This window comes from Bufo bufo, chromosome 5 (genome assembly GCF_905171765.1).
Source record: "Bufo bufo chromosome 5, aBufBuf1.1, whole genome shotgun sequence".
NCBI lineage: Eukaryota > Metazoa > Chordata > Amphibia > Anura > Bufonidae > Bufo > Bufo bufo.
The window spans coordinates 208,320,641-208,392,729 of record NC_053393.1 but is presented as its reverse complement, the minus strand read 5'-3'; positions in this window follow the sequence as shown (position 1 = coordinate 208,392,729).

Here is a 72,089-nt window from a genome sequence, read left to right as displayed (position 1 = left end):
GTGGTGATCACCCCATATAGACTCCCTGATCACCCCCCCTGTCATTGATCACCCCCCCTGTCATTGATCACCCCCCCTGTCATTGATCACCCCCCCTGTCATTGATCACCCCTCTGTAAGGCTCCATTCAGACATTTTTTTGGCCCAAGTTAGCGGAATTATTTTTTTTTTTTCTTACAAAGTCTCATATTCCACTAACTTGTGTCAAAAAATAAAATCTCACATGAACTCACCATACCCCTCACGGAATCCAAATGCGTAAAATTTTTTAGACATTTATATTCCAGACTTCTTCTCACGCTTTAGGGCCCCTAGAATGCCAGGGCAGTATAAATACCCCACATGTGACCCCATTTCGGAAAGAAGACACCCGTGAAGGTATTCCGTGAGGGGCATATTGAGTCCATGAAAGATTGAAATTTTTGTCCCAAGTTAGCGGAACGGGAGACTTTGTGAGAAAAAAATTAAAAATATCAATTTCCGCTAACTTGTGCCAAAAAAAAAAAAATTCTATGAACTCGCCATGCCCCTCATTGAATACCTTGGGGTGTCTTCTTTCCAAAATGGGGTCACATGTGGGGTATTTATACTGCCCTGGCATTCTAGGGGCCCCAAAGCGTGAGAAGAAGTCTGGTATCCAAATGTCTAAAAATGCCCTCCTAAAAGGAATTTGGGCACCTTTGCGCATCTAGGCTGCAAAAAAGTGTCACACATCTGGTATCGCCGTACTCAGGAGAAGTTGGGGAATGTGTTTTGGGGTGTCATTTTACATATACCCATGCTGGGTGAGAGAAATATCTTGGTCAAATGCCAACTTTGTATAAAAAAATGGGAAAAGTTGTCTTTTGTCAAGATATTTCTCTCACCCAGCAAGGGTATATGTAAAATGACACCCCAAAACACATTCCCCAACTTCTCCTGAATACGGCGATACCACATGTGTGACACTTTTTTGCAGCCTAGGTGGGCAAAGGGGCCCATATTCCAAAGAGCACCTTTAGGATTTCACAGGTCATTTACCTACTTACCACACATTAGGGCCCCTGGAAAATGCCAGGGCAGTATAACTACCCCACAAGTGACCCCATTTTGGAAAGAAGACACCCCAAGGTATTCCGTGAGGGGCATGGCGAGTTCCTAGAATTTTTTATTTTTTGTCACAAGTTAGTGGAAAATGCTGCTTTTTTTTTTTTTTTTTTTTTCATACAAAGTCTCATATTCCACTAACTTGTGACAAAAAATAAAAACTTCCATAAACTCACTATGCCCATCAGCGAATACCTTGGGGTCTCTTCTTTCCAAAATGGGGTCACTTATGGGGTAGTTATACTGCCCTGGCATTCTAGGGGCCCAAATGTGTGGTAAGGAGTTTGAAATCAAATTCTGTAAAAAATGACCTGTGAAATCCGAAAGGTGCTCTTTGGAATATGGGCCCCTTTGCCCACCTAGGCTGCAAAAAAGTGTCACACATCTGGTATCTCCGTACTCAGGAGAAGTTGGGGAATGTGTTTTGGGGTGTCATTTTACATATACCCATGCTGGGTGAGAGAAATATCTTGGCAAAAGACAACTTTTCCCATTTTTTTATACAAAGTTGGCATTTGACCAAGATATTTATCTCACCCAGCATGGGTATATGTAAAAAGACACCCCAAAACACATTCCTCAACTTCTCCTGAGTACGGAGATACCAGATGTGTGACACTTTTTTGCAGCCTAGGTGGGCAAAGGGGCCCATATTCCAAAGAGCACCTTTCGGATTTCACAGGTCATTTTTTAGAGAATTTGATTTCAAACTTCTTACCACACATTTGGGCCCCTAGAATGCCAGGGCAGTATAACTACCCCACAAGTGACCCCATTTTGGAAAGAAGAGACCCCAAGGTATTCGCTGATGGGCATAGTGAGTTCATGGAAGTTTTTATTTTTTGTCACAAGTTAGTGGAATATGAGACTTTGTATGAAAAAAAAAAAAATTCATCATTTTCCACTAACTTGTGACAAAAAATAAAAAATTCTAGGAACTTGCCATGCCCCTCACGGAATACCTTGGGGTGTCTTCTTTCCAAAATGGGGTCACTTGTGGGGTAGTTATACTGCCCTGGCATTCTAGGGGCCCAAATGTGTGGTAAGGAGTTTGAAATCAAATTCTGTAAAAAATGACCTGTGAAATCCGAAAGGTGCTCTTTGGAATATGGGCCACTTTGCCCACCTAGGCTGCAAAAAAGTGTCACACATCTGGTATCTCCGTACTCAGGAGAAGTTGGGGAATGTGTTTTGGGGTGTCATTTTACATATACCCATGCTGGGTGAGAGAAATATCTTGGCAAAAGACAACTTTTCCCATTTTTTTATACAAAGTTGGCATTTGACCAAGATATTTATCTCACCCAGCATGGGTATATGTAAAAAGACACCCCAAAACACATTCCTCAACTTCTCCTGAGTACGGAGATACCAGATGTGTGACACTTTTTTGCAGCCTAGGTGGGCAAAGGGGCCCATATTCCAAAGAGCACCTTTCGGATTTCACAGGTCATTTTTTAGAGAATTTGATTTCAAACTTCTTACCACACATTTGGGCCCCTAGAATGCCAGGGCAGTATAACTACCCCACAAGTGACCCCATTTTGGAAAGAAGAGACCCCAAGGTATTCGCTGATGGGCATAGTGAGTTCATGGAAGTTTTTATTTTTTGTCACAAGTTAGTGGAATATGAGACTTTGTATGAAAAAAAAAAAAATTCATCATTTTCCACTAACTTGTGACAAAAAATAAAAAATTCTAGGAACTTGCCATGCCCCTCACGGAATACCTTGGGGTGTCTTCTTTCCAAAATGGGGTCACTTGTGGGGTAGTTATACTGCCCTGGCATTCTAGGGGCCCAAATGTGTGGTAAGGAGTTTGAAATCAAATTCTGTAAAAAATGACCTGTGAAATCCGAAAGGTGCTCTTTGGAATATGGGCCCCTTTGCCCACCTAGGCTGCAAAAAAGTGTCACACATCTGGTATCTCCGTACTCAGGAGAAGTTGGGGAATGTGTTTTGGGGTGTCATTTTACATATACCCATGCTGGGTGAGAGAAATATCTTGGCAAAAGACAACTTTTCCCATTTTTTTATACAAAGTTGGCATTTGACCAAGATATTTATCTCACCCAGCATGGGTATATGTAAAAAGACACCCCAAAACACATTCCTCAACTTCTCCTGAGTACGGAGATACCAGATGTGTGACACTTTTTTGCAGCCTAGGTGGGCAAAGGGTCCCATATTCCAAAGAGCACCTTTCGGATTTCACAGGTCATTTTTTAGAGAATTTGATTTCAAACTCCTTACCACACATTTGGGCCCCTAGAATGCCAGGGCAGTATAACTACCCCACAAGTGACCCCATTTTGGAAAGAAGAGACCCCAAGGTATTCGCTGATGGGCATAGTGAGTTCATGGAAGTTTTTATTTTTTGTCACAAGTTAGTGGAATATGAGACTTTGTATGAAAAAAAAATTAAAAAAAAATTCATCATTTTCCACTAACTTGTGACAAAAAATAAAAAATTCTAGGAACTTGCCATGCCCCTCACGGAATACCTTGGGGTGTCTTCTTTCCAAAATGGGGTCACTTGTGGGGTAGTTATACTGCCCTGGCATTCTAGGGGCCCAAATGTGTGGTAAGGAGTTTGAAATCAAATTCTGTAAAAAATGACCTGTGAAATCCGAAAGGTGCTCTTTGGAATATGGGCCCCTTTGCCCACCTAGGCTGCAAAAAAAGTGTCACACATCTGGTATCTCCGTACTCAGGAGAAGTTGGGGAATGTGTTTTGGGGTGTCATTTTACATATACCCATGCTGGGTGAGAGAAATATCTTGGCAAAAGACAACTTTTCCCATTTTTTTATACAAAGTTGGCATTTGACCAAGATATTTCTCTCACCCAGCATGGGTATATATAAAATGACACCCCAAAACACATTCCCCACCTTCTCCTGAGTACGGACATACCAGATGTGTGACACTTTTTTGCAGCCTAGGTGGGCAAAGGGGCCCATATTCCAAAGAGCACCTTTCGGATTTCACAGGTCATTTTTTACAGAATTTGATTTCAAACTCCTTACCACACATTTGGGCCCCTAGAATGCCAGGGCAGTATAACCACCCCACAAGTGACCCCATTTTGGAAAGAAGAGACCCCAAGGTATTTCGTGATGGGCATAGTGAGTTCATAGAAGTTTTTATTTTTTGTCACAAGTTAGTGGAATATGAGACTTTGTAAGAAAAGAAAAAAAAATAAAAAATCATCATTTTCCACTAACTTGTGACAAAAAATAAAAAGTTCTATGAACTCACTATGCCCATCAGCGAATACCTTAGGGTGTGGGGTGTTTGTGGGGTGTTTGTACTGTCAGGCCATTGTAGAACCTCAGGAAACATGACAGGTGCTCAGAAAGTCAGAGCTGCTTCAAAAAGCGGAAATTCACATTTTTGTACCATAGTTTGTAAACGCTATAACTTTTACCCAAAGGATTTTTTTTTTACCCAAGACATGTAGAACAATAAATTTAGAGCAAAATTTATATATGGATCTCGTTTTTTTTGCAAAATTTTACAACTGAAAGTGAAAAATGTCATTTTTTTGCAAAAAAATCATTAAATTTCGATTAATAACAAAAAAAGTAAAAATGTCAGCAGCAATGAAATACCACCAAATGAAAGCTCTATTAGTGAGAAGAAAAGGAGGTAAAATTCATTTGGGTGGTAAGTTGCATGACCGAGCAATAAACGGTGAAAGTAGTGTAGGTCAGAAGTGTAAAAAGTGGCCTGGTCTTTCAGGGTGTTTAAGCACTGGGGGCTGAGGTGGTTAAAGCCGCATTCACACATCAGTGTTTAATCATGGTCCGTGGGTCCGTTTTTTTTAGCATAGATGCATGATCTATTTTGTCCATGTTCACGGATCCATCATGCCCATTGATGGGTGATGGGTCCATGAAAACCACGGATGTAACACAGATGCCATCCGTGTTTCACGGATCATTAGGAGGAGAGATGCTTTGAAAATAATTTTTCAGCTGTTCATTGTCAGTGAAACACGGATGGCACACGGACAGCAAAAAACAGACACACGGACCCAACACGGATCCATCACGAACATCTTCATGGAGGCATCACTGACCACCTTTTCACAGATTTAACCACGGACAGGGACGTGTAAATGAGGCTTAAAATGGTACCAATAAAACCTAGGGTCATTCAGCTAAAAAGAAGCCCCTAAACCCCATCAAGAAAAAAAAATAGAGAAGTTATTGCTTTCAGATTATGTTGATACAAAAAATTTACTTAAATGATTTTTTGTGCAAAAAGGTAAAACATTAAAAACAATAGAACTTTAGAACTATAAAAAATTGTCATTACCATAATCAGATGCAACTGCAGAATAAAGTTAAAATGTCAATTATACTACATGGTAAATGCTGTGGGAAGAAGAAATAATTTCCAAAATTACTGGATTTTTTTGTTCATTCCGACTCCTATAAAGTGGAATAAAAATTCATTAAAAAAGACATATGTACTCCAAAATAATACCAATGAAAGCTTGCCCTGCAAAAAACAAGCCCACACATAGCTCTCAGAATATACAGTAGCAACACAAAAACAACGTTTTTTTTTTTAAAGTGACATTATTGTGGCAAAGTAGTAAAACATAAAAACTACATAAATTGGGTAGCACCCACAGAATAAATGTAACTAAACAAAACAATAGCAGAGTTGCTGCTCTTTTTCATTTCAAATAATAATGAATAATCAAAAAATCATATATACCCAAAAGTAAAACCAATAAGAAAGCCATCTCTTCCTGAAAAAAATGAGCCCCTATACAAGATGATCAGCAGAAAAATAAAATAAATGTAGCTTTCAGAAAATGAAAACACGAAAACATGATTTTTTTTTCAAAAATGCTTTATTATGCAAAACTGAAACAAAACAAAAAAATACACATATTTGGTATCGTCGCGTCCGTATCAACCTGCTCTATAACAAAAAACACATGATCTATCCTGTCAGGAGAACTCTGCAAAAAAGCAAAAAATAAAAATGATGCCAGAACAGCCATTTTGTTGTTACCTTGCCTCACAAAAAGCATAGTTTTGAGAGATCAAAAATCACATGTACCCCAAAATAGTACCAATAAAACTTTCACCTTGTACTGTAGTTTCCAAAATGGGGTCACTTTTTGGGAGTTTCTACTGTAGGGATGTATCAGGGGTCTTCAATTGCAACATAGCAACTTAAAATTATTCCAGTAAAATCTCCTGTCCAAAATTTGTATGGCGTTCCTTCCCTTCTGCGCCCTGCCGTGTGCCCATACAATCACATATGGGGTGTTTCTTGGTAATAAATAATAATGAGTTTTGTTTGGCTGTTTACCCCTTGCTGTGTTAAAGGAAAAAAAAGGATAAAAATGGAAAATCTTCAAAAAATAATTAAATTAAATTTTGAAATTTTACTTCCATTTTCCTTTAATTCTTACAGAACACCTAAGGGCGGGTTCTCACCAGCATTATAAATTCTGTTATAGGGTTCCATTATAACACAATTATAATGGAATTTTAGGACAGAATACAAGGTGTAACCTTTTAAGAGGCATTTCATTTTGCCTTGTCCTAACACATGTCTATGGCCACAAATAACAGTTAATTTTTGTCTTTGTCTTGAAGGGGTTAAACAGCTGATCAGCGGCTGTGCTGGGAGTCAGAACCCAGGCCAATTTCATATTGATGAGCTATTTTGGGAATAAGTTATCAATGTGAAAATCCAAGAGAACCCCTTTAATAAAAGTTAATCAATAAAGTTATATTACCCCAAAATATTATTAAATCTCTCGGAATGCATTAATGGAAAAATGTAAAAAAAATTCTTCATCTTATGGGTGCCTTCTCATATGGCAGAAATTCTCTGCAAAAGGTTCCACCTGAAAATCAATTTCACTCACTTGAATGGAGCTTGAAATCCATGCGCTCGCTACCAAAACAACCCCATTCAGATGAATGAAACAGATTTTCAGTTGCAGGAATTTCTGTAACAAAATCTGTCACGTGTTAAGGTCCCCATAAGGTGGTCCTAAAGCAGTTTTGAAAATTTGACAGCTCCATATCAAAAAAGTAAAACATCCCACACTCCAACACAGTCGGTACATTTACCTTGCTGTAGGAAAGATGTGCCTTACCACCATGTGAACTCTAGGCCAAACCATTGACCACAGCCATCATGTGAGCATGCCTAGCCATTTGAACATTTTTCTTCAAACCATATGTACACTGAACAAAAATATAAATGCAACACTTTCAGTTTTGCTCCCATCTTGCATGAGCTGAACTCAAAGATCTGAAACATTTTCTACATACACAAAAGACCCATTACTCTCAAATATTGTTCACAAATCTGTCTAAATCTGTGTTAGTGAGCACTTCTCCTTTGCCGAGATAATCCATCCCACCTCACAGGTGTGGCAAATCAAGATGCTGATTAGACAGCATGAATATTGCCCGGGTGTGCCTTAGACTGCCCACAATAAAAGATCACTCTGAAATGTGCACAGTTTTGCCTTACTGGGGGGGGGGGGGGGGGTCATCAGAAAACCAGTCAATATCTGGTGTGGCCACCATTTGCCTCACGCAGTGCAACACATCTCTGTTCCATAGAGTTGATCAGGTTGTTGATTGTGGCCTGTGGAATGTTGGTCCACTCCTCTTCAATAGCTATGCGAAGTTGCAGAATATTGGCAGGAACTGGAACACGCTGTCGTATACGCTGATCCAGAGCATCCCAAACATGCTCAATGGGTGACATGTCCGGTGAGTATGCTGGCCATGCAAGAACTTGGATGTTTTCAGCTTCCAGGAATTGTGTACAGATCCTTGCAATATGGGGCTGTGCATTATCATGCTGCAACATGAGGTGGTGGTCGTGGATGAATGGGACAACAGTGGGCCTAAGGGTCTCATCACGGTACCTCTGTGCATTCAAAATGCCATTAATAAAATGCACCTGTGTTCGTTGTCCATAACATATGCCTGCCCATACCATAACCCCACCACCAACATGGGCCACTCGATCCACAACGTTGACATCAGCAAACCGCTCACCCACACGCTGCCACACACGCTGTCTCCCATCTGCCCTGAACAGTGAAAACTGGGACTCATCCATAAACATAACGCTTCTCCAACATGCCAGATGCCATCGAATATAAGCATTTGCCCACTCAAGTTGGTTACGACGGCGTACTGCAGTCAGGTCTAGATCCCAATGAGGACGATGAGCATGCAGATGAGCTTCAGGTTGTGCAGAAATCCTTTGGTTATGAAAATCGATTGTTGCTGCAGCTGTCCAGGTGGCTGGTCTCAGACGATCATGGAGGTGAACATGCTGGATGTGGAGGTCCTGGGCTGGTGTGGTACTGGTTACATGTGGTCTGCGGTTGTGAGGCCGGTTGGATGTACTGCCAAATTCTCTGAAACGCCTTTGGAGATGGCTTATGGTAGCAAAATGAACATTCATTTTATGGGCAACAGCTCTGGTAGAAATACCTGCAGTCAGGATGCCAATTGCACACTCCTTCAAACGTTGCGACATCTGTGGCATTGTGCTGTGTGATCAAACTGCACATTTCAGAGTGCACTTTTATTGTGGGCAGTCTAAGGCACACCTGAGCAATATTCATGCTCTCTAATCAGCACCTTGATATGCCACACCTGTGAGGTGGGGTGGATTGTCTCGGCAAAGGAGAAGTGCTCACTAACACAGATTTAGACAGATTTGTGAACAATATTTGAGAGTAATGGGTCTTTTGTGTATGTAGAAAATGTTTCAGATCTTTGAGTTCAGCTCATGCAAAATGGGAGCAAAACCGAAAGTGTTGTGTTTATATTTTTGTTCAGTGTATGTGTGTATATATACTATTGTATGTTAATCTGGCACAGCAATAATACTGTACATTTAATTCATAAATTCACATTTAGACGATTACATTAATCATCAGAGTTATATAATAAGCCATTGCAAATGTGTATGGGCAGAAAACCAAAAATTCCCTAGTGCACAAACATACTGTAGGCATCAGATGTAAGAAAAAAAATATCCTGCAGCTTTCAATGTGATTTCCTTCTGTGGTCATACATCTGGTGATGCGTTTTCATCCTGGCTGTACATCAGAAAATCAGTTATTTAGTGTGCATATTTTAGCCAGTTTTATACTAATATGCCCTAAATATGCTATTCATAATAAAGTTTGTTTGTTACCCTCAGATAAAGCATTACATAATGTATAACGTGAATATGGTTCATGCTCTCAAATACAGAGATTGTGGAATACATGTATAATAGAGTGAATTATCCACAAATTCATTGTCATCTCATCAAATTCTGCAAACCACATAAAGTATATTTTCTACACATTTATAGAAGCTCAAATCTTTCAGAATAATGCAAACAAATTATATTATAAAAATCTCAAATGAAAACAAAGGTCAATAGCAGGCTGAGAAATGAAAACTTGGTTTTGGTTACCTCCCTTTATCTAAGCCTCTTGTACTAATAGTGCAGTGTTCCGGTCTGCAAGGATAGATGTAGTGGTGGATAGCGGTGAAAAGGGAGGAGGGAAGTGGTAGCTGTTGCAATGACAGTGCTGGTAATCCTCACAGTCAGGGGCGTAACTACCATAGCGGAAGACCATGGGACTGCTGGGGGCCCAGTCTTAGTTGGGATTATCTCTTCTACTGGGGATAAAAACTTGGTCAGGACTCTATCCTCTAAATGAACAACTTTTAGCAAATGAGACTGTGGAAGAATGGCCCAAGGGTAATTGAAAAGGGTTTAGGCAGAAACACTTCTGTCCTGTGTGGGGTACCTGGTTTGATCTTTGCTATGGGGCTACTTCTCTATATACACCACTGCTCACAGTGGCTACTTCCTGCTCCAACACTCTCTGAGCTGCGTGTACAGTGAATGGAGGGGCAAAACTCTTCTTCCTCTGGACTTTGGGGCCTCTTGTCTGGTGGTGGCTGGAATGCCCTTGTTGTTAGACGATCAGCAGGGTGCAAGGCTTGTGAACAGGGGCTTAACAGGTTGGGTATGGAGACCAATGACCAGACTGTCTTGAGTATAATAAATAAAGTCTCTCTTTACTGAAAAGATGAAGGGGGTTGTGGTACAAACACAAGCAATAGGCACAGTTCTCATGTATTTTACAGAGTAGGGTTTTTCAAAAGGCTGTAATGATGGTCTTTCTTGAGTCTCTTTCTATAGGTACTAGCAATAGCACCAAATTGACCAAAGGTGTGCAATCTCTTGCTCTCTACACTTCTGCAGTTTCTAACTGCGGGGTACAGTTATAAAAAGGATGTCTAGTCCGTCTCAGAAGTGTGACAAGAGCCAGAAGTAATTAACCCTCACCACATGCAGACTAAAGCTGTAGGTGTGCTTTACTTTTACTGTCAATGTCCAAGCATGGCCTATTTAATGGTCCTCAATCTTCCGCAAATATTTAATGCTTCTTTTCCTCAGAAGATAATCCTTAGCAAAGTTGCTTTTATTGCAGTTTTCCACTCTGAGGAATGACATTTTCCTGGAGAACCTCTATTTTGGCACACTTTGCAGCAGCATACACCAAACAGGTCTTTACTCTTGCCTATTAACTAGCGAACTCTCTACTACCCAGGGTGGGGCAACTAAACTACAAACTGCTAGTTAACTATTTTCTCCCCTCCATAGTGCATAGTAAACTTAGCTAAGACATTTGTACGAGTAAATGTGCACCATAAGCAGGGGCGTACATAGAAGTCATTAGGCCCCATAGGAAGAATCTGAATTAAGCCCCCATACACCATCCCTAGCCCCTCTCACTACCCATCTCCGATCCCTCCCACTACCCACCCTTGGTCCCTCCCCTCCCTGCTCACTGTGCATTCTGCTGCTTATTACATACACTAGTATGCCATACTACCCTATGAACTGTGCCTGCTGTGTATTATATAGTGTACATACCCCCCATGAACTATGTCTGCTGCTGCATATTAGTGTGCTATAACGCCCTATGAACTGTGCCTGCTGTTTATTAAATAGTGTGCCATACTCCGCCCATGAAGTGTGCGTGCTGGTGCCTGTTATATAGTGTGCCATAACCCCCACACTTCTATCCAGAATCCTGCCTGCTGCTGTTTTCTATGTAGTATGAGTGGACTGTCATCCTCCCATCCACAGCCTCAGGGCCAAGTGCACACACGTTGTTGTCCAGGGATAGGGTGACAGGCTGTCCCCACATCATGGTCATAATTAGATGGGACATAGGTCCTACAAACCAAGTGATCCAAAATGGTAGGGTTACAGGTTTGAGCTTGGACCCACTGGGGGAGCTCCTAGTACACCAGTAGATCAGGCTGACATTAGGACTATGTTGATATTCAGTGTATGTAGTTTACAAATGCTATGTGAACAGATGTACCACCACAATTTATAAGGGAGCTCTCAATGTCATCCATAAATGATGTTGTGGGATGTTGAGAGAGAACTTAATACAAGCCGACCCAACCCCACTAACAGCTTTGCTATACGGTTTTATTATTCAGCACACGGTTCCATGTAGTGACTGAACCTCACTTGGATGCAGTCTGTCTCTTTCCCTAGTGCTCCTCCATGGCACTCATGATTGTAATCACAGGCTTGCTTGCTGAGCTATGCATCTGTAGGTGGAGCAAAAATCACCCTAAAACTGATTGGCTGAGACTCAGCCGACCAGTGTTAGGATTAATTTCAAGCACCCTCTTCCAGGTTATTCAATAACCGGAGAGCATTAAGTTCAGTCAGGCTGGGAAACATAGACTAGTGCAGGTGATGGTGTGGCACTGCACAACTACCCTGTTTCCCCGAAAATAAGACAGTGTCTTATATTAATTTTTGCTCCAAAAGATGCACTAGGTCTTATTTTCAGGGGATGTTTTATTTTTCCATGAAGAAAAATACGGTACACATTTATTGTTGAACAAAAAAAAAGGAAATCAGGGTGGGGAGGGGGATCACTTAAAATGGCACAGGGTGATCAGAGATGGGAATCAAAATGACACAGGGGTATCAGGGTGGGGAGGGGGATCACTTAAAATGACACAGGGGGATCAGAAGGGGGAATCAAAATGGTACAGGAGAATCAGAGGGGTGGGATTACTATAGCATTTTAGTACCCCCTTCTGATCCTCCTGTGTCATTTTGATTCCCCTCTCTGATCCCCCTGTGTCATTTTAAATGATCCACCTCCCCACCCTGATCACCCTGTGTCATTTTAATTACCGTTTTTAGTCTCCCCCCCATCTTCACCAGACATCCCCCACCTTCCATCAGATATCCCCCCCCTACCTGTCACCCCGTCCCCTGTGTGTCCGTGCCAGCCAAGTTGTGAGACTCCATCAGGGCAGAGCGAGCAGAAGAAGGCGGCAGCTTGTCTTGGCGGCGGCTGCGGCCAATCAGTGAGCTCCTTACATTCTGGGGTGGCTTGCTTTATAATCGGGGAGGCATTATGTCCGGCGGATGCTTTATAATCGGGGAGGCATTATGTTCGGCGGATGCTTTATAATCGGGGAGGCATTACGGTATGTTCGGCCGATGCTTTATAATCGGGGAGGCCTTATTTTCGGGGGATGCTTTATTATCGGGGAGGCCTTATTTTCGGGGGGATGCCTTATATTACAGCGATAGGCAAAACTAGAGGTAGGTCTTATTTTCGGGGGATGTCTTATTTTTGGGGAAACAGGGTAAGTAGGCAGCCTTTCCCTGATCCGACTGACTCCTGGTGAGATGTAGCAAATGGGAACCCTAACACAGCATAGAGAGAGCAAGGAGCTGGAGGGTGGGGCCCGAGCACTTAATGCACTAAAACTCACACAGAACCTGGCACTAATACAGGGGGCATAGAACCTGGCACTATATACAGTGGGTACATTACAGGCACTATATACAATGGGTACAGATCCTGGCACTATAAACAGAGGGCACAGAGCCTGGCACTATATACAGGGGTCATAGAACCTGGCACTATATACAGTGGGTACAGATCCTGACACTATATTAAGGAGGTACAGAACCTAGCACTGAATAAGGGGGGCACATAAGGTGTGGCAGTATCTCTAGGAAGAGCAGAGTGTGTGGGGGGCACTACCATTAATGTTTATTCTGCAACTGAGAGCATTTGATCAGTGCTATAGTCACAGTGTGATAAACGGGGTTATCATTCTCTTTTGTAAAACAACTCCCACCATACATTTACTACTGTTCAGGCCATACTGGGAGCTGTAATTTCCCACTGTACTAACATACTGTATATTGCAGGAGCTAACCTGACTATGCAAATTATAACTGTATTGAGCTGTTTTGAGCAGGTGCTGTGTATATGTACCATGCTTGGTTCTGATGCTGTATTTATGTAACAAGCTTGGTTCTAGTGCTGTACATTAGTGTTGATCACGAATATTCGAATTTTGAATTTTTTTCGCGAATATAGGTACTTCGAAAATTTCGAATATAGTTATATATATTCGAAATTTCGAATATTCGAATTTTTTCCGCTTTTTATTTTTTATTTTTTTATTAGTACACATCATCCCTCACTGCTTCTAGCTTGTGGGCCAATAAGAAGGCTGCAATATACTTGACTTTAGGAGTAGTAGTGTTTGCGAATTTTGCTCTATATTCGTTTTTTTTTGAATATTCGCTATATTGCTATATATTCTTGTTTTAGAATATTACGAATATTTGAAAAAACGAAGTTATAGCAATATAGAGAATATTCAAAAAAAATTGAATAGAGCAATTTAGCTAATATAGTGCTATAATCTTCTTTGTCTAATAGTTGTAAGTTGAAAAATTCAGAAAATTCGCATATTACACAATCATTACCTTTCCGATTTTTTGAGTAAAAAAAAATCGTGAATTTTCGAATTTGCGAATTTTCAACGAATATTCTACAAAATATTCGCAAAATATCGCGAATTCGAATATGACCCCTGCCGCTCATCACTACTGTACATATGTCCTGAGCTTGGGTCTGGAGCTGTAAGTATGTAATGAGTTTGGTTTTGTATTTATGTAATTAGCTTTGTTCTGGAGTCGTATTTATGTAATACTCTTGGTTCTGGTGCTGTATTTTTGTAATGAACTTGGTCCTGTTGCTGTATTAATGTCCTGAGCTTGGTTCTTGCTGTTGTATTTATGTAATGAGCTTGGATCTGGAGTTGTGTTTATATAATAACCTTGGTTCTGATGCTGTATTTTTGTAATGAGCTTGGTCCTGGTACTGTATTTATTAGCGTTCGGCTCGAGCATCGCTATGCTCGGCGCATGGCGGTACTCGGCCAAGTATCACATGTGCTCGAGCACAATGCTCGAGTCTCCTCCCTGCACGTTTCGCGACTGCTAAGAAGTAGAGTTGAGCAGACACCTGGATGTTCGGGTTCGGCAGGTTCGGCTGAACTTGAAAAAAAAGTTCGGGTTCGGGACCCGAACTTGACACTGAACCCGAACCCCATTGAAGTCAAAGGGGACCCGAACTTTTGGCCACTAAAATGGCTCTAAAATAGTCCTGGAAAGGGCTAGAGGGCTGCAAAAGGCATCAAAATGTGCTTAAGAGCATGGTAATTGTTCTGCAAACAAATGTGGATAGGGAAATGACTTAAAATAACCTAAAATACAGAAAAATTTAAAATAAAAATCTGGATCTAGGAGTAGGAGGTTGAGGAGGTGGTGGATGGGTGGATGTGGCGGTGTAGGTTGACGTGGCGGTGTAGGTGGAAGCGGCGGTGAAGGAGGAATAGGTAGCCAACACTGATTTGTGTTATTTTTTATTTTTAAATTGGGGTATCCCCCAAAATATTAAGACATATAACAAAATAAAACAAAGAATAAGTGCATTTGAGTACAAGAATGGATGGTTGAGGCTGGTATAAATGTCTAGGCTGGTATAAATGTCTATTCTGCACAAGGTACGGACAAGTCCTGTGGGATCCATGCCTGGTTCATTTTAATAAACGTAAGCTTGTCCACATTGGCTGCAGCCTGTGATAATGATCTCTGCCGTCCTAAACACACGTTCACACTATACACTGGCTGCAGGGCAGGTGTCATGGATGGTGTTACAGTAAACTAGAAGACACAAATGAAGATCCGACTGACTTGAACCAAATCTAAGGAACATAAGGGTGAGCCCTGTAACAGCCCTAGCACTCTCCCTTACTGCTCAGCCCATGCAAAAATCTCTATGATAGATAAATGCATGCCCTCGTGCCTCGACTGTATGACACCTGTACACCCTATAATAGTGAGGGGACACGACCACCGGCTCCCTACACTTAATACGGAGGGAGTCAGGGTCACCTAGGAACAAGCCAACAGGAATATACAAACAAAGGAACAGACTTATCTGTGGATGCAGCAGTATCAGCTTCTAGCATGAGCACAATCCAGGAAGTTGTATAAACCACAAAGTGAGGAAGTATGGGAGAAGATATATAAGGAGGCAATCACTGCTAATAGATAAAAGCTGGGAGAGGGAGGAGAGATGTCAAAGTGAAAGCTGGGAGAGGGAGGAGAGATGTCAAAGTGAAAGCAAAACAAAAGAAGATCATGCATGAGGTACTGAAGAACGTCTATCAGAACTTCTCAAAGATCTGGCGGTGACAGTACCCCTCCCTCTACGAGTGGACTCCGGACACTCAGAGCCCACCTTCTCAGGATGGGTCCTATGGAATGCCCTTAGAAGACGAGTGGCCTTAATGTCCGCCACTGGAACCCACATCCTCTCCTCAGGACCATAACCCTCCCAATGAACGAGGTACTGAAGAGAACCGCGGACAATACGAGAGTCCACAATCCTAGAGACCTGAAATTCAAGGTTACCATCAACCACAATCGGAGGAGGAGGCAAAGAGGAGGGTACAGTGGGTTGGACATAAGTTTTTAATAGGGACTTGTGAAAAACATTATGGATCTTCCAAGTCTGAGGAAGATCAAGACGGTAGGCAATGGGATTGATGACGGACAAGATTTTGTAAGGCCCGATAAACTTAGGACCCAACTTCCAGGAGGGAACCTTCAATTTGATATTCTTAGTAGACAACCACACCAGATCACCAACATTCAGGTCCGGACCAGGCACACGTCTCTTATCCGCCACACGCTTATATCTCTCACTCATGCTCTTTAGATTATCCTGAATCTTTTGCCAAATAGATGACAAAGATGAGGAGAATCTCTCCTCATCAGGTAAACCAGAAGCCCTTTCTCCAGAGAATGTCCCAAACTGCGGATGAAACCCATATGCACCAAAAATGGTGACTTATCAGAGGACTCCTGACGACGGTTATTTAAAGCAAACTCAGCAAGGGAGAGAAAAGAACACCAATCCTCCTGTTTCTCCACCACAAAACAGCGCAGATATGTCTCCAGATTCTGACTGACGCGCTCTGTCTGGCCATTCGACTGCGGGTGGAAAGCAGAAGAGAATGACAACCGAACCCCCAAGCGAGAACAGAAGGCCTTCCAGAATCTGGAAGCAAACTGCGTGCCCCTATTAGAGACTATGTCTGAAGGGATACCATGCAGTTTGACAATGTGATCAATAAATGCCTGCGCCAGCATTTTAGCATTGGGCAAGCCAGGAAAAGGAACAAAATGCGCCATTTTGCTAAAACGGTCCACCACCACCAGAATCACAGTCTTCCCCGAGGAACGAGGCAGGTCTGTAATGCAATCCATGGACAGATGTGTCCAAGGATGGGAAGGAATGGGTAACGGAAGGAGAGGACCCGATGGCCGTGAATGAGGGATTTTGGCACCAGAGCAGGTCTCGCAGGCTGCCACAAAACCCTCAACCGACTTGCAAAGAGCCGGCCACCAGAATCTCCGAGCAATGAGATCCACTGTGGCTCTACCCCCCGGGAGCCCAGCAAGGACAGTATCGTGGTGCTCCTTAAAAACCTTGTGTCGTAACGTGAGAGGCACAAACAACCTCCCAGGAGGACAAAGATTAGGAGCCTCTGCCTGGGCTGCCTGAACGTCTGCCTCCAATTCAGGATAAAGAGCAGACACAACCACCCCTTCGGCCAAAATGGGACCCTGGTCTTCAAATTTCCCCCCTCCCGGAAAACAACGTGACAGGGCATCCACCTTCACATTCTTAACCCCAGAGCGGAACGTGACAACAAAATTAAACCTTGAAAAGAACAAAGACCATCTGGCCTGTCTCGGGTTCAGACGCTTGGCTGACTCCAAGTAGGCCAGATTCTTATGGTCGGTAAACACGGTAATAGGGTGTCTGGCTCCCTCTAGCCAATGGCGCCATTCCTCAAAAGCTAACTTGATGGCCAACAACTCCCTATCTCCCACATCGTAATTTCTCTCTGTGGAGGAGAGTTTCTTCGAGAAAAAGGCACACGGTCGCCATTTAGCAGGAGAGGGACCCTGAGACAAGATCGCACCCACACCCACCTCAGAAGCGTCCACCTCAACTATGAAAGGCAGAGAAATATCAGGTTGTACCAAGATGGGAGCGGAAGCAAAACTCTCCTTGATACTAGAAAAGGCCTTACGCGCCTCTACCGACGAGGAAGAAAAATTTACCCCCTTTCTAGTCATATCAGTGAGTGGTTTAACAACAGAGGAATAATTCAAAATGAACTTCCTGTAATAATTGGCAAAACCCAAAAAGTGCATCAGCGCCTTCTGATTCTCAGGAAGCTCCCACTCAAGCACAGCGCGGACCTTCTCAGGGTCCATGCGAAAACCAGAAGCGGAGAGAAGAAACCCCAGAAATTGAATTTCTGGAACCGCAAACACACATTTTTCCAGTTTAGCGTACAAATTATTCTCTCACGTCAGGTAGGTGGTCCTTATGAGTTTTGAAATCAGGAGAAAAAATCAAAATGTCATCTAGATACACTAGTACAAATTTCCCCATTAAATTATAAAAAAATGCTGTTCACAAATAGCTGAAAGACGGCTGGAGCATTCATCAAACCAAAAGGCATAACCAAATTCTCAAAATAGCCCTCAGGGGTATTGAAGGCCGTCTTCCATTCGTCTCCTTCTCTGACCCTGACCAGGTTGTATGCCCCTCTTAAATCCAACTTGGAAAAAACTTTAGCCCCAACAATCTGGTAAAACAGGTCCGGGATCAGAGGATGCGGATAAGGGTCACGAATTGTGATACGGTTCAGCTCCCTGAAATCCAGACATGGTCTTAAAGAACCATCTTTTTTCTTAACAAAGAAAAAACCAGCGGCAACAGGTGACTTCGAGGGTCGTATGTGTCCCTTTCTCAGGCTCTCAGATATATAAGCACGCATAGCGACCCTTTCAGGTTGGGAGAGATTGTATAAATGAGATTTAGGCAGCTTGGCGCCTGGGATGAGATTAATAGGGCAATCGTACTTCCTGTGAGGGGGCAGCTCCTGAACACCACTCTCAGAAAACACATCAGAAAATTCTGAAAGAAAAAATGGTACAGTCTTAGTAGAAACCTCTGAAACAGATGTCAAGAGGCAATTCTCTCTGCAAAAGTCACTCCAACCATTTATTTGCCTCGCTTGCCAATCAATGGTGGGGTTATGTTTAGTGAGCCAGGGTAGCCCCAACACTAGAGGAGTAGGCAACCCGCTTAGGACGAAATATGACACATCCTCAACATGAGTATCACTCACAATCAAACGGATATTGTGAACTATGCCCTTTAACGATTTCTGAGAAAGTGGAGCGGAATCAATAGCAAAAACAGGTATATCCTTTCCCAAAGTGCATACCTGGAAACCATGTGTTATAGCAAATTGATTATCAATGAGAATGACAGCTGCTCCACTATCTACAAAAATCTCACAAAGAATGTTCTTGCTCTCTAGCGCCACCATGGCAGGTAGGACAAAACGGGAACTACAAGCAAACGGAAAACCTTCAATTTCCGCATCAACCTTGCCAATAGTAACAGATGGAACGTTTTTAGAGGATTTTTTTCTTTTTGTTTCTTTATTACTCTCAAAAAACTGCCTGAATCTCCTAGAGGGACAAACATTTGCCAAATGATTTATACCTCCACAACAGAAACAAACCCTCCTCTGAGAGCTGAATCCTCTATTGTCAGAGGCAAGCAAACCCAGCTGCATGGGCTCCTGCTCAGAGGGGATTGAGAGAGACAGAGACCCCTGCGCACTGAATGAGACCGCTGCACTGTCCTTGGACTGAGTATGACAGAAAGGAGTGATCTCTCCTCTCTCTCTAAGACGCTTGTCAATACGAACGGCCCGAGACATGGCAGACTCCAAGGAGGTAGGTCTCTCATGAAAGGCAAATGCATCTTTCAATCCCTCTGAAAGACCATGGCAAAATTTACTTCGGAGTGCAGCATCATTCCAACCAGTATCAGCTGCCCATCTCCGAAATTCTGAGCAGTATATCTCTGCGGACTGTTTACCCTGGCATAAAAGACGCAGTTTAGATTCAACCAGAGCAATACGATCCGGATCATCATATATCTGACCCAGGGCTACAAAAAATTCATCCACTGATCGGAGGGGCCGTGCTCCCACCGGCAGCGAAAAGGCCCAAGACTGAGCGTTATCCCTGAGCAGTGAGATGATGATCCCCACCCTCTGCTCCTCATCACCAGAGGAATGGGGAAGTAGGCGAAAATTGAGTTTGCAAGCCTCTCTAAACCGAACAAAATTCTCACTACCCCCAGAGAAGGTATCCGGAAGCGAGATCTTAGGCTCAGAACAAACTCCATGAACGCAAGCAGAACCGGTCACCTGAAACTGAGATACAGTTTTACGGAGCTCTGCGACCTCCAGTGAAAGACCCGCATGCGGTCCGTCAAGGCTAAAACCGGATCCATGCTTGAGACGGTTTTGGCGGTTTATAATGTCACGGTGCCTCGACTGTATGACACCTGAACACCCTATAATAGTGAGGGGACATGACCACCGGCTCCCTACACTTAATACGGAGGGAGTCAGGGTCACCTAGGAACAAGCCAACAGGAATACACAAACAAAGGAACAGACTTATCTGTGGATGCAGCAATATCAGCTTCTAGCATGAGCACAATCCAGGAAGTTGTATAAACCGCAAAGTGAGGAAGTATGGGAGGAGCTATATAAGGAGGCAATCACTGATAATAGATGACAGCTGGGGGAGGGAGGAGAGATGTCAAAGCGAAAGCAAAACAAAAGAAGATCATGCAGAGGTACTGAAGAACGTCTATCAGAACTTCTCAAAGATCTGGCGGTGACAGCAGGTCAGCACCTCCAAGGCTGACAAAGCTTTTCCACATTTGGGCCATGCTAACCCTGCCTACTCAGGTGCTGGCGGTGCCCCAGCTGCGTTGGCGACCTCTTCCTCCTCCTCTGCATTTGCCTTGTGTTTCCACTGTGCCCCCGCTGTCAGGTGGGAATGCCATCAGCAGCGTGCGCTTGTAGTCGCGCATCTTCCGATCAGTAACAGATGTTTTCACAAAATTTAGTTCCCTGTCGGCAATGCAGAGCAGGGGTTCATTCATGGCAAAAAGGGGGTTCATGTCACCCAGCAATAGAACAGAGGATTTTGAGAGAACGAGGCCCATGTCACCCAGGCACAGCAGGGGTTCATTCACGGCAAAAGGGGTTCATGTCACCCAGCAATAGAACAGACGATTTTGAGAGATTTAGGCCCCTGTCACCCAGGCACAGCAGGGGTTCATTCACGACAAAAGGGGGATCATGTCACCCAGCAATAGAACAGACGATTTTGAGAGATTTAGGCCCCTGTCACCCAGGCACAGCAGGGGTTTGTATACGCCAAAAATGGTAAAATGTCATCCAACAATTGAAAATAAGATTTTTTTCAATTTAGGGCATTTTTTGCATTAAAATGGCTCTAAAATAGTCCTTGAAAAGGCTAGAGGGATGTAAAAGGCAGTAAAATGCGCTTTAGAGCATGGCAAATGCTCTGCAAACAAATGTGGATAGGGAAATAACTTAAAATGAAATAAAATAACTAAAAATTACAAATTATTAACCTGCAACTCAGAGGAGGAGGTGGATATGGGGTCGGAGGTTGAGGAGGCGGTGAATGTGGTGTTGTAGGTGGAGGCAGCAATAGAGGAGGAACAGGTAGCCAACAATGTTTTTTTTTTTTTATTGGGGTAGGTAGCCCCCCAAATATTGGGACAAATAAAAAAAAAAAGAAAACAAAGAATCATTGCACTTGACTTGAGTACAAGAATGTATGTTTGATGGTGGTATAAATTTCTATTCTGCACAAGGTACAGACAAGTCTTGTGGGATCCAAGCCTGGTTCATTTAATTGAAAGTGAGCTTGTCCACGTTGGCTGTGGACAGGCGGCTGCGTCTGTCTGTAATGACGCCTCCTCCCCTGCCTTCGCCTTGTGCTTCCACTTGCCCCCCGGCGTCAGTCGGGAATACTCTCAGGAGCGCGTCTACCAGCGTGTGCATGTAGTCGCGCATCTTCCGATCACGCTCCAGTGAGTGAATTAAGGACGGCACATTGTCTTTGTAACGGGGATCCAGCAGGGTGGCCACCCAGTAGTCAGCACACGTTAAAATGTGGGCAACTCTGCAGTCATTGCGCAGGCACTGCAGCATGTATTCGCTCATGTGTGCCAGGCTGCCTAGAGGTAAGGACAAGCTGTCCTCTGTGGGAGGCGTATCGTCTGTGTCCTCCATATCCCCCCAGCCACGCACCAGTGATGGGCCCGAGCTGTGTTGGATACCACCCCGCTGTGAACATGCTTCATCCCCATCCTCCTCATCCTCCTCCTCCTCCAGTAGTGGGCCCTGGCTGGCCAAGATTGTACCTGGCCTCTGCTGTTGAAAAAAATCCTCTTTCTGAGCCACTTCTAAAAGACTGGCCTGAAAGTGTTAGAGATGACCCCTCTTCCTCCTCCTCGTCCTGGGCCACAACCTCTTCCATCATCGCCCTAAGTGTTTTCTCAATGAGACATAGAAGTGGTATTGTAATGCTGATAACGGCGCCAGTCATTGGTGGTGAAGTGGTGCTGTTCCGCAGTGCGACTCACCCGTGCGTGCTGCAGCTGAAACTCCACTATGGCCTGCTGCTGCTCACACAGTCTCTCCAGCATGTGCAAGGTGGAGTTCCACCTGGTGGGCACGTCGCATATGAGGCGGTGAGCGGGAAGGCCGAAGTTACGCTGTAGAGCAGACAGCCGAGCGGCGGCAGGATGAGAACGCCGGAAGCGCGCACAGACGGCCCGCACTTTATGCAGCAGCTCAGACATGTTGGGTAGTTGTGAATGAATTTCTGCACCACCAAATTCAACACATGCGCCAGGCAAGGGATGTGCGTCAAACCGGCTAGTCCCAGAGCTGCAATGAGATTTCGCCCATTATCGCACACCACCAGGCCGGGCTTGAGGCCCACTGGCAGCAACCACTTGTTGCTCTGTTGTTCTATACCCCGCCACAACTCCTGCGCGGTGTGGGGCCTGTCCCCCAAACACATCAGTTTCAGAATGGCCTGCTGACGTTTACCCCTGGCTGTGCTGAAGTTGGTGGTGAAGGTCTGTCGCTGAACGGGTGAGGAGGTGGTAGAAGAGGAGGTGGAAGCCGAGTAGGAAGAGGAGGCAACAGGAGGCAAAGAATGATGCCCTGTGATCCTTGGCGGCGGAAGGACGTGCGCCAAACAGCTCTCCGCCTGGGGCCCAGCCGCCACTACATTTACCTAGTGTGCAGTTAGGGAGATATAGCGTCCCTGGCCGTGCTTACTGGTCCACGTATCTGTGGTTAGGTGGACCTTGCCACAGATGGCGTTGCGCAGTGCACACTTGATTTTTTTCGATACTTGGTTGTGCAGGGAGGGCACGGCTCTCCTGGAGAAGTAGTGGTGGCTGGGAACGACGTACTGTGGGACAGCAAGCGACATGAGCTGTGTGAAGCTGTCCGTCTCCACCAGCCTGAATGACAGCATTTCAAAGGCCAGTAGTTTAGAAATGCTGGCATTCAGGGCCAGGGATCGAGGGTGGCTAGGTGGGAATTTACGCTTTCTCTCAAAGGTTTGTGAGATGGAGAGCTGAACGCTTCCGTGTGACATGGTGGAGATGCTTGGTGACGGAAGTGGTGTTGTTGGTGGCACATCCTCTGTTTGCTGGGCGGCAGGTGCCAACGTTCATCCAGAGGCGGAGGAAGAGGCCGAGGCAGCAGCAGAAGAGGGAGCAGGAGGGGCCCTTTCTTGGTTTTGAAGGTGCTTACTCCACTGCAGCCCGTGTCTCGCATGTAGATGCCTGGTCATGCAGGTTGTGCTAAAGTTCAGAACGTTAATTCCTCGCTTCAGGCTCTGATGGCACAGCGTGCAAACCACTCGGGTCTTGTCGTCAGCACATTGTGTGAAGAATTGCCATGCCAGGGAACTCCTTGATGCTGCCTTTGGTGTGCTCGGTCCTTGGTTGCGGTGGCCAGTAGCAAGCGAACTGTTTCGGCGACGGCTGTTCTTCTTTTGCACCCTGCTCCCGCTTTTGCTATGCTGTTGGCTCGGTCTCACCACTGCCTCTTTTTCCGAACTCTGAAAGCCAGTGGCATGACCTTCATTCCATGTGGGGTCTAGGACCTCATCGTCCCCTGCATCGTCTTCCACCCAGTCTTCCTCCCTGACCTCCTTTTCGGTCTGCACACTGCAGAAAGACACAGCAGTTGGCACCTGTGTTTCGTCATCATCAGAAACGTGCTGAGGTGGTATTTCCATGTCCTCATCAGGAAACATAAGTGGTTGTGCGTCAGTGCATTCTATGTCTTCCAACCCTGGGGAAGGGCTAGGTGGATGCCCTTGGGAAACCCTGCCAGCAGAGTCTTCAAACAGCATAAGAGACTGCTGCATGACTTGAGGCTCAGACAGGTTCCTCGATATGCACGGGGGTGATGTGACAGACTGATGGGCATGGGTTTCAGACGCCACCTGTGCTCTTTCTGCAGAAGACTGGGTGGGAGATAATGTGAACGTGCTGGATCCACTGTCGGCCACCCAATTGACTAGCGCCTGTACTTGCTCAGGCCTTACCATCCTTAGAACGGCATTAGGCCCGACCAAATATCGCTGTAGATTCTGGTGGCTACTGGGACCTGAGGTAGTAGGTTCAGTAGGACATGTAGCTGTGGCAGAATGGCCACGTCCTCTCCCTGCACCAGAGGCTGTTTGCCTCATAGTTAGGGTTCACAAAGCAAAGTAAAAATTGGTTAAGTATGTTAAAAATAATTAACCGCCAATATAAACCCTGATGTAGGGTATTGCACTAATTTTTTTTTTTCAACTCTATATGACACGGGTATTTGTGGCCTAAATGTGACAGTCACCGATGCATGTGTAATCAAAGATGACCAGTATATGAACAAACGTTTTTTCTTACCGCAGTAACCTAATGGCCGTATTTGTGGCCTAAATGTGACTGTAATCAATGCACGTTTAATAAAAAATGACCAGTATATGAACAAACTTTTTTTAAACCGCAGTAACCAAATGGCCTTATTTGTGGCCTAAATGTGACTGTCACCTATGCACGTGTAATCAAAGATGACCAGTATATGAACAAACGGTCGTTTTTTTAACTGCAGTAGCCTAATGGCCATATTTGTGGCCTAAATGTGACTGTCATCTACAGTATGCACGTGTAATCAAAGATGACCAGTATATGAACAAACAGTTTTTTTAAACCGCAGTAACCAAATGGCTGTATTTGTGGCCTAAATGTGACTGTCCCCTATGTACGTGTAATCAAAAATGACCAGTATATGAACAAATGTTTTTTTTAAACCGCAGTAACCAAATGGCTGTATTTGTGACCTAAATGTGACTGTCACCTATGCACGTTTAATAAAAAATGACCAGTATATGAACAAACGTTTTTTTTAAACCGCAGTAACCAAATGGCCGTATTTGTGGCCTAAATGTGACTGTCACCTATGCACGTGTAATCAAAGATGACCAGTATATGAACAAACTGTCTTTTTTAACCGCAGTAACCAAATGGCCGTATTTGTGGCCTAAATGTGACTGTAATCAATGTACATTTAATCAAAGATGACCAGTATATAAACAAACATTTTTTTTAAACCGCAGTACCCAAATGGCCGTATTTGTGGCCTAAATGTCACTGTAATCAATGCACGTTTAATCAAAAATGACCAGTATATGAACAAATGTATTTTTAAACCGCAGTAACCAAATGGCTGCATTTGTGGCCTAAATGTGACTGTCACCTATGCACGTGTAATCAAAGATGACCAGTATATGAAAAAAAAATTTTTTAACTGCAGTAACCTAATGGCCGTACTTGTGGCCTAAATGTGACTGTTACCTATGCACGTGTAATCAAAGATGACCAGTATATGAACAAACAGTTTTTTTAAACCGCAGTAACCAAATGGCTGTATTTGTGGCCTAAATGTGACTGTCACCTACAGTATGCACGTTTAATCAAAGATGACCAGTATATGAACAAATGTGTTTTTTTAACCGCAGTAACCTAATGGCCATATTTGTGGCCTAAATGTGACTGTCACCTCTGCACGTGTAATCAAAGATGACCAGTATATCAAAAAAAAAAAATTTGAACCGCAGTAACCTAATGGCTGTACTTGTGACCTAAATGTGACTGTTACCTATGCACGTGTAATCAAAGATGACCAGTATATGAACAAACAGTTTTTTTAAACCGCAGTAACCAAATGGTCGTATTTGTGGCCTAAATGTGACTGTAATAAATGCACGTTTAATAAAAAATGACCAGTATATGAACAAACGTTTTTTTTGAACCGCAGTAACCAAATGGCCGTATTTGTAACCTAAATGTGACTGTCACCTATGCACGTTTAATCAAAAATGACCAGTATATGAACAAACGTTTTTTTTGAACCGCAGTAACCAAATGGCCGTATTTGTGGCCTAAATGTGACTGTAATCAATGCACGTTTAATCAAAAATGACCAGTATATGAACAAATGTATTTTTAAACCGCAGTAACCAAATGGCCGCATTTGTGGCCTAAATGTGACTGTCACCTATGCACGTGTAATCAAAGATGACCAGTATATGAACAAACGTTTTTTTTAAACCGCAGTAACCAAATGGCCGTATTTGTTGCCTAAATGTGACTGTAATCAATGCACGTTTAATCAAAAATGACCAGTATATGAACAAACGTTTTTTTTAAACCGCAGTAACCTAATGGCCGTATTTGTGGCCTAAATGTGACTGTCACTTATGCACGTGTAATCAAAGATGACCAGTATATGAACAAATGTTTTTTTTTTTACCGCAGTAACCTAATGGCCGTATTTGTGGCCTAAATGTGACTGTCAGCTATGCACTTGTAATCAAAGATGACCAGTATATGAAAAAAAGTTGTTTTTTTAACCGCAGTAACCTAATGGCCGTACTTGTGGCCTAAATGTGACTGTTACCTATGCACGTGTAATCAAAGATGACCAGTATATGAACAAAAAGTTTTTTTAAGCACAGTCAGCAAAAAGCTATATTTCTGGACTAGCAGACATGCAGATAGATAGTGCTGGTGCACTATCGTTGCATAAAATGGCTGCCGATTAGGTATTTATCGTGACAAACTGAAGTAAAAAAAAGTTCGTTTTCAGCATAAGTTGGCTCAGTGTAGGCTTAAAAAGATTGTGCACTGCAGCCACAAAACACATTGGATTTAGATCGCTGAGTAAAAAGGCAGTTCTTCTTAATATTTCTCCCTGATCTCTCCCTGACAGCAGCTGCAGCCTCTCCCTACACTAATCAGAGCAGAGTGACGGGCGGTGCTACCTGACTCCAGCTTAAATAGAGTCTGGGTCACATGCTGCAGTTGGCCAATCACAGCCATGCCAATAGTAGGCATGGCTGTGATGGCTTCTAAGGGCACACAGTGAAACGCATTTCAAAAAGTGCCAAGAATGAGCTGAAAACCGAACCCGAACTTTTACGTAAATGTTCGGGTTCGGGTCCGGGTCCCGAAAAAGCTAAAGTTCGGTACCAACCCGAACTTTACAGTTCGGGTTCGCTCAACTCTACTAAGAAGACAATAACCGTGCAGGTAAGTACTGCCCTCACTGTAATGCCAGTAGCCATGTTGACTACTGGTTTTACAGTGATTTGCTGGCCGGAACGCTTCATCAGGTGCTTTTTAGCACCCGATGACGCGTGTTTGGCTCATTCAAGTCAAGGAGAGATGAGCATAGGAAGGGACAGAGAGTGTAGGGAGTGTAATTAAATAAAAAATTTCTACAAAAACGTTTCATAGACCCAAAAGTCCTTGTAAGGACAATTGTGTGTGACAGCAGCAATATATGTTTGTAACGCAACCTGTGCTAAATTGCTCACTGTTAGGGAGAGCTATGCATAGGAAGGGACAGAGAATGTAGGGAGTGCAATTGAATAAAATATTTCTACTAAAACGTTTCATAGACCCAAAAGTCCTTTTAAGGATTATTGTGTGTGACAGCAGCAATATATATTTTTAGCGCATCCTGCGCAAAATAACGTGTAATAGGCAGCTGCGGACAGTTAAATTATTCGCGCCACATCTCCTGTGTAAATTGTGCGCATCCCTAAAATATCAGTGACATCTAGTGCACTTTTTCCATAGACGGTGTCCGCTGCAGACAGTTAAATTATCCACGCCACATTTCCTGTTTAAAGTGTGCGCATCCCTAAAATATCAGTGACATCCAGTGCACTTTTTCCGTAGACGGTGTCTGCTGTGGACAGTTAAATTAATCCGCGCCACATTTTAGGGATGCGCAAACTTTAAACAGGAGATGTGGCGTGGATAATTTAACTGTCTGCAGCAGACACCGTCTATAGAGGGACAGCCATACTGGACTTAATATTAACCAATAGACCTGACAGAACAACAGACGTGCAGGTTGGGGGACACCTGGGAAATAGTGACCATAAAGTAATAACCTTCCAATTATCATTCAAAAGAGCGTTTCTACAGGGAGGAACAAAAATACCAAACTTCAAAAAAGCTAAATTTAGCCAACTAAGAGAGGCCATAGGCCTAACTAACTGGGACAAAGTCCTCAAAAATAAAAATACAGCCAAAAAATGGGATATCTTTAAAAACATCCTAAAATCTCATTGTGAGAGGTACATACCGTATGGGAATAAAAGGTTAAGGAACAAAAAGAAACCAATGTGGATAAACAGAACTGTAAAGAAAGCAATAAATGACAAAAAGAAAGCATATAAAACACTAAAACAGGAGGGTAGCACGGAAGCACTGAAAAACTATAAGGAAAAAAACAGAACATGTAAAAAACAAATAAAAGCGGCCAAACTAGAGACCGAGAGATTAATTGCCAAAGAGAGTAAAACTAACCCTAAAATGTTCTTCAATTATATAAATGTTAAAAAGTATAAATCTGAAGGTGTCGGCCCTTTAAAGAGTAATGAGGGGGGAGTCGCAGAGAGCGACGAGGAGAAAGCAAAGCTGTTAAATATTTTTTTCTCCAATGTATTCACTGAGGAAAATAAACTGTCAGATGAAATGCTGAATGCTGAAATAAATTCGCCATTAAAAGTGTCCTGTCTGACCCAGGAAGAAGTACAACAGCGACTTAAAAAAATCAAAATAGACAAATCGCCAGGACCGGATGGCATACACCCCCGTATCCTAAGGGAATTAAGTAATGTCATAGCCAGACCCTTATTTCTGATATTTGCGGACTCTGTACTGACAGGGAATGTCCCACAGGATTGGCGCATGGCAAATGTGGTGCCAATATTCAAAAAGGGTCCAAAAACAGAGCCTGGAAACTATAGGCCGGTAAGTTTAACATCTGTTGTGGGTAAACTGTTTGAAGGTTTTCTGAGAGATGCTATGTTAGAGCATCTTAACGGAAATAAGCAAATAACGCCATATCAGCATGGCTTCGTGAGGGATCGGTCATGTCAAACTAATTTAATCAGTTTCTATGAGGAGGTAAGTACTAGACTTGACAGCGGCGAATCAATGGATGTCGTGTATCTGGACTTCTCCAAAGCATTTGACACTGTACCTCATAAAAGGTTAGTATATAAAATGAGAATGCTCGGACTCGGAGAAAACGTCTGTAAGTGGGTAAGTAACTGGCTCAATGATAGAAAACAGAGGGTGGTTATTAACGGTACATACTTAGATTGGGTCACTGTCACTAGTGGAGTACCTCAGGGGTCAGTATTAGGCCCTATTCTCTTCAATATATTTATTAATGATCTTGTAGAAAGCTTGCATAGTAAAATATCAATTTTCGCAGATGACACTAAACTGTGTAAAGTAATTAACACTGAAGAGGACAGTATACTACTACAGAGGGATCTGGATAGATTGGAGGCTTGGGCAGATAAGTGGCAGATGAGGTTTAACACTGAGAAATGTAAAGTTATGCACATGGGAAGGAATAATGCAAGTCACCCATACATACTAAATGGTAAAACACTCGGTAACACTGACATGGAAAAGGATCTAGGAATTTTAATAAACAGCAAACTAAGCTGCAAAAAACAGTGTCAGGCAGCGGCTGCCAAGGCCAATAAGATAATGGGTTGCATCAAAAGGGGCATAGATGCCCGTGATGAGAACATATTCCTACTACTTTACAAATCACTGGTCAGACCCCACATGGAGTACTGTGTACAGTTCTGGGCTCCTGTAAACAAGGCAGACATAGCAGAGCTGGAGAGGGTCCAGAGGAGGGCAACTAAAGTAATAACTGGAATGGGGCAACTACAGTACCCTGAAAGATTATAAAAATTAGGGTTATTCACGTTAGAAAAAAGACGACTGAGGGGAGATCTAATTACTATGTATAAATATATCAGGGGGCAGTACAGAGATCTATCCCATCATCTATTTATCCCCAGGACTGTGACTGTGACGAGGGGACATCCTCTGCGTTTGGAGGAAAGAAGGTTTGTACACAAACATAGAAAAGGGTTCTTTACGGTAAGAGCAGTGAGACTATGGAACTCTCTGCCTGAGGAGGTGGTGATGGTGAGTACAATAAAGGAATTCAAGAGGGGCCTGGATGTATTTCTGGAGTGTAATAATATTACAGGCTATAGCTACTAGAGAGGGGTCGTTGATCCAGGGAGTTATTCTGATTGCCTGATTGGAGTCGGGAAGGAATTTTTTATTCCACTAAAGTGAGGAAAATTGGCTTCTACCTCACAGGGTTTTTTTGCCTTCCTCTGGATCAACTTGTAGGATGACAGGCCGAACTGGATGGACAAATGTCTTTTTTCGGCTTTATGTACTATGTTACTATGTTTATGTACTATGTTACACATCTCCTGTTTAAAGTGTGCACACCCCTAAAATATCAGTGACATCCAGTGCACTTTTTCAGTAGACGGTGTCCCCTGCGGACAGTTAAATTATACGCCCCACATCTCCTGTTTAAAGTGTGTGCATCCCTAAAATATCAGTGACATCCAGTGCACTTTTTCCGCAGATGGTGTCCCCTGTGGACAGTAAAATTATCTGCGCCACATCTTCTGTTTAAAGTGTGTGCATCCTTAAAATATCTGTGACATCCAGTGCACTTTTTCCGTAGACAGTGTCGCCTGCGGACAGTTAAATTATCCGCGCCACATCTCCTGTTTAAAGTGTGCGCATCCCTAAAATATCAGTGACAACCAGTGCACTTTTTCCGTAGACAGTGTCCCCTGTGGACAGTAAAATTATCTGCGCCACATCTTCTGTTTAAAGTGTGTGCATCCTTAAAATATCTGTGACATCCAGTGCACTTCTTCCGTAGACAGTGTCCCCTGCGGACAGTTAAATTATCCGCGCCACATCTCCTGTTTAAAGTGTGCGCATCCCTAAAATATCAGTGACATCCAGTGCACTTTTTCCGTAGACACTGCAAACACAACGCTACTGTATGTGTGACATACTTTCAAGCATATATCACATTTAAAATGAAGAAGGCGAGCAGTAAGGGACGGGGAAGTGGCCATGATGCTGATGGTGCACGCAGAGGCCGTGGCCCTGGGCGCGGAGAAGCAGTGCCTGCTGCCAGAGCACAAGAAAAAAACAATCATCCAAGATACCTAGCTTCATGTCCCAGTTTGCAGGGCGGCACAGGACACTACTCTTGAAGTCAGACCAGTGCGACCAGCTGGTCGGTTGGATTGCAGCAGATAAGCCAAATTCTTATGGTAAGCCAAATTCTAAGCCAAATTCTTATGGTCTGTATATACCGTAACGGGGTGAGACGCCCCCTCCAACCAGTGACGCCATTCCTCAAAGGCCAACTTGATAGCCAACAACTCTCTATCTCCAACATCATAATTCCTCTCGGCGACCGAGAGCTTCTTGGAGAAAAAGGCACACGGGACCCACTTGCCAGGGGATGAACCCTGTGACAACACCGCACAAACCCCCACCTCTGATGCATCAACCTCCACTACAAAAGGCTGACACACATCCGGCTGGACCAGAATGGGAGCAGACGCAAAACGCTCCTTAATAGCCGAAAAGGCCTGCAATGCCTCATCCGACCAGACAGAGACGTCGGCGCCCTTCTTGGTCATATCAGTGAGAGGTTTTACTATGGTAGAGTAGTTAGAAATAAATTTTCTATAATAATTTGTAAACCCCAAAAAAACCGCATCAAGGCTTTCTAATTCTCTGGTCGGTCCCATTCCAGAACCGCGCTGACCTTCTCGGGGTTTATACGAAAACCAGAATCAGAAAGCAAGTATCCCAAGAATGGAATCTCTTGCCCCGCAAACAAACATTTCTCCAAATTAGCATATAATTTATTCTCCCGAAGGATCGTCAAAACCTGTCTCACATGATCCTGATGGGTCTTCAGATCAGGAGAATAAATTAAAATATCATCCAGGTAAACTACTACAAACCTCCCCACCAAATGATGAAAAATGTCATTGACGAATCGCAGAAATACTGCTGGCGCGTTCGTCAACCCAAAAGGCATAATCAGGTTCTCGAAATGACCCTTGTGCGTATTGAAGGCCGTTTTCCACTCATCCCCCTCCTTGTTTCTGATCAGATTGTACGCCCCTCTCAAATCCAACTTGGAGAACACCTTGGCTCCCACAATCTGATCAAAAAGATCAGAGATCAAAGGCAGGGGATATGGATCCCGGACTGTAATACAGTTCAATTCCCGGAAATTCAAACACGGTCTCAGTGATCCATCCTTTTTCTTCACAAAGAACAAACCCACTGCCACTGGAGACTTAGATGGTCTAATATGACCTTTTGCCAAACTCTCAGCGATATACTTTCGCATGACCTCTCTTTCGGGTTGAGAAAGGTTGTAAAGCCGAGACTTTGGCAACTTAGCCCCTGGAATGAGATTAACTGGACAATCATAGTCACGATGAGGGGGAAATTCCTTAGCCCCACCCTCTGAAAAGACATCCGCAAAATCTGAGAGATACTGAGGTAAAGCCGTAATGGACACACCAGAGATAGATGTGCTAAAACAATTATCCGAACAAAACTCACTCCAAACGATGATTTGTCTCGCTTGCCAGTCTATAATTGGGTTATGTTTAGTCAACCATGGCAACCCCAAAACTATAGGAGCTGACAAATCCTTCAAGACAAAACAAGAAATAATTTCAACATGTGAATCACCCACCCTTAAGTGAATACCATGAACAATGTGAGTAAGGCTCCTTTGAGAAAGAGGGGAAGAATCAATTGCAAAAACACGAATCTCGTTCTCTAAAGTGCAAGTACTTAGTCCTAGATTTTGAAGGAAAAGAAAGTCAATTAGGTTTACCCCAGCACCACAATCAAGGAACACTTCAACAAAAACATTTCTTGACTCCAGCGCCACCATAGCTGGAAGGAGAAAACGGGAACTGCAGGCAGCTTGCATACCTGCCTGCTCCACCACACCATTCATGCTACCAAATGTCAGGGAAGTTTTTTTTTCTTTTTCTCTACCACCTGCGGTTTAACATAAGGACAAGCAAAAACAAAATGACCACTCTTTCCACAATAGTAACATAGTTTGTGCAATTTCCTAAAGTCTCTACTATCAGAATGGCAAGAAATCGGACCCAATTGCATAGGTTCCTCCGCTACCCCCGCGTTACCTGTGTTGTGGTAAATATTAATAGTTGTAATCAGCTTGCATCAAAGTTTGTGTAAGGAAAAAGGTGAGTCCCCTCTCTCAGCCCCAGTCAGAGAGAGACACCAATGTTACCATCTTGGTTGAAAATTCTGAGCAAACTCCTCCTCCCTTCTCAGTCTGCTCACCTTTTATTTACTAACAAAAGGTGTAAAAGGGGCTGGCCCAAGACAAGGATACAGGAAGTGACAACATGCAGGAAGTGATGTCAAAGGACAGGGCGGGGCAACCAATGTGGCCAGGCAGACAATGCACACGCCCCATCCCTGTATAAGGAAGGATGAGTCATGTCCACTGTCTGATCAGCCAGATGGCCGCCCACCCCCCATCACTGTCAGAATGGACCTCATTCAATACTGCTCAAAGGTGATCAGTATCTAATAAAGACTGGTTCCCATAGGTTTGAAATCATCTTTGAGACATTGCTACAGCTATTGTCAGTATACGGTACTAGTATACCGACAAGGCAGATATGCATGTCTTAAAAGCAGATAACTCTCCAAGCCAATGAGAAGGTTTTCATACTGACGGTTTTGCCACTGGTCCCGATTCAGCCAAAGTACCCTCTGCTAGAGCTCTCCTTGGCTAAATCGGACACAGGGAGACAGATGACAATTTATAAAAACACACACACATCTGTGTAAAATGTCTGCATAATAAAATTTCCACAACACCTGTAACATCACCCGGGGAGGCAGTAGAGACGAAACCACTCACAAAAGGGATACCTTGCGCAGGGGGAGCCCTATACCTCTCTCTGATACGTCTGTCTAGCCATACTGCTAAAGACATGGCGTTTTCCAAAGAGTCTGGGTATTCCTGAAAAGCAAGGGCATCCTTCAATCTTTCAGATAACACCTGACAAAACTGGCTACGTAACGCGGGATCATTCCACTCTGATTCAGTAGCCCATCTCCTAAATTCGACACAGTAAGCCTCTGCAGTATGTTCCCCCTGAAACTAATTACGTAATCGCGACTCTGCCATAGAGACCCGATCTGGGTCATCGTAGATTAATCCCAGAGCCTTAAAAAATTCCTCCACCGACCGGAGCGCCTGAGAACCAGGTGGCAGAGAAAAGGCCCAGGATTGCTCGTCCCCTTTAAGCAGAGAAATAATTATACCTATCCTCTGACTCTCATCACCTGACGACGATGGACGCAGCCGAAAGTACAATTTGCAGGACTCTCTAAAACGGACAAAGTCATCCATACCCCCTGAAAATCGATCAGGAAGAGCCACTTTAGGCTCCACACAAACTTGACCTCCTCCTGATGCCAGAGCACTCTGACACCGTGCGACCGAACCACGCAGCTCCGCAACCTCTAGGGATAGCCCCTGCATGCGGTCAACTAATGCTTCATTTGCCGTCATCACAAAACCGCTGAGTAATGACAGTCAAAGTTTTGGGCGGATTATAATGTCACGGCGGACGTGCACTCAGACTAACAGATAAACCACCAACCAGGCTCTAGGCGAGAGGCAGGGTAAGGGTCACCTCCTAGCTAATCCCTGACCTCTCTCTCTGCACTGCTCAGCTGACATGCAGACCTTGGTGTAGGTATGATGTGTCCCCGTGCCTGGGCTGAAACACCCTAAATTCCCTGAGATGGTGAAGAGGGGAAATAGGAGCAGCCTGCTCGCACAGAACTTGGATGGGAGAAATGACACAAAACAATCAAACTTGAAACCACACTTATCTTTCTGAGCTGGAACAGACAACCTTCCTTCCTAGCTTCCAAGACCAAAGTGATTCCTATAATCCGCTCAGAGCACTGGGCTGGAGTGCTATTTAAACTAATGACCCCACCCAGTGCACCTGATGGGAGGCGGATCCAGCACGGCTCCAAAACAAACACTAAACTCGTGCTGCTATTCTGGTCGACCTCCGCACATAGTCAGGGCGGGGCATGACACTTTTCATCGCCATTCCTTGATTTGGCCCTCTCGCCAAGCACGCTTGAAAAGGGACATGAGATCTTGTGCCCTGATTCCCAACCTCTTGAACATCCATAGTCACAAGAACATAACGGTGGGGAACGGCAATTAGTATTTAATGAGGTGGATAAAGATGAGACACAATTGTCAATGAGTCAACCGCAATTACTGTCTCTAGATTTTGATGAAGAGGATGAGACACAGTTGTCATTCACTGAGTTAGTGGTTAGGTTAACAAATCAGGAGGATGATCAGAGTGAGAAAGTGGAAGAGGAGGTGGAGGATGATGAGGTCACCGACCCAACCTGGGAAGGTGGAAAGCCGAGCGAGGACAGCAGTACAGAGGGTGAGTTATCTGCAGCAACAGGCTGGAAGAGGCAGTGGGGTGGCAAAAGGGAGAAGGCGGGCCACACCACACAGGCCCACAACTGTTCCACGGAGCAACCCTTTGCGGAAATCTCCCTTGCCAAACGGTAAATGTTCTGCAGTATTGCGCTTTTTTTAAGGAAAGTGCGGACGACAAAAGAATAGTAGTTTACAACCTGTGCCATAGGAAAATGAGCTGGGGCGTGAACACTAGCAACCTCACCACCACCAGCATGATCCGCGACATGGCATCCAAGCACTGTAATAAGTGGGATGAACGCCTGGGTCCACAATCTGTGTCTGTGGATCACACCACTGCCTCCTCTTCCTCTGTGTTACGTGCTGGCCAATCCCCTGTCGAAGGCGCAGGCCCGGATGCATCCTGCCCTGCACCTGAACCTTCGCAAGCACCATCAGCGACCACATCCACTTCCATGCGCAGCGTAAAAATTTCCTTACTCCAGGCATTAGAATGTAAGCGCAAATACCCAGCCACCCACCTACAGGCCATAGCACTAAATGCGCAACTTTCCAAATTACTGACCCTGGAAATGTTGCCATTTTGGCTTGTGGACACTGAGGCCTTCTGCAGCCTGATTCGGCGGCCGTCCCTCGTTACGCAGTCCCCAGCCTCCACTATGTTTCACGGTGTGCTGTACCCGCCTTACACCAACATGTTTCCCGTAACATTACACGTGCCCTGTCCAACGCAGTTACTGGGAAGATCCACTTAACCGTGGACACATGGACAAGTGCATTTTTGCCAGGGACGCTACATTTCCCTGATGACACACTGGGTGAACATTGTGGAGGTCGGGAGCGAGTCCTACCCTGGGATGGCACAGGTGCTACCGACACCAAGGATTGCAGGCCCTACGTCGATCAGGGTTTCCGCCAGCACCTACGTTAGTGGCTCCAACCCTCACTTCTCCTCCTCCTCCACTTCCACCTCGGAATTATCCGCGTGTAGCACCAGTCAGTCATCAGTTGGTAGCTGGAAGCAGTGTAGCACTGCAGTGGGGAAGCGGCAACAGGCCCACTGAAGCTAATATGCTTAGGGGACAAACAGCACACCGCCGCAGAGCTGTGGCAGGGGATAAGAGACCAGACTGAGCTGTGGCTCTCGCCGCTCAACCTAGAACCAGGCATGGTTGTGTCTGATAATGGCCGTAACTTGAAAGCGGCTTTGGAGTTCGGCAAGCTCACACACATCCCATGCCTAGCCCACGTGTTCAACCTTGTGGTTCAGCGGTTTCTCAAAACCTACCCCAATTTGCCTGAGCTACTGTTGAAGGTGCGCCGCGTGTGTGCACATTTCCGCAAGTCACCGACAGCTTCAGCCGGTCTGGCAACGCTGCATCAGCGCTTGAAATTGCCAGCTCACCGGCTGTTGTGTGACGTGAGCACGCACTGGAACTCCACTTTCCACATGTTGGCCAGGCTTTGTGAGCAGCAGAGGGCCGTAGTGGAATACCAGCTGCAACATGGTCGTTGCCTTTCCAGTGAGCTTCCGCTATGCACAAGCGAGGAGTTGGCATGGATGTCTGACCTCTGTGAGGTTTTAAGAAACTTTGAGGAATCAACACAGATGGTGAGCAGTGATAACGCTATTATCAGCGAAACCATCCCACTTCTGTGTCTACTCAAACACTTGCTGCTCACAATTAAGGACGACGCTTTGAATGTGGAAGAGGTGGAAATGGGGGAAGACATTATACAGGGTGATATCCAGACCACCCTCAGTTCGTCTTCTCAGCGTGAAATGAAGAGGAGGAGGAGGAGCAGGAGACGGTTGCCTACGCTACAGAGGGTAGTACCCATGGAAGTTTAATTCCATCTGTTCAGCATGAGTGGGCAGAAGAGGAGGAAGAGGAGATTGAGAGTGATCCTCCTGATGATGACAGCGAAGTCTTGCCTGTTGGGACTCTGGCACACATGGCTGACTTCATGTTAGGCTGCCTTTCCCACGACCCGAACATTATACCTATTTTGGACAACACGGATTGATGGTTGTTTACCCTTCTCAACCCCCACTACAAAGAGAACTTCTCATCTCTCATTCCTCTGGTGGAGAGGACGAGCAAAACCGTGCAATACCAAAAGGTCCTTGTGGAAAAATTGCTCCAAAAATTTTCATCTGACAACGCTGGTGGCAGAGTCTGTAGTTCCTTGGCCAACCGAAGAGGGGAGACAAGGAGAACACGCAGCAGTTCCAACAGAGGCAGGGCAACACTTTCCAAAGCCTGGGACAGTTTCATGACACCCCGCCAGCACCCTCACTCTGATGCGCGGCCTAGTGTCACAATGAGGGAAGATTTTTGGAAGATGGTGAAGGAGTACATAGCAGACCGTGTCAGTGTCCTCAATGATCCCACAGTGCCTTACAACTACTGGGTGTCCAAGCTGGACACGTGGCCCAAACTGGCGCTCTACGCCTTGGAGGTGCTGGCCTGTCCTGCCGCCAGCGTTTTGTCTGAGCGGGTATTTAGTGCTGCTGGTGGCATTATAACAGATAAGCATATCCGCCTGTCAACTGAAAATGCTGACAGGTTGATTCTTATAAAAATGAAGAAGGCCTGGATTGACCATGACTTCTCGACTCCACCAGAGGAAAGCGGCTGAACATAAAGGCACTTTAAATGTGTTATTTATAATGTACTGAATACACTGTATTCCCATACACCCCTTCCATCACAAACAAGGATATATGGTTGAATCCTCCTTTTCTCATCCTCCGCCTCCTCTTCCATCATATCAACATGCTTATTCATCAGATATAATGCCCTCGCATATATGCCCTTTGCATATAATTAGTGTTGAGCGAACAGTTCGAGCATAGTTCGGGTCCGTACCGAATTTTGGGGTGTTCGTGACACGGACCCGAACCCGAACTTTTTCGTAAAAGTTCGGGTTCGGGTTCGTCGTTCGGCATGTATTTTGGCGCATTTTGAAAGGCTGCAAAGCAGCCAATCAACATGCATCATACTACTTGCCCTAAGATGCCATCGCAGCCATGCCTACTATTGGCAAGGCTGTGATTGGCCAAGTGCAGCATGTGACTCAGCCTCTTTATAAGCTTGTGCGCACGTCGGGACGTGCTCACTCCCGATGTGAATAGAACAGGGATAGACGCAGCTGATGCTAGGGCGAGAATAGGCAGGGATAATTGAATAACTGGAAGCAAATTTCTCTCCTCCACCTGTGATTCATCTGAACAACTGCAGCTGAGCTGCTTTTTTGATAGGGATTGGCTATTTTTAGAGTGGCCAGAGTGATTTTTCCATCCACATGTACCTGGGCTGACCGCCGGCCGCCATTTTGCGACTTGTAGTGCTGCAGCAGAAGCTGCCACAGTGTGCATTCCAAAGCTCCAAACAAGTCAGACATCTACACCTGGGATTCAGACCAATAGCGATTTAGCAGCACAGTCCAAGGCTATTTTTTTTAAAGGTTGTGCAGACCATTTTGTGGCACATGTTACTGGGCTGATAGGCGGCGGCCATCTTGGGACTAGTGCTGCAGCACAATCTCTCCCAACGTCCATTAATCACTTGTAATAGTGGTCTGTGCCATAGAAATCCTACATCAGGGACTTGGGTGTGCTTGTGTCACCCCTACTAATACCAGTCCACCTGTAATCCATACAGTGAAAAGCCATAAAGTATTCCAGTGAGGGAATTTTTTTTTTATTTAAAAAAGGCCAAGTTAGTTTATCTGGCGTTCAATATACTAGATACAGTTAGGCCTGCGTTTCATACATCTGGAATTAGCAAACTAATGTGCTGGGGTTGGGAAAACATATATGTACCCATACTAGAATCTGTCAAAGAAAGCGGTACTCACATATAACAGTCATTCCATCTGTAATCCATACAGTCAAAAGACTGAAAGTATTCCAGTGAGGGGATTTTTTTTATTTAAAAAAGGCCAAGTTAGTTTATCTGGCGTTCAATATACTAGATACAGTTAGGCCTGCGTTTCATACATCTGGAATTAGCAAACTAATGTGCTGGGGTTGGGAAAACATATATGTACCCATACTAGAATCTGTCAAAGAAAGCGGTACTCACATATAACAGTCATTCCATCTGTAATCCAAAAGACTGAAAGTATTCCAGTGAGGGAATTTTTTTTTTATTTAAAAAAGGCCAAGTTAGTTTATCTGGCGTTCAATATACTAGATACAGTTAGGCCTGCGTTTCATACATCTGGAATTAGCAAACTAATGTGCTGGGGTTGGGAAAACATATATGTACCCATACTAGAATCTGTCAAAGAAAGCGGTACTCACATATAACAGTCATTCCATCTGTAATCCATACAGTCAAAAGACTGAAAGTATTCCAGTGAGGGGATTTTTTTTATTTAAAAAAGGCCAAGTTAGTTTATCTGGCGTTCAATATACTAGATACAGTTAGGCCTGCGTTTCATACATCTGGAATTAGCAAACTAATGTGCTGGGGTTGGGAAAACATATATGTACCCATACTAGAATCTGTCAAAGAAAGCGGTACTCACATATAACAGTCATTCCATCTGTAATCCATACAGTCAAAAGACTGAAAGTATTCCAGTGAGGGGATTTTTTTTATTTAAAAAAGGCCAAGTTAGTTTATCTGGCGTTCAATATACTAGATACAGTTAGGCCTGCGTTTCATACATCTGGAATTAGCAAACTAATGTGCTCGGGTTGGGAAAACATATATGTACCCATACTAGAATCTGTCAAAGAAAGCGGTACTCACATATAACAGTCATTCCATCTGTAATCCATACAGTCAAAAGACTGAAAGTATTCCAGTGAGGGGATTTTTTTTATTTAAAAAAGGCCAAGTTAGTTTATCTGGCGTTCAATATACTAGATACAGTTAGGCCTGCGTTTCATACATCTGGAATTAGCAAACTAATGTGCTGGGGTTGGGAAAACATATATGTACCCATACTAGAATCTGTCAAAGAAAGCGGTACTCACATATAACAGTCATTCCATCTGTAATCCATACAGTCAAAAGACTGAAAGTATTCCAGTGAGGGAATTTTTTTTATTTAAAAAAGGCCAAGTTAGTTTATCTGGCGCTCAATATACTAGATACAGTTAGGCCTGCGTTTCATACATCTGGAATTAGCAAACTAATGTGCTGGGGTTGGGAAAACATATATGTACCCATACTATAATCTGTCAAAGAAAGCGGTACTCACATATAACAGTCATTCCATCTGTAATCCATACAGTCAAAAGACTGAAAGTATTCCAGTGAGGGAATTTTTTTTTATTTAAAAAAGGCCAAGTTAGTTTATCTGGCGTTCAATATACTAGATACAGTTAGGCCTGCGTTTCATACATCTGGAATTAGCAAACTAATGTGCTGGGGTTGGGAAAACATATATGTACCCATACTAGAATCTGTCAAAGAAAGCGGTACTCACATATAACAGTCATTCCATCTGTAATCCATACAGTCAAAAGACTGAAAGTATTCCAGTGAGGGGATTTTTTTTATTTAAAAAAGGCCAAGTTAGTTTATCTGGCGTTCAATATACTAGATACAGTTAGGCCTGCGTTTCATACATCTGGAATTAGCAAACTAATGTGCTGGGGTTGGGAAAACATATATGTACCCATACTAGAATCTGTCAAAGAAAGCGGTACTCACATATAACAGTCATTCCATCTGTAATCCATACAGTCAAAAGACTGAAAGTATTCCAGTGAGGGGATTTTGCTTATAAAAAATAATATATTTCATTGTGGTGCGAGTTGAATCGCAACAATGAAGAAAAATACTATTAGGGGACGAGGACGCGGTCGTGGTGGTGTCCGTGGAGCCTCTGTTGCTGGTAGAGGACGTGGCCGTTCGGCCCCAGGCGCACACAGTAGGGAACGAACTCCCTCAACTAGCCGGCAGAATGTACCGCAATATCTCGTGGGGCCCAATGCCGCTCTTAGGATGGTAAGGCCTGAGCAGGTACAGGCATTAATCGATTGGGTGGCCGACAGTGCTTCCAGCACGTTCACCACATGGTCTTCCACCCAGTCTTCTGCGGAAAGCGCACAGGTGGCACCTGAAAACCAAGCCCATCAGTCTGTCACATCACCCCCAAGCATATCAGGGAAACGGTCTGAGCCACAAGTTATGCAGCAGTCTCTTCTTCTGTTTGAAGACTCTGCTTCCAGGGTTTCCCAGGGGCGTCCACCTAGCCCTTCCCCAGTGGAGGAAGACATACCATGCACTGACGCACAACCACTTATGTCTCCAGATGAAGAGGACATGGGAATACCACCACAGCAGAGTCACCGACTCTCTGATGATGACGAAACACAGGTGCCCACTGCCGCGTCTTTTTGCAGTGTGCAGACTGAACAGGAGGAGGTCAGGGAGGGAGACTGGGTGGAAGACGATGCAGAGGACGATGAGGTCTTAGACCCCACATGGACTGAAGGTCGTGGCGATGACTTCCACAGTTCAGAGGAAGAGGTAGTGGTGAGACCGAGACAACAGCGAAGCCAAAGAGGGAGCAGGGGGCCAAAGCAGACGAGCCGCCGCCCCCAGAGTTCGCCTGCTACTGGACATCGCCAACAGGGACCCAGCCCCACAAAGGCAGCTTCAAAGAGTTCCCTGGCATGGCACTTCTTTAAACAATGTCCTACCGACAAGACCCGAGTGACTTGCACGCTCTGCCATCAGAGCCTGAGGCGAGGCATTAACGTTCTGAACCTCAGCACAACCTGCATGACCAGGCATCTACATGCAAAGCATGAACTGCAGTGGGGTACACACCTTAAAAACCAGGCACTCGCTGAGGCTCCCCCTGCTCCCTCTACCGCTGCTGCCTCGGCTTCCACCTCGAGAGGAATGTTGCCACCTGCCGAGCAGCAAACAGAGGATGTGCCACCGACACCACCACCACCGCCACCGTCAACTAGCGTCTCCACTATATCACACAGCAGCGTTCAGCTCTCAATATCTCAAACCTTAGAGAGGAAGCGCAAATTCCCCCCGAGTCACCCTCGAGCCCTTGGCCTGAACGCCAGCATTTCTAAACTGCTGGCCTTTGAAATGCTGTCATTCCGGCTGGTGGACACAGACAGCTTCAAACAGCTGATGGCCATGGCTGTCCCGCAGTATGTGGTTCCCAGCCGCCACTACTTCTCCAAGACAGCCGTGCCTTCCCTGCACATGCAAGTGTCCGATAAAATCAAGTGTGCACTGCGCAACGCCATTTGTGGCAAGGTCCACCTAACCACAGATACGTGGACCAGTAAGCACGGCCAGGGACGCTATATCTCACTAACTGCACACTGGATGAATGTAGTGGCGGCTGGGCCCCCGGCGAACAGTTCCTTGGCGCACGTCTTTCCGCCCCCTAGGATCGCAGGGCATCATTCTCTGCCTCCTGTAGCCTCCTCCTCCTACTCGGCTTCCTCCTCCACTGCTTCCACCAGCTCATCCGGTCAGCCACACACCTTCACCACCAACTTCAGCACAGCCCGGGGTAAACGTCAGCAGGCCATTCTGAAACTCATATGTTTGGGGGACAGGCCCCACAGCGCAAAGGAGTTGTGGCGGGGTATTGAACAACAGACCGACGAGTGGTTTCTGCCGGTGGGCCTCAAGCCAGGCCTGGTGGTATGCGATAATGGGCGAAATCTCGTGGCAGCTCTGGGACTAGCCGGTTTGACGCACATCCCTTGCCTGGCGCATGTGCTGAACTTGGTGGTGCAGAGGTTCATTCACCACTACCCCAACATGTCAGAGCTGCTGCATAAAGTGCGGGCCGTCTGTGCGCGCTTCCGCCGTTCACATCCTGCCGCTGCTCGCCTGTCTGCGCTACAGCGGAACTTCGGCCTTCCCGCTCACCGCCTCATATGCGACGTGCCCACCCGGTGGAACTCCACCTTGCACATGCTGGAGAGACTGTGCGAGCAGCAGCAGGCCATAGTGGAGTTTCAGCTGCAGCACGCTCGCGTCAGTCGTACTGCCGAACAGCACCACTTCACCACCAATGATTGGGCCTCCATGCGAGACCTGTGTGCCCTGCTGCGCTGTTTCGAGTACTCCACCAACATGGCCAGTGGCGATGACACTGTTATCAGCGTTACAATACCACTTCTATGTCTCCTTGAGAAAACACTTAGGGCAATGATGTTAGAGGAGGTGGCCCAGGTGGAGGAGGAGGAGGAGGATGAGGGCTCGTTTCTAACACTTTCGGGCCAGTCTGTTCGAAGTGGCTCAGAGGGAGGTTTGTTTAAGCAGCAGAGGACAGGTTCACAAGTCGCCAGCCAAGGCACTGTACTGGAGGACGAGGAGGATGAGGAGGAGGAGGTGGAGGGGGACGAGGATGACGCAAGTTCACAGCGGGGTGGCAGCCCAGGCCCATCACTGGTGCGTGGCTGGGGGGATACGGTGGACGATGACGATACGCCTCCCACAGAGGACAGCTTGTCCTTACCCATGGGTAGCCTGGCCCACATGAGCGAATATATGCTCCAATGCCTGCGCAACGACAGCAGAGTTGCCCACGTTTTAACGTGTGCAGACTACTGGGTGGCCACCCTGCTGGATCCCCGGTATAAAGACAATGTGCCCACTTTAGTTCCTGAACTGGAGCGCGACCGTAAGATGCGCGAGTACAAGTGCACGCTGATAGAGGCGCTCTTGAGAGCATTCCCACATGTCACAGGGGAACAGGTGGAAGGTGAAGGCAGAGGAGTGGCAAGAGGTCGCCAACGCAGCTGTGTCACGGCCAGCTCATCTGAGGGCAGGGTTAGCATGGCAGAAATGTGGAAAAGTTTTGTCTCCACGCCACAGCTATCTGCACCGACACCTGATACGGAACGTGTTAGCAGGAGGCAGCATTTCACTAACATGGTTGAACAGTATGTCTGCACACCCCTCCACATCCTGACGGATGGTTCGGCCCCATTCAACTACTGGGTTTCGAAATTGTCCACGTGGCCAGAGTTAGCATGTTATGCCTTGGAGGTGCTTTCCTGCCCGGCGGCCAGCGTTTTATCTGAACGCGTATTCAGCACGGCAGGGGGCGTCATTACTGACAAGCGCAGCCGCCTGTCCACAGCCAACGTGGACAAGCTGACCTTCATAAAGATGAACCAGGCATGGATCCCACAGGACCTGTCCCTCCCTTGTGCAGAGTAGTCCTTATTAACTGCCTAAAACATGTCTTGTTGTGCTACGGGCCACTTCTTTATTTGATACAAATTTTATGAAACCCACAGTTGAATGAAACTCTTCTCTGTCTGGGCGCCGGGGCCTAACCAGATGAAAGTGGCCGGTTAAACTAACGGGTGACATGAAGCCATAACCTCTGCCATGCTACCTCTGTCTTCTGTCTGGGTGCTGAGGCCTAAGTCAAATAAAGCGGTCTTCTGCTGTGCTGGGGGATATGAAGCTAATCTCTGACCTCTCTCCTCTGTCTGGGTCCAAAGGCCTAAATCACTGAAAGAGGCCTTCTCCTGTGGTGTGTGATATGATGCCAGATTATGTGCTGTGGGGCCTCTCTCCTCTTCCTGGGTGCAGGGGTCAAATAAACTAAATTGTGGCCTACTCCTGTGGTGGTTGATATGATGCCTGATTCTCTGATGTGGAACCTCTCTCCTCTGTTTGGGTGAAGGGGTCAAAGTAACTAAATGGTGGCTTCTCCTGTGGTGGCTGATATGATGCCAGAATATGTGCTGTGGTGCCTCTCTCCTCTTCCTGGGTGCAGGGGTCAAAGTAACTAAATGGTGGCTTCTCATGTGGTGGCTGATATGATGCCAGAATATGTGCTGTGGGGCCTCTCTCCTCTTCCTGGGTGCAGGGGTCAAAGTAACTCAATGGTGGCTTCTCCTGTGGTGGCTGATATGATGCCAGAATATGTGCTGTGGTGCCTCTCTCCTCTGTCTGGGTCCAAAGGCCTAAATCACTGAAAGAGGCCTTCTCCTGTGGTGTGTGATATGATGCCTGAATATGTGCTGTGGTGCCTCTCTCCTCTTCCTGGGTGCGGGGGTCAAAGTAACTCAATGGTGGCTTCTCCTGTGGTGGCTGATATGATGCCAGAATATGTGCTGTGGTGCCTCTCTCCTCTTCCTGGGTGCGGGGGTCAAAGTAACTCAATGGTGGCTTCTCCTGTGGTGGCTGATATGATGCCAGAATATGTGCTGTGGGGCCTCTCTCCTCTTCCTGGGTGCAGGGGTCAAAGTAACTCAATGGTGGCTTCTCCTGTGGTGGTTAGTATGATGCCAGAATATGTGCTGTGGGGCCTCTCTCCTCTTCCTGGGTGCAGGGGTCAAAGTAACTCAATGGTGGCTTCTCCTGTGGTGGCTGATATGATGCCAGAATATGTGCTGTGGTGCCTCTCTCCTCTTCCTGGGTGCGGGGGTCAAAGTAACTCAATGGTGGCTTCTCCTGTGGTGGCTGATATGATGCCAGAATATGTGCTGTGGGGCCTCTCTCCTCTTCCTGGGTGCAGGGGTCAAAGTAACTCAATGGTGGCTTCTCCTGTGGTGGTTAGTATGATGCCAGAATATGTGCTGTGGGGCCTCTCTCCTCTTCCTGGGTGCAGGGGTCAAAGTAACTCAATGGTGGCTTCTCCTGTGGTGGCTGATATGATGCCAGAATATGTGCTGTGGTGCCTCTCTCCTCTTCCTGGGTGCGGGGGTCAAAGTAACTCAATGGTGGCTTCTCCTGTGGTGGCTGATATGATGCCAGAATATGTGCTGTGGTGCCTCTCTCCTCTTCCTGGGTGCAGGGGTCAAAGTAACTCAATGGTGGCTTCTCCTGTGCTGATTGATATAAAGCTGATGGTTGTGCCATCTGACATGGTTGCCAGGGTCTGATTCAATGGGGGCCTACTCCTGTGGTGGGTGATCTAAATGCCTGATTCTCTGCTGTGAAACCTCTCTCCTCCGTCTGGGTGTAGGGGTCAAAGTCTTTCAAAGTCGCCTTCTCCTGTGCTGATTGATATGAAGCTGATGGTTGTGCCATCTGACATGGTTGCCGGGGTCCCATTAAATTGTGGCCTACTCCTGTGGTGGTTGATATGATGCCTGATTCTCTGATGTGGAACCTCTCTCCTCTGTTTGGGTGAAGGGGTCAAAGTAACTAAATGGTGGCTTCTCCTGTGGTGGCTGATATGATGCCAGAATATGTGCTGTGGGGCCTCTCTCCTCTTCCTGGGTGCAGGGGTCAAAGTAACTCAATGGTGGCTTCTCCTGTGGTGGCTGATATGATGCCAGAATATGTGCTGTGGTGCCTCTCTCCTCTTCCTGGGTGCGGGGGTCAAAGTAACTCAATGGTGGCTTCTCCTGTGGTGGCTGATATGATGCCAGAATATGTGCTGTGGTGCCTCTCTCCTCTTCCTGGGTGCGGGGGTCAAAGTAACTCAATGGTGGCTTCTCCTGTGGTGGCTGATATGATGCCAGAATATGTGCTGTGGTGCCTCTCTCCTCTTCCTGGGTGCAGGGGTCAAAGTAACTAAATGGTGGCTTCTCCTGTGGTGGTTGATATGATGCCTGATTCTCTGCTGTGAAACCTCTCTCCTCCATCTGGGTGTAGGGGTCAAAGTCTTTCAAAGTCGCCTTCTCCTGTGCTGATTGATATAAAGCTGATGGTTGTGCCATCTGACATGGTTGCCAGGGTCTGATTCAATGGGGGCCTACTCCTGTGGTGGGTGATCTAAATGCCTGATTCTCTGCTGTGAAACCTCTCTCCTCCGTCTGGGTGTAGGGGTCAAAGTCTTTCAAAGTCGCCTTCTCCTGTGCTGATTGACATGAAGCTGATGGTTGTGCCATCTGACATGGTTGCCGGGGTCCCATTAAATTGGGGCCTACTCCTGTGGTGGGTGATCTAAATGCCTGATTCTCTGCTTTGAAACCTCTCTCCTCCGTCCGGGTGTAGGGGTCAAAGTCTGTCAAAGTCGCCTTCTCCTGTGCTGATTGATATAAAGCTTATGCTTGTGCCATCTGACATGGTTGCCGGGGTCTGATTCAATGGTGGCCTACTCCTGTGGTGGGTGATCTAAATGCCTGATTCTCTGCTGTGTAACCTCTCTCCTCCGTCTGGGTGTAGGGGTCAAAGTAACTAAATGGTGGCCTACTCCTGTGGTGGGTGATATGATGCCTGGTTCTCTGCTGTGGGACCTCTCTCCTTTGTCTGGGTGCTGTGGTCAAAATAATAGTAAGTGACCTTCTCCATTGGTGGGTGACTTGAAGCCTGATTCTGTGCTATGGGACCTCACTCCAATTAATATTGTTTAATTTTTATTTATTTTATGTTAACTCATCATTTCCCTATCTACATTTGTTTGCAGGGGATTTAACTACATTTTGCTGCCTTTTGCAGCCCTCTAGCCCTTTCCGGGTGTGTTTTACAGCCTTTTTAGTGCCCAAAAGTTCGGGTCCCCATTGACTTCTATGGGGTTCGGGTTCGGGATGAAGTTCGGGTCGAGTTCGGATCCCGAACCCGAACATTTTTCGAAAGTTCGGCCGAACTCGTCGAACCCGAACATCCAGGTGTTCGCTCAACTCTACATATAATGTTTTACAGGGTCAGCTCACATGCAGGCCCTCGCATATAATTTTTTAGAGGATCAGCTCAGCTGCAGGCCCTCGCATATACATTTTTAGAGGGTCAGCTAAGCCGCAGGCCCTTGCATATAATTTTTTTGAGGGTCAGCTCATCAGCAGGCCTTCACCTAAAATCTTTTACTGGGTCAGCTGACCAGCAGGCCCGCACATTAAATCTTTTACAGGTTCGCCTCACTAGCAGGCCCGCACATAAAATCTTTTACAGGTTCGCCTCACTAGCAGGCCCGCACCTCAAATCTTTTCAAGGGAAAGCTCACCTGAAGGCCCTCGCATTTAATTTTTTAGAAGGTCAGCTCACCTACAGGCCCGCACCTCAAATCTTTTACAGGGTCAGCTCACCAACAGGCCTGCACCTCAAATCTTTTACAGGGTCAGCTCACCTGAAGGCCCTCACATTAAATTTTTTAGAGGGTCAGCTTACCTGCACGCTCTCGCATATAATGTTTTACAGGGTCAGATCACTTGAAGGCCCTCGCATATACTGTTTTACAGGGTCAGCTCACCAGCAGGCCCGCACCTAAAATCTTTTACAGGGTCAGCTCACCAGCAGTCCCTCGTATATGATTTTTTACAGGGTCAGCTCACCAGCAGGCCTTCCCCTACAATCTTTTACAGGGTCAGCTCACCAGTAGGCCCGCACCTAAAATCTTTTACAAGGTCAAAGCTGTAACTGTTTCTCAGGCTCCCTCTCCGGAATGGAATCATAATTCCTCTGTTACCCATGTTCTACATGGTTTGGGCTGAAAATAACATCGAAAGTTGATAGGGCAGACATCCGAATGGATCTTCGCCGTCACGGGGACAGGCGATCGTCCCCAGGTTATCTAGAGTTACCAAAGCGGCAGCAGGCCCTCGCCCATAATCTTTTAGATGGTCAGGTCAGCAGGCCCTTGCTCCAAATGATTTTGAGGGTCACCAGCAGACCATCAATCATAATTTTTCAAGGCTGTGTATGATGCCCTCCTTTATGTGAAACAAAGGGTGTATTGGAGTACCGGTTCCTTGTAATTTTTGGCAGCCCTTTCACTTAGTGCATAAGCTTTATGAGTGTAGGAGTCCCACTACATGAACAATTGTACCACAATATGAATGAGGCCCTCCTTTATGTGATATACAGGTTGTATCGGAGTGCCTCTTCCTTGTAATTTTTGGCAGCACTTGCACTTTTTATACAAGTAAATATACAGGAAAGAATGTTTCCTATACATTTTTCCTCCAAAATAGATTTTTTCTTCGGTTTTGTGCGTATTATTGTCAGTCTGTAAAAGTGGTGTACTATTCGGACAACATCGTTCCCAGCAGCGACCTGCGAGTACAAAATGCATCCAGACATCCTCCCCACCCTGTTCCAAAACCATTTCGGTGATGTTTCCATCAATTTCTCACATTTTCCTATGAACCAAGCACCCTCCCCTCTTCAGAGCAGGTGTTACCTGGTTTAATGCTCAAGTTCTCCCATTGACTTCCATTATACTCGGTTGCTCGGTCGAGCACCCGAACATCCCCATGTGTTTGGCCAGAGCCCCCGACCACCCAAGCACTACGGTGCTCGATCAACACTAGTATTTATGACTTGAGCTTGATTCTTACTGCTCTTTCTCTCTCTCAGGAGCTTGGTTCTTGTTCTATAACTCCTGAGCTTGGTTTTGTTGCTGTATATATGAAATGGGCTTGTTTCTGGAGCTGTATTTTTGGATAAGCATGGTTTGGCATTTTATTTAGATAATGAACTTGTTTCTGGTGCTGTATTTTTGTAATGAGCTTGGTTGTGGTGCAGTATGTGTGTAATGAGCTTAGTCCTGGTACTGTATGTGTGTAATGACCTTGGTTATGGTGCTATATTTATGCATTATCTTAAATCTGGTTGTCATAAACCAGCAGGTGTGGACCCACTGTGCCATACGACCAACCTCCTATAAGTGCATTGTCTAAGTGAACCTCTCATTCTTCACAGTACCCCTGATGGTGTAAAAAGACTAGGATGGTGGAAATAGACTAGACGGACTAGGAAGTACTGGAGCAAGATACTAGACGTACGGACGTATTCAACAGGCCAAGTAGTAACCAAAGGATGAGGCAGAGGCGAAGTTGTACAAGCAATAGGTCAGGACAGGCAGCACAGGTACAAGTCAGGCAATATGCGTCAGCAACAGGAGAGTCGAGACATAGCAGGCAAGGATCAGACAGGTAGAGGAATCCAGAAGAAAAGCATGTGTCAGGAGTTCAGGAACACAAGCATGTATGAATGCAACCTTAGCAGGACACAAGGACCTTTGACGCTCAGACACCTGGGAAAAGTGCTGCACCACTTATATAAGTGCAGAAAGGCCGGGATTGGTCAAAAGGTCAGTACAGGTCACATGTGCTTAACCCTTAAATCACAGGTAAAATGCTGTCCAAGTTTGATATCTCTGATACTGTACATATGTACAGAATGCACAATGCAAGACTAAGGAAGAAAAATACACAGGATTTTCAGACACAGAGGAAAGTGTTAAAATAAAATAACAGTGAAGGGAGAGAAAAAGAAATGAAAAGAAAATGCACCAAGACCTTACCGCAACAGTACCGCATGAACAATTAAACCTCCCAGCATAAGAATACATACTGTACCCAGGCACAGATAAATAAACCCCTAATAAAGCTGTATAACATATTTCTGCTTGCATGCTGCACAAATGAATGCACATTTTAATCAATTTACTGTTTGCATAATATTTTTGCTTTTAAAATAGTTTTTAGCCATATAGTAGTACAAGATATGATTTCATGTTGCCATTTTTGACAGTGTTAAAGAGGACCTTTCACAACTGTACAAAATAAAAACTAACTAGATCAGTGGGCAGAGCGGCGCCCAGGGGTCCCCCTGCACTTACTAGTATGTCTGGGCGCCGCTCCGTTCGCCCGGTATAGGCTCCGGTGTCTGCGCTCCCTCTGACTGATTTCTTGTACGAGGCGTGTCTTGCTGCAGCGCTGGCCAATCGCAGCGCACAGCTCATAGCCAGGCTATGCACTATGTTCTCTTCTTTCTTTATCTGCTTCCTGTTCACGTGAATAGGGGATGGCAGAGTTTTAATTGCACTTGCTCACTGCTGCAATGTCGATGGCAAGCAGGTAAACAGAGAAGAGAACCCAGCGCTCATACAAGCACTGCGCTCTCTTCAAACAGCTGCTCGGCAGAGTTGCAGGCAATTCCCCCCCCCCAATCTGAGGATAGGTCATCAATATGACAAAAGCGGACAACCCCTTTAAGTCAGATTGCTCCCTCAATGGTAGAAAAGGGCTATAAAGCACTATATTAGAGCAAATTAAATATAGCCGTAGGCTTGCTTGCTGTTCTTCATTATAGTGTCTTTATTGTTTAAATCAATATTGTGTTATTTGCAGGGTTCTTATCTGCTGATGTAGCCATCATTCGAGTTGTTTATGTATTGTTGAGATTATATCCCAAAGAATGAATATCCTGAAGGAAAAAAACATACTCATCTGCTGCATCCAATCTGTTCTAGATTACATTTTAGTATATAACCTTTATACCTTAGAAGTAGGTATGATAACCTCATCAGTTTCAGGCACACAATGTTTCTTTATCAATGTAAGAAAAAATGGTATCTGTGCAGTTTTATTACCCAGAAATCAATGTCACCACTGTGTGCCCTTGGAAACAAAACACTGAGATATCAATAGCTTATTGAAGGCTTTGGGGTACAATCAACAAATGACCATGCCATATACTGAAAATTCATATTTTACAAGTCAGGATGTTCTGCTTCTTTTTTTATCAAGACTATTTAAATCTGTTTCCAAATACTGTTCTTATTACTGAAACAAGAAGTGTTGTCTACCCTTATCACTTTTAAAGGGGCACTCAAATACATTTTTTATTGCATAGTAACGACCTATAAATTACTATTCTATGCAATTGTTAAAAAAATAGTTGTATGGTTTTCTCAATAGAATTTTTTCAGCCACTCCATGTATTCTACTTCCTGACCCCTCTTTGTTCATGCTTTTAGCATGACAAACAATCTGGCTTAAAGGGGTTGTGTCAAGAAACATATTCTACATTTTTCAAACCAGCACCTGGATATGAATACTTCTGTACCTGCATGTATGTAATTAAAAATGTAGTATAGCCAGTGAGCTATTCAATAAAATATACAGGTGAAACTTGAAAAATTAGAATATTGTGCAAAGTTAATTTATTTCAGTAATGCAACTTAAAAGATGAAACTAATATATGAGATAGACTCATTACATGCAAAGCGAGGTATTTCAAGCCTTTATTTGTTATAAATTGGATGATTATGGCTTACAGCTTATGAAACCCCAAAGTCACAATTTTGAGGTACCCTTTGCTCAGGAAATATGGGTTAATTAGCTGACTAGAGTGTGACACTTTAAGCCTAGAATATTGAAACTTTTCACAATATTCTAATTTTAAGTTGCATTAATGCAATTCCTTTTAATTTGCATTACTGAAATAAATGGACTTTTGCACGATATTCTAATTTTTCGAGATTTCTCCTGTATATATGTATAGCACCACCTACTGTTTGTTCTTTTGCTTATTTTTTGTCCATCTCACTGTGCTGGTTGAACGTGCTCAGTTCAAATCTTCAACTGCCATCAGCCATATGTTCTGTTAGAAGCTGTAGGAGAGGCTGTAGATAATCTTGCAGAGCAATTGGCACAGTGACTGTGGAGTTCTCTGGTCCCAAGTGCTGTACAGGGCTGGTTCTTGCTTTGTTAGAAAGGTGTCGTAATGTACAGTGCGTACGATATGATGACTGATATCTATTTTTCACATCAATTATAGCATGACCCCTTTAAATTTTTCAGTCAGGCTATCACTCTGGCCAAAGGGGTAGGGCTCATCACACATTACACAAATAAAATATGCTCCTCTTTGAGCATCTTTATCTAGGTCTATCAAGAGAACAATAGAGCTGTCATGCTGTTATGCCAATTATACAACTATTAGTATTTTGTGGATTACCCTGCAGATAATATGCCCCCCACCCATCACAGCAGCAATAAAGTGACAATGGATCACCTGTCTACTGTAATTAGGTGGTCTTACTATTTATGTTGACTGCTATTGAAGGACATATGAAAATAGAAAAACTGAAGAAACCTAAAAAAAATAATTTTTAAATGCATAATGAGTTAAAAAAGACCCTTTGGGATGGAATTGTCCCTTTAAATGTACAATACTATGACTGCATAACTTCCAGCAAGTCTGTTCTTTCTCTGCCATACATTTACATATGCTCCAACCATACTGATTTCCTTCACTGCCCAAACATGTGATATTACCTGTACTTTTTTGAAAATCTTTTCACTTCACTCAGGGATTGTTGACTTACGGTAAATAAATTTTTCAGCGATCAACTATTAAAAACTATCTTCGTGATACTGAAACATCCGAGCTTTGGGATTTGAGAGGCTCTTTGATATGAGTATCTGGTGGGGAGTGAATAAGTAGGCCAACACTGGACCAGATTATGTGTAAACAATTCATCTTTACTGAACACGACCCTAAATGCATAGGCACAGAATCTTAGTGGTTACTATTGTAGTGTCCCACTAGGTAAAGGTGGGCACTACACAAGGGTTAATGTGTTTTACATGCAATGTATTTCCCTGTGTTATCTGGGTGTCAGGCCTGTTAGGGTGCAGTTTAGCCTCCCAGGCGTTAGAGGGAGCTAGAGAGCCCTAGATATATATAGGTAGGCCCAGACAGGGGAGTGGTAGTGTATTCCAGGGGACTAGAGGAGTCACTTAGTCTACCTGAAGCTCCTGAGGCTAGGATTAGCTCAGTTGAGACACCCCAGTAGTAGGACGGGACCTCCTAGGAGAAACCTGCAGTTACCCTCAAGCCAAGCAGAGACAGTACAATCAGCTGAGATAAGTAAGCTAATGGGCAGAGGAACTATAAAGTAAGAGCAAGAGTCAATACGGGAGGAAGATATAATTGCCAAGGATTAAAGCCAGCATTTAGGCATCCGGGCCTTGGGATAGAAACCAGACAGGAGTTCTAAAGAACAGCGTACACTATTTCTGAGGAGAAGGTACAACCTGATTCTGAGTGTGTTGTTGATTACCCTCTGAGTATCTTGCACAGAATTATACCTGCCAGTATTTGAAATAAGCCTGCTTGTGAAGCTTGTGATATAAGGGACTGCATTACCATCTTGTTGTACAAAGTTGGACTGTTATAAGTAAAGCAACGTTTGGTTCACTATACCACCTGTGTACCTCACTTATTGCTACTGGAAACCGGTGTGCCACCGTAACAGGCACTGGCGTCACGAATCTTAAAGGGACCTTGCCTCAGGCACTCTAAACACCTGCAACATCCAGGGCACCTCACACAACATCAGGCCAGGTCTCTACATACCGAGTGTGCCCCAGAGGAACTTGTGTCTACCTCTCCTTCACTGCCGCATGCCTGCCCAGGGTTCTCCTTCCAACAGTGAGTAACCCTCGATTGCCCATAACCGTGACCTCACTTCGCAATACCCTGCAGGTCTGGCGTGTTGCACTATCACTGTAAGACGGATCTATCTAATAGTAATTTCCGGCACACACAAGTGGTGCTATAGCTTAAATGCTGAAATGTTTCAAAGGAATATGTCACCAGCGACCTCCCTATCAAATGCTTGCCCAGACAAATAGCTGTGGTTCACCTGATTAAAGCAGTGGACTCGGCATGCCCATTCCAAAATCACATGGTTTCGACATCATGACCATTCTGGCGGGGATTCTGACAGAGGGGATCATGGGAGGCCTGGTTGTGATGTCAGCGGAAAACCAGTCTCCACTGAGAGCACAGTCACATAACCACTCTCCCGATCTCCGGAGTGAGACAGAAAAGGTAGTGCAAGTCAATTAGTAAGTTGCAGGGCCTTGCAAAGGAAGCACAGAGAAAGGGAAAACATATACCTGGATAACCGCTTTAAGCTCAGTACCACTGGCACTCCTACATGTTTCCAATCTGATTTATAGCTTTCCATACTTTTATATCTTATCCATCAGGGATGAATACTTAGGGGATTGTTGTGCCTGTTATCCTGGTATAATATTTTAAAATGTTTTAAATAGAGAATTAATTACAAAGGATCCCCCTTATACTGTATATTTTTTATGTACTCCAACTGTGGATGAGTAAGTCAGGTACATGTTGCACACACAAAACAGTAAAATATACTCATTTTTAAATGGAGTCTGTCATCTTGAAATGTCTCGCTTGGCCCTATCAATCAAAAGGTAGGCCTATTTCACATGGTCAGCATTTGATAAGTATTTTTACATCAGTATTTGTTAGCCAAAGCCAGAAGTGTAATCTACAGAGAAAAGCTATAATAGAAATATGTGTGTTTTGGGTCCACTTCTGTTTTTTGGACTTACTCCTGTTTTTTGTTTACAAATACTGATGCAAAAATACTGACCAAATACTGACCATGTGAGAGAGGCCGTAGAGTGAAAGGAGTAGGAGCTAGGGGCCATCCTAAGTGTGCTTAATTGTACTTTTTATCCAGAATGAAGCAACAAATCTTAAAATCTCAAAAGTATCATTATATTCAGCTGAGCTAGAACTACAAGACATTGTGCCTGCTTTATTAATGAATTTCTGGTGACAGACTCCCTTTAAGAGCTCATTCAGACGGCCTTAGTGTTTTGCGGTCTTCAAATTGCGGATCTGCAAAACAGGGATACCAGTCTGTGTGCCTTCTGCATTTTGCGGAATGCATATGGTCGGCACTATGATAGAAAATGCCTATTCTTGAACGCAATTGCAGACAGGAATAGGACATGCTCTATCTTTTTTGTAAGGCCGCGGAACAGAACTACAGATGCGGACAGCAACATTTTTTGCAGCTGCATTGAAATGAATGGGTCCGCACCCGTTCTGCAAAATTGTGGAACAGATGCGGGTCCATTCATATGGTCATGTGAATGAGCCCTAACATAAATGTAAGTGGGAGATTTACCTTTAAAAGACAAACTGTCTAGATCTCTTAATACGTACATATGTACTCATAATAAGTATATTCCATGGCAATTTTTATTACACTGAAATATAAGGGGAAAAGAAAAACTAAATGGGGTCATTTATTAAGACTGGCATTTTAGACACTGGTCAGAGACTCTGTCACCAAGATCAGCCCTATTAAATCAGACATACTGCCTGGTAGGGCTCATAATGCTGATTAAAACTGTACCTATCTTTTGTCTGTATGGTAAACAGCTGCAGAGACATCTGTGTTTTTATTCATATGCAAATGAGAATTTCGAGCACCAGGAGGCAGGGCTGAATGGTCTGAGCACTGCTTTGTAACACCCCCTGAGCTCTGCACACTCCCCCTTCCCTTGACTGACAGAGCTAGACATCAGACTGAGAGCAGAGCTGTGTTCTAAAGCCATGTGCTAGCAAGTAAATTTTATATACTGTACTATAGCTTCACCACACTGAGATCTGCTCAGAAAACTATACATACGACTACTTATCTACCTTGTATGTAGACCTTCCTGATTCAAGTCCCATGAAAGACATATGTTTTCTTTCTATTTTTTTTCTTTTTCTCTTTAAAACCATATTAAAAGTCTATACTATAATACATAATCATATAATAATAAGGCCTTACTATATTGAGAATAGTGTGTTGTTTTGATTAAAAAGAAAACAGTGATATTTATTAGCTTTCTAAAAAAGAAAAACATTATTCTCAATATAATTAGGACATTTTTAAGACTTTTCTTATGGGATAAATGTGGAAGAAAAAAAATATCTGAAGAAAAAAACTTGAAAGTCTCTCCTGAGATTCAAACCAGGGATCTCTACATACCAAACTAATCACTTAACCACCAAGCTGTAACATTACCACATAGAGATACATGTTTTTTCTATGTCTATAATACATACATTTTGCCTGTGAATAAAGCAGTAATATGTATCTTAGCTTTCTCAGCAGATGTCAGTGTGGTGAAGCTATAGTGCAAAGTGTGTATAATACACATATATACAGTAGATATGTATAAGCCAGGACACAGCTCTGCCCTCAGCCTGATGTCTATCCCTGTCAGTCAAGGGGAGGGGGGCGTGTGCAGAGCACAGGGGGTGTTACACAGCAGTGCTTAGAATATTCAGCCCTTCCTCCTGGTGCTCAAAATTCTCATTTACATATGAATAAAAATGCTGATTTCTCTGCAGCTGTTCAGCCTACAGACAAAAGAAAAGTAAAATTTTAATCAGCATGATGAGCCCTACCAGGCAGTATGTCTGGTTTGATTGGGTTGACCCTGGTGACAGAGCCTCTTTAATACCCCTTGCGTTGGTGCATGATGTGCCTAAGTTATGTAGAGGTGTCGGCCTCTACATAACATAGGAGCATCCACCATCAGCCTAAATCTACAGCAGCTCCCTAGCTGGTGAAGATTTAGATAATGTTCTACGCCTGAAACATTAACAGAAGACGATAAATGAGACCCCCCCCCCTTCCTGGCCCATGCCACACTCCCTTTTCTAAAACCTGACATCAGCAGGGAAAAGTCGCAGATTCAGCGGCAAATCCCCTTTATGACCGAATTTGCAACATTTATTTAATAATAAATGCCCCCCAACGAGTATTCAGTTAGCAGTTTCCACTGTTTTCCTTTCACACGAGTGAGTTTTCTGTACTAGTGCAGTGTGTGAATTGAACGCATAGCACCCGCATTGAATCTTGACCCATTCATTTCTATGGGTCTGTGCACATGACCGTTGTTTATCACGCATCAAGTTTTTCATGCAGCCCTCTCCCCATATTGGTGAATGGGGCTTCTTTGAAAAATGCATTACATCCAGATGCAGTGTGTTTTTCACTGATGGTTGCTAAGCAATGTTTTTTGTAATTAAGTTTTTTTCACGCTCGTGAAAAACGCATCAAAACTGATAGCAATCGCATGAAAAAAAATTGAACCACTGAATGCAATCGCAGATAAAACTGACTGCACTTGCGTGCAAAGCCATCAGTTTTTTCCTGAACAGATCCTGACACAATCCGTATCACTCGAGTGAAAGGGGCCTAATGTTGTTTCTTTCTTTTTTTAATCCCAGATTTGGAATGCCGCCCGAAAGTGCCTCCATACAGGCTCTACATACACTTTGGGCCAGATTTATCATTAGCTCAGGTCAGAATAATGGAGTGAAAAAGTCCCAAAAAAAGTCCCAAAGGCTAAAACTGCGCACAAATTTGCGACTTTTTTCTGCTCTGTACTATGCTCGCCAGTTTTCTGAAAGTGGGCGTGTTTTCTTATGTAAATGAATCTCTAGACAGATTTACTATTGGGACTATTTAAAAAAGTCACAAAAAAGTCGCAATTTCACTCCAGTGAGGACCATGCTTATCTTATGAGACTTTTTAATAGAACATGCGACTTTTTCATAAAAACGTGCGACTTTTTCGTAAAGATGTGCAACTTTTGTAAAGCTGCTTACTGACGGATAAACTGCTACCGTCAAACCACATTTATTACAGTCTTAAAGGGCTGATCATAAATCTGACTTGGCTAAAACTGACTTTAGCCATATGTTAAAGTGGAGTGAGCTGTCAGAGTCATGATAAATCTGGCCCTTTGTCTTTCGTGTCCTTGATACCTGTTGCTTAGTTGATAATTGAAGGTTTGTCTTCAAACACAATATCTAGCTACAAAATGGAATGCATATATGTTTATTATATTAAACACAGACAAATACTGCCAAATATTATTTTATGTTTGGTTGGATAAAGTATGATAGCGTGTTAAAAGAACTTTCTGAGTTTCCTGAATTTAGTCGTAGTCTACATAAAATTATGATAAATCGCAATAACATTTTAATAGGACCCAGATTAACATATACAGCGAACTATTTCCATGCAACTATTAACAACGTGACTCTGTGATGGTTTAATGGTACTTTTATTAGTATCACTGAGCCGAAAAGAAATTGTTAGCAACCCGACACGGGTCCTGCACTTCAATTAATCATGTATGAAAATGAATAACACTTAAATGCAGAATCACTGCAAATGCAGCCAAGAATGCTATGCAATCAAAATGTCTAGGGACATGGCAGCGGCTGCCGTCCACATCTCTCAATGGCTATAATTAACAGGATACACACCATTATAAAAACATACAATCGCACCCTCCCTGGCGGCTTTGGTCATGTAACTGGTCTTCTTAAGGGTAATGGGACAATGTGTAGCACAGCGGCTTAGAAGTTAGTTGTATCTGACGCAAATTGCGGAACCCGAAAACACAGATACCGGCTGTTTGCAATTCATTGCGCATTTTGCGTAACACACATGGCAGCCCCTATGATAGAATTGAATTAGTGCCCCTTCACAGGTGTGTTGCCCCCTAAGTAACCCTTTACAGTAGTGCTGCCCCCTTTTTCTTCTCTTACAAGAGCTGCCTCCTTACAGTGCCCCCTTACAAAATTTCTGCCCTCTTAGTGACTCCTTACAGAAGTGCCGACACCTTAATGAGCCCTTACAAAAGTATTAGCCTCTTACTGCTCCCTTAGAAAAGTGCTGCCCCCTTAATGCCTCTTCATAGTTATATTGCTTCTTAGTATGCTTATACAAAGTACTGCCCCATTAGTATCCCCTCTTATAAGATACCGCCCTTGCAAAAGAGCTGCCCCCTTAATGCCCCTCTTACAAAATGTCCCCCCCTTAGTGCCCCCCTTACAAAAGCACTGCCCCCATAGTGCTCCCTTTGCAAAAGTGCTGCCCACTTAGAGCCCCCTTTACAGTTGTGTTGCCCCCTTTGTTCTCCTCTTACAGTTGTGCTGCTCCTTTAATGCCCCCCCTTACAAAAGTGCTGCCCCTGTAGTTTAAGTAAAATAAAAAAAGCACTACTCACCTAACTCTACTCCCCCAATAAACAGAGCACATCATTCCCCACCTTGTGCGATGTGCAGGAGGTGTGATAGGCGTGAAGATATCACTGCATTGTGCCTGCTGGGGAGTGCACAGGCCAGCAAATGGGGAAGCAGGGGGTAGATACAGGAAAGCAGGGCATGCCACAGCCATCCCAGGATGCTGGACAGTGGCTGAAATCCAGGACTATCCCACCAGATCTGGGATAGTTGGGAGGTATGCAAAAATGCCCATTATGCCCTACTGTGTAGCCCCAACCTTATTATAGCGTGTAGTCTTGTATCATGACTATTTCGCTATCCTACTACTGTTTTCTAAGTTTATATTATGTTTAAATTAGGAAAATATCCTTAGAAACTAAACATAAATGATTTCCGCTCACTGTAAAATGTTTTCTACTTTAAGTACTGTTATGTAGACGGTACATATTGTTTAGTTACATCAGTAAATATTGGATCGTTTGTCTTTCCTTGCACATATAAAAATGCCAGCAGTAGACTTAAAATCAGTTTTGATGCTAAGCAACTAGTGAACTTAATGAGTAGTATCAAGTCTACAGCTGCTTCTCGTGCAAACTCATATCCAGCATTTCTAATGTTTGTTTATTTGGAAAATTACTTAAAGACTCTTTTATGTGAGAACACATTTGGAATGATCAAAATAAGTCATTAATGTTACCCTGGCAAAACTGTGTAAGAAATGACTTATGTTTTTACAGTTGCATAAATCACTTTAATGGTCTCCCGTATTCGGCATTTATAATATAATAAATCAATTATTTACAGCCTCTTCTACAAATGGCTCTTCTACAAAAGTGCTAAAACATTCATAAGACACTATTTCTTCTAAATATATGATATATCATATACATATATTTGTTATACCTGTCGCTTTAGTTTACAAGATTTTTCTTGTTTGCTCAGTGCTAACATTTTTTGGTTTTCTGGTACCCCTTTTATTATACTTTCTGTGGAATAAACGTTATGCAGCTTCATTCATTCAGAGCTTAGCACTAAAGGAACGCTAAATCTAAAAAAGAATGCAATTACAAAACAGTCCTTTAACACATAGGTTTTTGTCTGGCGTATTTCTACTCTTTTGCAATTGCAGTGGCTTTTTTTGCACTTGCTTATTTTAGTACATTTTTTTGCTACAAAATGTCAACTCGAGATGTTAACTGAAGGTCTATCGGGAATACAGAATGAAAAGCAGGAAACACAAGCGTTTTTTGCTACTGGTGTTTTTGTTAGCACAACTTTGTTTGGGTGGCTCACCTGATTGTTACCATGTGTCGGGTGCTCAAAATCTATCTGATTCAGCCAATCAGCAATTTGGAAATATATCAATAAAAAACAAACAAATCCGACCATGGGTGTCTTTACCGAGCAGGTGCACACTAAAGTAGTACGGCTATGTAGACAGACTACCCAATATACATGTAACTGGAAGAACTCACTGAATCAGGGAAAAAACTAAGAGAACTAAAGCTCATAAACATCCAATTTATGAAAAAATACTTTATTGTTACATAATAGATAGTTAATATATTAAAATTAAAAAGGAGAGTAAGGAGCAAAAAACACCATCCCGGCAACACAGATCACTGACTCCAAATACATATATATAAGATCAGAAATACATCAGTAGCATATATTATAATCATTTGTAAAAGGTGAGTCCTAGTGAACAGTATATAGGGGAGAAATAACAGATGGTAATACTGCCCTCAGTGCAAACAGTACTCAAGTGAGGAACTTTATAGTATAACGTCCGGACGAAGGCACGCTGAAATGCGTGTCAGGGTAACGCCATCCCAGGCACTCAGGTCCAAAACATCATCCGTGAGTCCTTTGTACCTCCATAGTGCATATTGTTTATTATGTGTATTCAGGACACTAGGTCATTTTATATTTTGCATGACTAGGATGATATATACTGTAGCTTAAAGATACCTTATACCATAAAGTGCCTCACTTAAGTACTGTTTGCACTGAGGGCAGTATTACCATCTGTTATTTCTCCCCTATATACTATAATATCTACTCAGACCTGATAAGATGTGAAGTTGCATGTATTGCGCAAAAAATATGCGCATCATTAGTGCCGATTTGAGATGACTTGAAATGATTCGCGAATTTATTGAGAATATTATGCAAAAAAAATTGCGAAATATCGGAAAAATAATATTTCCTATGCCGTTCATCACTACTGTATTGCAGCCCAGTTTTGAAAAAAGCCATAATACGGTTTTATAGAGGTGTATGAGGCCTCTAGATTTTCTCCATAGGCATCCAATTTCATCAGGGGGCTTAATAGAGGTTATTCAGTCAGATTTCATATGAATCCACAATAAAAAAAAATTAATTGTTGCCTGCTCCATTAGACTCCTTACGGATGAAGGTATTCTCCCCTAGAAGGCGTGCTTTTATTCAGTCCTTCAACACCCAAATGAGTTAGTGCTAGTAAAATATATTATGATATGCCAGCAGCGATTCTTCCCCATTTTAATAAAGAATATTAAAATCTTCAGCAATGAAGACTGACAACCAGAGAATCATCTGGTGGAGACAAGCTCTGACTTTGTGGCCAATCACTTGACATTAGGGTCTATTTCTAATAAATTGACTCACAAATAATGACCATTTTGATAATATGTCCCATGTGTAGAATAATAGCACAAAGTTTACAGTGCAATTAAGTGGTCAAGTTCTGCATAGAGGAAGACTGAGCTCTCTAAATCTTTTCCCAAGAAACCCCAAGCTAAAGTATAATGGTAAGTGCTCTTGGCAGGTTTTTTACGGGAATCCAAGGCAGAAACCCAAGGGTGACCATCGGCTTCTGCCACATATTTGAATTTGGTTTCTGAACTTGGCAACAGAAGTAGGAAGTTTCTGCAAAATTTTTGGTATGGATTCCATACTAAAGTCTGCACACTAAATTTGCCACGTGAACTTACCCTAATTATTTTTTTTTTCAATAAAGAACAGAAGGGTAGACTGGCATGAGAAATGATTGGGGTATTTGTATGCAGGCTCGGGCTGGCCCACAGGGGAATGGGTGAATTCCCTCTGTAGGCCCCTGGGCAAGCTGGGCCCCTAGTCCAGTGGCGACTCAAGGATCAATATATAGGGGGGGCACAAAGATACCACAGTCCAAAATGGGGGGGCAAAAACAAATTAAGTATAAATAAGATTACAAAATACCAGAGAATTGCGGTATGCAGGGATACATTTATAATAAAACTATTTACTTACAAAAGAAGCCATTCAGTCGTCTGCGGTGCCGTCCTCTTCTTGCTTCTGCGGATTCTTTCCCCTTCTTTCTGTCTCTCATCAGTGCGCAGTCGCATTGTTATGGTGGATCTGTGGAAGACACACTGTTATGGGGGCATCTGTGGAAGACACTGTTATTATGCCTCTTATTAGCCCCCATTATGCCTCTCATTAGCCCCCATATAAGCCCTTATGCCTCATTAGCCCCCATATGCTGTCTCTCATCATTAGCCCCCATATGCCTCTCATCATTAGCCCCCATATGCCTCTCATCATTAGCCCCCATATGCCTCTCATCATTAGCCCCCATATGCCTCTCATCATTAGCCCCCATATGCCTCTCATCATGAGCCCCCCATATGCCTCTCATCATGAGCCCCCCATATGCCTCTCATCATTAGCCCCCCAAATGCCTCTCATCATTAGCCCCCCATATGCCTCATCATTAGCCCCCCAAATGCCTCTCATCATTAGCCCCCCAAATGCCTCTCATCATTAGCCCCCCAAATGCCTCTCATCATTAGCCCCCCAAATGCCTCTCATCATTAGCCCCCCAAATGCCTCTCATCATTAGCCCCCCAAATGCCTCTCATCATTAGCCCCCCAAATGCCTCTCATCATTAGCCCCCCAAATGCCTCTCATCATTAGCCCCCCAAATGCCTCTCATCATTAGCCCCCCAAATGCCTCTCATCATTAGCCCCCCATATGCCTCTCATCATTAGCCCCCCAAATGCCTCTCATCATTAGCCCCCCAAATGCCTCTCATCATTAGCCCCCCAAATGCCTCTCATCATTAGCCCCCCAAATGCCTCTCATCATTAGCCCCCCAAATGCCTCTCATCATTAGCCCCCTTATGCCTCTCATCATTAGCCCCCTTATGCCTCTAATCATTAGCCCCCCCAAATGCCTCTAATCATTAGCCCCCCATATGCCTCTCATCATTAGCCCCCCTTATGCCTCATCATTAGCCCCCCAAATGCCTCTCATCATTAGCCCTGGCCCCCCATATGCCTCTCATCATTAGCCCTGGCCCCCCATTTACCTCTCATCATTAGCCCTGGCCCCCGATATGCCTCTCATCATTAGCCCCGGCCCCCCATATGCCTCTCATCATTAGCCCCCCTTATGCCCCCAGCAGCCACATAGTTTATAAAATAAAAAATCACTTACCTCTCCTGCTCCTGGACGCCGCCTGCCTCTCCTCAGTCGACTGTGCTCTGAACTGGCGCGCACAGCGTGAGGTCACAGAGCACCCTCACGCTGTGCGCAGCCCTGCACAGCCGACAGCCGAGGACCAGGAAGTGGTGAGTACAGAGCTTCCTGGTCTCTCGGTTCTAATGAGCGCTTCCATAATGGAAGCGCTCATTAGTATTCACGTGGGGGAATCAGCGGGGGGGCAACCGGGGGGGAAAAGGACAACATAGGGGGGGCGATTGCCCCCCCTCGCCCCCCCCTAGCGACGCCACTACCCTAGTCCCATACCCCCTGCTCAAGTGGCACATGGCACAGTAGACTGACATATAGATAGGCTGGCTGAGATGCTATACAGTACATTGCCTATGTCCATATAAAAAAACTGGGTAAAGTGGGCAGGTAGTATATGCATGTAGCTTTACAATGGGCCCCCAGAATTAATTTTACTGGTGGGCCCTAGTTACCCCTTTGCAACACTAGCCAATAGCCAAGTGATAAATGCAATCAGGTACGCTATATTGAATTTATACTGGATTATCCACAATCCAACATAGTGTATCTGACTCTGTACCTTATTATGTGGCTATTCCTGACACCTGTGCATTCAACCTAGCCAGGGTCTTATTAATCCCCATCCCAACATCCACTACTGTGTACCTCTTACTCAGATCACCCTGTCACTAGCATCAGCCGAGCACTTATAGATGGTGTCAATCCATTACCTCCCCACAAGTATCTCACATTGACACTGCACCATATGTACAGTCCATGTGTGGTCCAGCTGCCCATTTGAATAGTTCAATCAGCTGCCAACTGAATCAACTACCATTAACTACAAGTGAGGAGCTTTATTATTGGCTGTGTCAGGCACCAGCAGTATTGATATTCCAGTCAGCTTGTTCCTCAGTGCAGGGTAGAGTTAAGTGATTTTGCAAAAAAATCTTGATTATTTTCAATTTAAGGGCAATATATTTTCTTCTTCTTTTTTTCTAGCCATAACGTTTTGGTTTTTGTAGCTGTATGAGAGATTCTTATTCATTTGATGAACTGTATTTTTAGTGATACCATTTTGTGTTACATAACTATTGGGGTGGTAACGGGAACAAACTTCTAAATTTATTACGTTCACCTGTACGCATAACTAGTATGTTACTTTATTCTGTGGATCAATACAGTTTCCACAACACCAAACATGTATAGTTTTATTAGTTATTTTTTCTACTTTAGCAAGATAATAGCATGCCTCATTGAAAAAGTATTTTTTTATATGGCCGAATTCCAAGAGCCACAACGTATTAATTTTTGTGCCGATGTAGCCATATGTAGCTTGTTTTTTTGTGAAAGGGCATGTAGTTTTTATTGGTACCATCATTTTGGGTTACATGTAACTTATTATTTTTTGTGGGTAGAATAGAAAAAAAGCAATTCTGTTATTTTTTGCATTTTTTACACTGTTCACAGAGTTGTTGAAATAATACGTTATTATTTAAATTATTTATAATGTGCACTGCAGTGAACACAGCACTACTATATGTGCATGTTTGTTTTTATACCACTTTTACAAAATAGAACCAAATTTTAAGGTACCCTATCACAATCCACAATAGGAGAGGTTACCAGGACTCTTACGGTCTCTCCAAGGAGTTCCATCAGGGTTTACTCTACTTTTACTCAGAAACTCTGCTCAAATTATGTATACCTATATATCACAAAGTTCGACTGTAAGATAGGGCAGCATAATCACCTGACATGTTCCCTTTAGATTGCATAGTGGTGCACCATTGGCCTGTGCAAGAGTATAAGTAAATATGCAAGGCTGGCGTCAGTACCCGGCATACCCTGGCAAATGCTGGGGTCTATTGCTCCAGGGGTGACCCACTGCCACTGGTGTAGCTATAAGGGTCACAGAGCTGACAGTTGCAACCATACCCCTAATCGTACTCTTATCTCCCAAGGGCCCACATGAACCTGGAGCTGGCTCGGTAAATATGCCCCATTGTCTCCTTCCTGGAGGATTTCTTTAACCCCTTAAATACCAGGACCATTTTCATTTTTAACTCCCCATGTTCTATTAACCTTAACTTTACATTTTCCATTCATATAGCCATATGAGGGCTAATTTTTTTGCAGAATAAGTTGCATTTTATTAATGGCACCATTTCATTTACTATGTCTTGTATTGGAAAATGCGAAAAAAATTCTTTAATTAAAAACTCTTAAAAAAATTCTTTAAATTGAAAAAACCCATATTACCGCATTCACTGTGCACTAAAAAGGACATGATGTCCTTATTCTAAGGCTCAATGTGATTATGGTGATACAAATTTGTATCGCTTTTTTTGTTTGTTTTACTACTTTGAAAAATCAAAACCTTTGTAAAAGCAAAATTTTCTTTGCATTGTAATTTTCTGACAATCATACATTTTTTATATTTCAACCCACAGAACTGTATCATGGCTTTTTTTTTTTGTGGGACGAACTGGATCACTGATCATGTGTTTTATTTTATTTTATGTTACGGCACACATTTTTTTTCAAAATTAGTAAAGGGGGGTTATTTTAACTTTAAACTTTTTTTATTTGTTTTTAACAATAACTTTTACCCCCCTTAGGGGGGCTAGAACCAGGGATCTAGGGGTCATCGCTGATCCCAGTAATTGGGGACAGATGCTTGCTGTATTATATAGCTGGCACCCACCACAAATGGAGCGTACTCAGTGCAGCAGCCCACTCCATACAAACTCCCAGTCACTGTGACATACAGGTATTTCATGGTGGCTGAAGGGGTTACAGTAAATCTGACACCCCCAAAACACCCCTCAAAGTAAGCGGTGTATAGTGTAAGTGACACAGAGTCTGCTTATGTAATTCTTCTGTTCACACTCACTTGCATTCCGATGCAGTGCTTCCACAAACCAGCAGTAAAATGCATTGAGAGGACTTCTATGCTCATGCACATAATGGAGAGTACTCAAACAGGAGTTCTCTCAACACATTTTACTGCTGGTTTGTGGGAACACAGTGTCAGTGTTTTGGGGTCTGTTTTGGAGCTGATAGGTTCCCTTTAAGAGAAGTTTTAATTTCAAAGTTTTAACTTGTTGGAAATTTAGGATACTAAGCAAGAGAACCTTCTCTTTAAAAAAAAAACTGAAAGAGCTTTTCGATATTAAAATTATATGTGTCTTCAACTAAAGTTGAAGTAAAAAAATAGTATAGAATTGTTAGAAAAATAAAAGAATGGGGTAGAAGAATATGAAGCTATAATAATACACTGTCATATAGTTGGTTTCAATTGAAAAGATATTCAGAGTATTTTAGAGTTAGAGCATTTAAATATAGGAGACGTAGGAAAGAACATTTACAGTAGATGTCAAAGCAATGCAGAGTTTCCAGTGATCTATGTCCCTTTTTATACTTTTTAAACCATTGACCTACTTAGAGGGCATTTATATGGGTAGATTATCTTGCTAATAATTTGGAACAAATTGTTCTACAAGCACTGGTTCCAGATAACTGGCCCATGTAAATGTGTGACTGATCCAGTTGTTTAGACTATAATATAGTTGTGCACACCTCATCTGGAATAATACAACTTTCGCATATAGAATATGTTGATTAATATTTAATTGAGTAATGACAATGTATATAGTCTTAAAACATTCAGGGGCAAATCAAAGACAGGTACGTTAATAAAGGTCTCAATTAATCCCCATATATTTAGGTACCTCTATCTGTACAGAGGCGACAACAATACAGGGAGTGTTGAAGGATCACCCGGAGGCAGGTCTGAGTAAGCCAATTGGTGCTTCAGATAATCCCCGTACAATGATCCAGTTGTTTATTTGGCACATTTAATCGTCACTTTGCCTTGTATAAACAAAGATGTGCTGCTGGCAAACTGGGGCACTGTATGGGCATAGCTGATTGCAGTGCCAATCATTTAACCCTTATACAGAAGCAATGATTGCTGCAGCCAAATGAGCATGCAATGATGGGGAAAGAAAGGTTCATTCCCGATCTGTACCGGTCCTTTTAAATGTGCCCTTACCTCCTAATGTGGCCGATCAAATTCTCATGTGTATGGTAGGCTTTACTCTGTATCCCCACTTCATGGGGATGACTATACACCGTTTAGTGCATTCATATGCATACGTTTTCCCTTAAAGGGGTTCTCCAGGAATTAAGAAAATGAAAATATGCAAATATTACTTTATTATAAATATATTCCCAAATACCTTTCATTAGTTATAATGGCTTGTTTTGTCTGGGGAGCCATAATTAGGAGAAACAAAATAAGTGCTGTCCTATTAGTATACACAAAACCTGTCCTAATCACACAGCAGGGCAAGTTACTTCACAACACTGTGGTAAAGAGCTGCCTTATCCTCCTCTCTGGTCTGACTGTCAGGGATTATGATCCTGAATACAGTTTAATATGACATTTAGCTGAATCTTTGTGGGAATGGAGTTCATCAGGAGACACGAAGTACAGAGAGGACGGATGGGACAGACTGTGGTAATGGAGACTGCATACAAGTGCTGCTGCTCATTAGCCACATCTGTTCATGAACTCCATTCCTACAGAGATTCAGCTAAAGTTCTTATCAGCCGTATTCAGCATCATAATCCCTGACAAGAGAGGAGGATGAGGCAGCTCTTTCTCTCAGTGTTGTGAAGTAACTTGTCCTGCTGTGTGATTAGTAGTGATGAGCGGGAGGTGCCATATTCAATTTCAACAAAATTCGCGAATATTCGCTTGAATATTCGTCTCATATTCGTCGAAAATCAAATATTCGTCATTATTCTAGTTATCGCGATTAATGTGCGATTTAAATAATCACGTATTGCGATTTTAACTTAAGGTAACTTCCCTATTGGTTTGATATCTAGAATTAGCGAAGATGACGAATATGACGAATGTATTCGTCATATTCCTCAAAACGAAGATAACGAAGTGTTCTCCATCTTCGTTTTAGCTCCATTTTCGTCAACTTCGCTAATTCTAGCAATCAAATAGGAAAGTTGACTAGAGACAGCGAAGTTTTTAATTCGCTATGCGATATTACTTTGCTTTTTTTTTAAATAAATAAAATAATTATAATACTTGATAATTATTATAATTATTCAATTTATTAAAAAAAACAGAAAAGTAATATAATCGGATAGCGAATTAAACACAGCTGTCTCGATATTCAACTTTCCTATTTGATTGCTAGAATTAGCGAAGTTGACGAATATGGAGCTAAAACGAAGATGGAGAATACTTCGTTATCTTCGTTTTGAGGAATATGACGAATACATTCTTCATATTCTTCAATCGTCATCTTCGCAAATTCTACCAAGCCAACCATAGTAAACCAGGTCTAAATTGAAATCGCAATTCAATTACGTCAAGTTGCGATTTCAACTTAGAGCTGTGTTTCTAATGGGTCTGCTTGCTAGAATTAACGAAGTTAACGAATATGAAATATAGCAGTGCTAAGTTGAAATCGCAATTCGATTAATTCAAGTTATAATAATCGAATTGCGATTTCAACGTAATTCTCAAATCCGACAGTACATTCTAGTATGGAGGCGTTCCCATGGTGATTTGGACGCTCCATGAGCACGGAAGTTGGCAGAAGCGGCAACGGGCACTGACTGGAGCAGCCAGGAAGCCAGGAATCCTCAGGACAGGTAAGAACTACTTTTGAGAAGTGAGAAAGAAAAAAATATAACAATAAAAAAAAAGAAAAAAAAGAATATTCGAAATAGCAAATTTATACTGCTATATTTGAAATATTTGCGAATTAGCGAAGTGCTGATATTCACTAAAAAAATTCGATATTCGAATATTCGCGCTCAACACTAGTGATTAGGACAGGTTTTGTGTGTACTAAAAGGATGGCGGCCATTTTATTTCTCCTAATGATTGCTCCCTAGACAAAACAAGCCATTATAAATAATGCAAGGTATTTGGGAATATATTTAAAATGAAGTAATATTTAAGTATTTTCATTTTCTTAATTCCCGGAGAACCCCTTTAAAAAGGCACACTTCTCTTTGGGCAACCTATAGGTACAGGGTTCCTGTCTCTATAGGTGACTGTATCTCGACATAAGATATTTTTTGTCAAAAACAGACAATTTTGGTACTATCAGCCAAGTATCCCATGCCCATGGCTAGCTTTACTTATGTGGCTGTGATCATTTTTGGTAGCTGCTGAAAGTAGGTTTGTTTCTAAGGCTACTTTTACACTAGGGTTTCTTTGCGGATCCGTCATGGATTTGCAAAAACGCTTCCGTTACAATAATACAACCGCATGCATCTGTCATGAACAGATTCGGTTGTATTATGTCTTATATAGCCAAGACGGATCCGTCATGAACACCATTAAAAGTCAATGGGGGACGGATCCTATTGTGTCAGAGAAAACTGATCCGTCCCCATTGACTTACATTGTGTGTCAGGACGGATTTGTCTTGATCCGCACCACATCGCAGACAGAAAAACATTGCTTGCAGCATTATTCAGTCGGCGATGGGAGCGCAACCAATCAGAACGGAATGCATTTTAGTGCATTCTGTTTCGTTCAATTCATTTTTGTCCCCATTGACAATGAATGGGGACAAAACTGAAGTTTTTTTTCCGCTATTGAGATCCTATGACGAATCTCAATAGCGGAATTTAAAAAGGCTAGTGTGAAAGTAGCCTAATTTAGAATATTGCCAGGAATAATAATTAGTTATGTGGCCCTCAATCTGAGGTACTGTGAGAGTATATTCTATCTTATCTGATCAGATTGGCTTAGACATTTTCTAATACGTCTACATAAGAATTCTTGACCTGCTACTGTCTAAGGTTAGGTTCACCTCTGTGTTGCAGACTCATTAAAAATTTCCAGAAACATCATGACGAAAGCCTGATGGACCCAATTATACTCAATTAGGCTGTCAGTTTCAGTCAATTGCTGTCGTTTTCATTGTTCATCTGTGATAATGAAGTAGAATAATGGAAATTATAGGCGCCAATGTGAGCCTAGTCTAATAAATTAAAACAGGAAAGAGCTTTGTAAGAAATATTTTCTGTTTTAAAGAGAAATTTGCCTCCCAAAGTCACTCATTTCCAGCCAAAGAATGTAAGACCACATCTTGAATTGGACTCCATATACTATAAAGGATATAGAAGAGCTAGATAGGGTTCAGAGAAGAATGACCAGATTATTAAATGGGATCATGGAATGCTTCTTTTATAAGTGTGATCAATCCAAAGAACTGGCACATGATTTATTCATTCCAAGGACTTTACAAAGGGCCCAAGGACATTCTTTACAGAGGAAAGGTAATTCAGAAGTCAACACAGAAAAGCATTCTTTAAAGCTAGAGTAGTTGTAAGCCCCTTGTAGATTGTATGCCCTCATGGGCAGGGTCCTCTCTCCTTCTGTACCAGTTTGTAACTCGTCTTGTTCATGCTTATTGCAATTGTCTGAATTATGTATGTATACCCTTTTTCATATGTACACCACCATGGAATGAATGGCGCTTTAATAATTAATAATAATAACAATAATAATAATAAAACTGTGGAATGCCCAACTTCAAGGGGGAGTAATGGCAGCATTTAAAAAGAGCTTGATGTTTATCACAGAAAATGGCA